General features: G+C 44.5%; 1 protein-coding gene across 3 annotated transcripts; it reads right to left on the reverse strand.

Annotated features, from left to right (window-relative positions):
• Positions 1–448: 448 nt before the first annotated feature.
• Positions 449–46,964, reverse strand: LOC144594402 (tubulin beta-3 chain). Of its 3 annotated transcripts, none has more exons than XM_078400847.1 (4): positions 46,307–46,964; positions 6,531–6,639; positions 5,665–5,775; positions 449–1,811 (listed from the first exon to the last, which is right to left on the reverse strand). In XM_078400847.1, the coding sequence occupies exons 1-4, from the start codon at positions 46,511–46,513 to the stop codon at positions 736–738; spliced, it is 1,503 nt and encodes a 500-aa protein (XP_078256973.1). In that variant the 5' UTR covers positions 46,514–46,964; the 3' UTR covers positions 449–735. The 3 variants fall into 3 exon arrangements, with proteins under 3 accessions (XP_078256973.1, XP_078256974.1, XP_078256975.1); XM_078400848.1 differs by lacking the exon at positions 46,307–46,964 and adding an exon at positions 14,980–15,126; XM_078400849.1 differs by lacking the exon at positions 46,307–46,964 and adding an exon at positions 7,149–7,662.
• Positions 46,965–72,089: the final 25,125 nt, after the last annotated feature.

The following is a 72,089-nucleotide window of genomic DNA, read 5'->3' on the forward strand; positions in this document are numbered from 1 at the left end:
TTTATTATGTTGTAGAACAGGCTAATTCTGGCTAAAGTGTTGAATTCAGTCAATAATAGCTGATGGAGGGATGGAGATTATAGTTAGTGTGGGTCTGATGCCCATTTAAGGTTGAGACATGCTCATGTGGGAGATAATTTGTTATAGGTTGAGAATACATGCAACTGTAGAATAAAACTTCACCCTTTTTACAAAATGGTGCAATTGTAATTTTAAGCATTTGTATTATGTCCTATGTGCTCCACAGTCTGGAGTATTGGAACAGTAATGAGAATGTACATTTTAGTGCCATGTCCCTCTAGTCTGGTCTACTGCTCTAGCACAAGTGAAACACTGAAAATTTGTCACCGTACCTCATTATAATGTTGATTTCTTTCAATTTGAATAAATGGGAACATTTGTAAATGACACGGATTTGCATTAAATGCACAACATCAGAAAATGTTTCACAGCAATAATTTATTAAATATTCAAAAAATAAACTGGCGAACAGTATAAAATAAAATCAGGAATTCATGTTATTAAAATAAAAAGTTAGTTTTAAATATCCAGAACTTGTACAGAGTTGGTTGCTGATCAATACTGAGTGTAAAGAGGATAACAGGATAAGGCTACCAGAAGCAAGTAATCTATAACTGAGTTAACTCGCAGCAAAGACAAGTAAAAGCCTGATAAGTGAAGATCTAGGGCAAAATGTTTTCACATCCTCTCAGTGGACAATGAAAGATTTGCAATTCATTTTGGACCAAGTGCTTCAGATTCTTCTTCATCATCCTCATACATCTCCCCTTCTTCATCTGCGGTGGCATCTTGGTACTGTTGGTATTCAGATACCAGGTCATTCATGTTACTCTCTGCTTCAGTAAACTCCATCTCATCCATACCTTCGCCAGTGTACCAGTGCAAAAATGCCTTCCTACGAAACATAGCTGTGAACTGCTCTGAGATTCGCTTGAAAAGCTCCTGGATAGCAGTACTATTTCCAATAAATGTGGAGGACATCTTGAGTCCACGGGGTGGAATATCACAGACAGCTACTTTAACGTTGTTGGGAATCCATTCCACAAAGTAGCTACTGTTCTTGCTCTGAATAGCCAACATCTGCTCATCAACCTCCTTCATGGACATCTTACCCCTGAAAACTGTGGCCACTGTCAAATACCTACCATGACGGGGATCACAAGCTGCCATCATATTTTTGGCATCAAACATCTGCTGAGTGAGTTCTGGAACAGTTAATGCCCGATACTGTTGGCTTCCTCGGGCAGTAAGAGGTGCAAATCCTGGCATAAAGAAGTGGAGACGAGGGAAAGGTACCATGTTCACTGCAAGCTTTCTCAAATCAGCATTGAGCTGTCCTGGAAATCGCAGAGAAGTAGTGACACCACTCATGGTAGCTGATACCAAATGATTGAGATCTCCATAGGTGGGTGTTGCAAGTTTGAGGGTCCGGAAGCAGATATCATAGAGGGCTTCATTATCTATGCAGTAGGTTTCATCTGTGTTTTCTACAAGCTGATGGATGGAGAGGGTGGCATTGTACGGTTCTACTACAGTGTCAGAAACTTTTGGAGAAGGAACAACGCTGAAAGTATTCATGATTCGGTCAGGATATTCCTCTCGTACTTTGCTAATAAGCAGGGTTCCCATGCCAGATCCAGTACCTCCACCCAGAGAGTGAGTAAGCTGAAAGCCTTGCAAACAGTCACAATTTTCACATTCTTTTCTCACCACATCAAGGACAGAGTCTACCAGCTCTGCACCTTCTGTGTAATGACCCTTTGCCCAGTTGTTTCCAGCTCCACTTTGCCCTATAATGAAAAAAAATTAAATAAATGAGGAAGACTTAAATATTAGAGGTCTAAATGTTCAGAAATAATCACGGCAATTCCATATTCTGGAACAAAATTCCTGAAAGTAGTAAATAACTTAATTAAAACCACTTAAATATTTTTGTGATAAGTTTTTCTTTAAGATGAAATCCCTGTTTGTTGCCAGCTCAGTGACTACAATATATCTATTGCCAATCAAAGAAAATGTAGTTGGCATTTTACTCTGCTGATTATATAATCACAATTCTAAAATTATTGGTGTAAGAAAATAATTTATGTATACAATAACACAAAGAAGAATATTTGATGCATATCATTAAGATCACCTCTCACTGTTTCTACTGCCCGCATACAAACCCCTCATCCGCAAGACCAAACCCACAATAAAGACGGTCAAAATATGGTCCGAGGATGCCACCCTACAACTACAGGACTGCTTTGATCGCACCGACTGGGACCTGTTTGCACAACAGGCCACCTACGGTTCAGAGGTAGACTTGGAGGAATACGCATCCACTGTGCTCTCCTACATCAACTGCTGTGTGGAGAATGTCACGGAGGACAAGGAGATAAGGATGTTCCCAAACCGGAAACCCTGGATGAACAAGGAGGTACAGAACCTGCTGAGGGCACGCAACATTGCCTTTAAATCTGGTGACACTTCAGCATACAGTGTTGCCAGATCACACCTGAACAAAGGTATTAAAAGGGCCAAAGACACCCATAGGCAACGGGTGGAAGACCACTTCAACACCACGGACACCAGAAGCATGTGGCAGGGTGTCAGGGACATCACTGGCTACAAGAGCAGCCCTGCCTGCCCCCACAGCGATATGGCACTGACCAACGAGCTTAACACCTTCTTTGCCCGCTTTGAAACTGGCAAAACCACCTTGAGTGAAAGAACCCCAGCCGAGGCGGTGGGACAGGTCTTGCAACTGAGCACACAGGAGGTACAACGCGCTCTGCAAAGGGTCAACCCACGCAAGGCTGCAGGACCGGATGGAGTTCAAGGAAGGGTACTGAAGGACTGTGCTGAACAGCTGGCTGAGGTATTCACCAGGATCTTTAACCTGTCATTATCTCTGGCTACGGTCCCCAAGTGCCTGAAGTCGGCTATCATAGTTCCGGTGCCGAAAAAAAGCAAAGATCTCCAACCTGAACGACTACCGCCCGGTTGCCCTAACGCCGATGGTCATGAAGTGCTTTGAGAGGCTGGTCCTCTCACACATCAAATCCAGCATCCCTGACTCACTGGACCCACATCAATTTGCATACAGGGCAAATAGATCCACAGAGGACGCCATCTCTCTGGCTCTTCACACTGTCCTGACTCACCTAGAGAGACAGGGCACGTACGTGAGGATGCTATTCATAGACTATAGCTCCGCCTTCAACACGGTCATCCCCACCAAGCTCTTCACCAAACTCCACCAGCTAGGCCTCAGCTCGTCATTGTGTGACTGGATCCTGGACATCCTGCTGGAACCACCGCAGGCAGTGAGAATGGGCCCGCACCTGTCCTCCACTATCACCCTGAGTACCGGCACACCACAGGGCTGTGTTCTGAGCCCCATGCTCTACTCCCTCTTCACACACGACTGTGTTCCTGCATTCGACACCAACACCATTGTCAAGTTTGCAGATGACACAACGGTGATCGGGCTGATCACCAACGGGGATGAAACAAACTATAGAGCGGAGGTGCAGAACCTGGCGGACTGGTGCTCGGATAACAACCTGTCCCTAAATACCACCAAGACCAAGGAGCTGATCATCAACTTCCGTAGGTCACATAACGGGGAATATGCCCCGAACTCTATCAACGGGGACAGTGTGGAGAGAGTGTCCAGCTTCAAGTTTCTGGGCACTCACATTTCGGAGGACCTAACATGGTCCAATAACACTGCTGCGCTGGTCAAGAAGGCACAACAAAGACTGTTCTACTTAAGAACACTGAAAAAGTCTGGTCTACCCCAACAGCTGCTGACGACCTTCTACCGCTGCACCATCGAGAGCATCCTAACGCATGGCATCCCTGTGTGGTACCTCAGCTGCACGGAGGCAGAAAGGAAAGCTCTACAGTGGGTAGTCCATAGAGCTCAGAGGGCCATCGGAACACAGCGACCAGACTTAGAGGGCATCTACAACACACGATGCCTCAAAAAAGCCACCAGCATCCACAAAGACTCTTCACACCCCTGCAACAGTCTGTTCGAACTCCTTCCATCGGGCAGACGATACAAGGCCTTCTACGCCCGCACCTCCAGACTCAGGAACAGCTTCATCCCCAGTGCCATAGCTGCTATGAACCGGTCCTGCTGAGCTGGATGGCCACAACGCATAGATCAACTTGCACTTTACCCTGTCCAAAACTGTTACAACTGTTTCGTTTCGTTGGGTTGCTGCTGTCTAAATTACTTAAATTATTGCATCGTATGGGAGGCGCATTCCCAATCTCGTTGTACCCCTGGGTACAATGACAATAAAGATATATTGTATTGTATTGTATTGTAAGATGAAGGCAGTGGAAAATTAAATGTAGTCTTCAACTGATACATGATTATACAGATTATAGAGGGTGTTCATTCAATCCCCATTTCACCCATAGGAATTTATAATGATGCAAAATAATCCTATGTCCATGTTTATATTGATAATTAGCTACATACATTTGTGACTTGTCAATGGTGGTAGAGCACCACTGACTGAGAACCATCATTGTTATTTTAAAAGTAAAGGTAGAATATTTCCAGAGGTGAAACATTATGATGTTAGCCAATTTATCACATTTCACATGTGCAGCAAGTCTAAATGATCCAAAAAGGAGAATAAGAAATACTTAAACAGGCTTTAGATATTTAAAACAAAGTCAAAAATGTTGTGTTAAGAGACACATTCCAAGGGTCAAAAATGCAAAAAAGATATCACTGGACAACTGGGAATGGTTAGAAAAGTGTCTGCCAGGAATGGCACAGGGAAGAGCAGATCGTAGGAAGTGCTGTCCCCAAATCTGGAATGGCCAGGAATGAGCTAGAAAAATACAAGTATGAAAGCAGAACTTGTTAGATAAAAATTTTAATACAAAAAATATACATAAGCTTAAGACATTTTATAAAAGTGTATACAATTCTTTAAATTGGCATTAATATTTTCTCAACTAAAGAGATGTGTTTTATATTGCCATCTCTCCCAAACTCAAACTGACAATTGAACTAGTGAAGGCAGTACAGAAATTGCTTCTCGGAGACACTCTTAACGGTGCAATTCATGGTAAAAATATACAAGTTATCACGGATACATGGAGTTGAAGCAAAAGTGGGTAACAGTTTATTCTACTTTCCAGCAAGAGGGAAGGGAACTGGCAAGCAGTAGATGGGCCAAGTGGAACACTACTTTGCTGCCAGCTCTACATTTTTTTTAAATTAACCTTCTGGAAGTGTACCCATACTTGTAAACCAGAAATGAGAAGCAACAATCCCTACTTTTGTCATGAGAATTCTTATTTTTTAAATGAGGATTCTAATATAAAACCATCAACCATTTCATTTGCAAATGCAAGTGATCCAATATTAGTTTTAAGCGGCCCATTCCAGAAGCCTGAGGAATCACCTGTGGTCTCAATGAAAATATATTCAAAACCTTAATCTGTTAGATCCAAATCATTAGAATCTTTTGCCATTATTTTCCCATCTTGGATACATGTGGAAACAGATACATTTCTAACCTTAAAAAATGAAAATTAATTATGCTTTAGCTGGAGGCACTGTATGTTTTGAAAATTGGATATAATTTTGACTTTGCATTTTGGCTCTGACTGATTTCTACATACCAAAAATAAAATTGTCTGGTCTGAAGAGATGTCCGAAGGGCCCTGATCGAACACTGTCCATTGTGCCTGGTTCCAGATCCACTAGGATGGCTCTGGGTACATATTTGAGAGCTGCAGAGAAAGCAAATATCAATAATCCATAAATCTGAATTTTGCTCAAATGAAGTAAATGTCTGGTGCAAGGGAGCAATTATTTCAACCTTGCCCATTCTCAAATTGGTAAACTGTAATTCACATTTTCTCGGCTCTGTCCCCATTATCTCAAGTATTTTGCCTGTTGCACCACGCCATACTCTCAATTTATGGATTGCTGTTCCAAGGTCATTTGAGATAGTTTTACACAATTAAAATAATGCTAAATATCCAACAGCATATTAGAAAGATCAAGTTAGGCAATGCCAAGCTGTTATTTCAAATGGTTTAAAGTTTTGATATGAAGAAAGAATCAACTTTTTGTAGGATCTGATTCATAATTAGTGGTTGGATGTTTGTAAAAGTTTAATACTGCATTTAATTCCTATTCCTCCCATATCCAAAAACATGGCTAGTAGGTTAATTTGCCACTGTAAATTGTTCCAAGTATGTAGGCGAGTCAAAGAATGTAGGGGAATTGATAGGAATGTCAGATATGAGATAAATGTAGGATTACAGTCATGGATCTTTGATAGTCAACATGGACTTAAGTGCCAAAGAGTCTGTTTCTGTCCTGTATGACTTTGATCATTATTTCAACCAAATGCTGTGCACTTGGAAATCCTGGATAATACAGGCCATCTATCACAAATGTCAGTATAAATGCCAATTATACCCAACTCTGGCTTAATGTTACATGATATTTCAACTTCATGTAGGTTTACTTTACTTACAAGAAGCTTCATTGTAGTAGACACTAATCCTCTCCAGCTGCAGGTCTGAGTCACCCTCATAATTCCCACTGGGGTCAATCCCGTGCTCATCACTGATGACTTCCCAAAACTAATAAAAAAGAGGAAATGCACAATATTCAAATAGACTGATTTGTAGCAGATTTACGATAATTTACACAAATTCTATTGATTTGATTTTGCTCAGCCGGAGTATCCCCATTTTATTCATCTTTTGTCTCTGTGCTGAAAATTAAAGAATATTTGAAATTACATTTTATCAAAGTCATAGATTTGAGTATATTAAAGGCCAGTGAAATTAATCTTTTTTTTGCATTTGCATATCTTAACATATATCTAATACTGACGACATTGTATTAGAAATGTGCTTCTTTTGAAATGGATCTGAAAGATGAAACTTTAAGAATAAAGCATGATACAATTTATTTGAAGGTAACCCACTGGAGGCTCCATAATTAAATCAGTAAAAATTGGAAGCATTTAAATTAGCAGATAAAGGGAAGTCTACATAACCACTTCTGGATTTCTCAAATTAAGACAAAGTATAGAATCGCTGCTTATTTTAAATGCAGACACAAGGAAATGCAGATGCTGGTTTACCATAAAAGATACGGCGTTGGAGTAACTCAGCAGGTCATGCAGCATCTCTGAAGAATATGGATAGGTGACGTTTCGGATCAGGACCCTTCTGACGTTGTGGGCGAGTGAGTGGAAAAGAAAGTGGGAAGAGAGGTGGGGGCGGGACTGGTAAGTGATAGTTGGATGGTTGATGGAGCTTTTGATTGGCAGATGGTTGGACAAAGGCCAGAGATAAAAAGACAAAAACTGAGATAACGAGGTAAAGATAGAGGAGGCGTGAATTGTGAAGCCAGAGGAAGAAATATAGGTGGAAGCAGACAAGGGAAGGAGAGAAATCAGTGCAAATCGAGGTAGGACAGAGAAGGGGGAGATAAGGGGTTGGGGAGAATTGTTTGTCAGTTAGTTACCCAAAATTAAAGAGTTCGATATTTACACCATTCAATTGTAGGATACCCTGGCAGAATATGTGGTGCTGAATATGACCACCTCAAATTCCACTTAGGTAACTTATATCCCAACGGTATGAACATTGAATTCTCCATTCTTAGGTAACTTCAAAACCCTCCCACTCCCTCCCCCCCCACCCCCTTATGCCCCTGGACTCGCACATCATTTTCCTCTCCCTCTCCCCTTTCACGGACATTCCTTTCTCTATCTTCACAAATTGCAACTCTTCAATCCTTTTGTCGCATACCTTGTCTTTTCATCTGTGGCCTTTGTCTACCTCCCCCCCTCACCTGTATCCATCTATTGCATGTCAGGCGTTGTCCTACCCCTCCTCTCTTCCAGCTTTATTTACTCCCTCCCCCGGCTCCCCCATCCACTATCAGCCTGAAGAGTCCGACCCAATGTTCTCCAGAGATGCTGCCTGAGTTACTCCAGCACTTTGTTTGTTTTTGTAAACCAGCATCTGTAGTTCCATGTTTCTACTTTATTTTACTCCAATTCTTCTGTTAAGAGAGTTGTTTGGTGGTTTAAATGTAGATTGTAGATATACATTGCATTCTCTAGGGTTAGTTAATTAAGTAGAAACCCTCAGCTGTGTAATAAATCAGAATCTCCCACTGTCTCATTCATCAGCAAACTCGCCTGCATTTCAGCACCAGCTGGCAGACATGGGACTGCTTTAATTTCTTCTTGTATGGTCTCCAGAGTAAAAAGGATGTAATCTAACACCTTTGGCCCCTTCTAATTCTGCTATTCATCTAGACCCAGATGGTTCCCAGTTTCTAATGGATTCATATTTAATCTTTTTGAAAGCAGCAGATGCGACATTTTTTTAAATTCTAGCTGGTAAAGTTAGCAATTTTCCTACCAGCATAAATTCAATCTTTTCTAAAACTAGGATTATCTGGCACAGTGGACTTTCCGTACAACCTTAAGGTTCAAATCTAGTTATCCCAAGACAATAAGTTACCACTAACTGATAAGATTCTGCTTCTGGTAGATATGTAGCTACCATGCAAAACCTTCTGCATCTTGGCCAGAGGTCACCGATATTAATACTGAAAATGGTACTGAAAACGCTCCATTTATTGTCCATCCCCAATTGCTAAAAGTGAGCTGCTTTCAAACCACGAGAGTATTGTGAAGGTACAGTACTATTAGTTGGGTAGTGCTAGGATTTTTACATTAGTGGCAAGAATTCTCAACATTAGTGGCAAGGATATATTTATAAATCAGGATGATATGTAACTTGAAGGCAATGAATATCTCAAGCATCTGTTCCCCTTTCATAAGCGTAAATGATGTTAATTACCATCTTCTTACATTTGAGCTATTTGGTAGATTTTTATCACCTGTGTGACAAAATAAACAATATAAAGAATGACGCAAAATGCTGGAATAACGCAACGGGACAGGCAGCATCTCTGGAGTGAAGGTTTGAGTGACGTCTCGACCCGAAACATCCCCCATTCCTTCTCGTATAAGAAAATAACTGCAGATGCTGGTACAAATCGATTTATTCACAAAATGCTGGAGTAACTCAGCAGGTCAGGCAGCATCTCGGGAGAGAAGGAATGAGTGACGTTTCGGGTCGAGACCCTTCTTCAGACCCCCATTCCTTCTCTCCAGAGATGCTGCCTGATCCGCTGAATTACTCCAGCATTTTGTGTCTACCTTCGATTTAAATCAGCATCTGCAGTTCTTTCCTACAAATATAAAGAATATGAATTTAATGCTGAAGAATTTATTACTATCAAAACATTAATTTTCAGATCAATTAACAAGTCATTGGCTTTAACCAATTAACCAACCTGCCAATCAACTATTTGGTGGTCACATTATTGCAATTGTATTACTATTGCAAAAGATATTACCCTATTCTGCAACCAGGGGAGGTGCAACACCTGATCCCACATCTCCTCCCTCACCACCATCTGGGAAATAACTAGCCCTTTAAGACGAGACAAAGATTCCATGCATCTCCTCCAACCTTGTCCACTGTTTTTAATGTTCCCAAGTAGTCTCCCCTCCATCAGCAAAACTCAGCAACCTGCTCGCAATGGCCACCCGAAGTTGTCTATCCCACATCCACCTGTCCGTCCAATGTCTTATCCATTGCCAGGACAAGGCAAAATGCAAACTCGAAGAAAAGTTCCTTGTATTTCACCTGGATAGTCTAGCCCAATGATATGAACATTGAATTGGACAATTTTTGTTAACTTTTATCTCTGGTTTCCCTTTTCTGCCTCTCGCCTTCTGATTCACTTTGATCCACCCATATTCCCATGCCTCTCCTCCAGCCACCCCTCTCACTAATTTTTGTGTCCATCCCCATCCTGATTCCATTCACCTACTCCTCGCACACTTCAAGCACTATCCCCTCCCCCATTTTATTAGCCCCTGGCCTAGGGCGGCACGGTGACACAGCGGTGGAGTTGCTGCCTTACAGCGCCGGAGACCCAGGTTCAATCCCGACTATGGGTGCTGTCTGTACTGAGTTTGTACATTCCCCTCATGACCTCATGGGTTTTCTCCGAGCTCGGTTTCCTTCCTCACTCCAAGACGTACAGGTATGTAGGTTAATTGGCTTGGTGTGTGTAAATTGCCCACAGTGTGTGTAGGATATTGTTAATGTGCGGGGATTGCTGATCAGTGAGGACTCATGGGCTGAAGGGCCTGTTTCCGCACTGTATCTCTAAAACTAAAAACTTCACTTCTCCCTTAAATCGTTCACATTATCACCTTAAAAACACAAAGTGACCCATATTAAGTCAGTGGGTCAGGCAGCATCTGTAGAGAACATGGATAGGTGATGTTTCAGGGTCGGCACCCATACATCACCTATCCATGTTTTCCAAAAATCCTGTCTGACCTGCTGAGTTACTACAGAACATTGTCTTTTATCGTAAACCAGCATCTGCAGTTTCTCATTTTCCCCATTCTCATCTTACTTATTACATTCCACCACTTGTAGCCATTGTGTCCCTGCTTATTATCCCACATCACATTTCTCCCTCCACATCTGCCCTTTTTTAGTTGTCTGCTTCCAACTATCACTCTCCTGTTTTTGACTCCCATCTCTATACCCCCACCTTACTCTAGCAGTCCATCCTCCCTCACCCCTCCTCAGTCTACTTAAGACTTACACAGCTCTCTATGTACCGGCTATCTTCCCTCTCCCTGTTCAGTCCTGTTGCAAGTTCTTGGCCCAAAACATTAACCATTCCTCTCCCCCACATCCCCCAACAAATAACTGCTTGACCAGAGTTCCATTTTTAAAAAAAAGTTCAACCCTTTCTGTTAAAAACATATTTTTTTGAAGGATACATCCAGTAGCCAAATTGAGTGCACTTGTTTTTATAAATGTACACATGAAACTGCCGATTCTGGAATCTGGAGCAAAAAACAATCTGCTGGAGGAACTCCAACAGGTCAGTCAACATCTAGAGCGAATCAAGAACTAGAATGCATAGGTTTAAGAAACATAGAAAATAGGTGCAGGAGTAGGCCATTCGGCCCTTCGAGCTAGCACCGCCATTCAATATGATCATGGCTGATCATCCAAAATCAGTACCCACTTCCTGCTTTCTCCCCATATCCCTCGATTCCGTTCTCCCCAAGAGCTACAGTGCCCTCCTTAATGTTTGGGACAAAGACCCATCATTTATTTATTTGCCTCTGTATTCCACATAGAGATTTGTAATACGAAAAAAATCACCAGTGGTTAAAGTGCACATTGTCAGATTTTATTAAAGGGTATTTTTTATACATTTTGGTTTCACCATGTAGAAATTACTGCTATGTTTATGCATAATCCCCCCATTTCAGGGCACCATAATGTTTGGGACACATGGCTTCACAGATGTTTGTAATTGCTAAGGTGTGTTTAATTGCCCCCTTAATGCAGGTATAAGAGAGCTCTCAGCACCTAGTCTTTCCATCACCTTTGGAAACTTTTATTGTTGTTTATCGACATGAGGACCAAAGTTGTGCCAATGAAAGTCAAAGAAGCCATTATGAGACTGAGAAACAAGAATGAAACTGTGAGAGACATCAGCCAAACCTTAGGCTTACCAAAATCAACTGTTTGGAACATCATTAGGAAGAAAGAGAGCACTGGTGAGCTTACTAATCGCAAAGGGACTGGCAGGCCAAGGAAGACCTCACAGCTGATGACAGAAGAATTCTCTCTATAATAAAGATAAAACCCCAAACACCTATTGACAGATCAGAAGCACTCTTCAGGAGTCACTTGTGAATTTGTCAATGACCACTGTCTGCAGAAGACATGAACAGAAATACAGAGGTACACTACAAGATGCTAATCACTGGTTAGCCGCAAAAATAGGATGGCCGGGTTACAGTTTGCCAAGTACTTGAAAGAGCAACCACAGTTCTGGAAAAAGGTCTTGTAGACAGATGAGACAAAGATTAACTTATATCAGAGTGATGGCAAGAGCAAAGTATGGAGGAGAGAAGGAAGTGCCCAAGATCCAAAGCATACCACCTCATCTGTGAAACACGGTGGTGGTGGTGTTATGGCCTGGGCATGTATGGCTGCTGAAGGCACTGGCTCACTTATCTTCATTGATGATACTATTGCTGATGGTAGTAGCATAATGAATTCTGAAGTGTATAAACACATCCTATCTGCTCAAGTTCAAACAAATACCTCAAAACTCATTGTTCATTCTACAGCAAGACAATGATCCCAAACATACTGCTAAAGCAACAAAGGAGTTTTTCAAAGCTAAAAAATGGTCAATTCTTGAGTGGCTAAGTCAATCACCCGATCTGAACCCAATTGAGCATGCCTTTTATATGCTGAAGAGAAAACTGAAGGGGACTAGCCCCCAAAACAAGCATAAGCTAAAGATGGCTGCAAAACAGGCCTGACAGAGCATCACCAGAGAATACACCCAGCAACTGGTGATGTCCAAGAATCGCAGACTTCGAGCAGTCATTGCATGCAAAGGATATGCAACAAAATATTAAACAAGACTACTTTCATTTTACATGACATTGCTGTGTCCCAAATATTATGGCGCCCTAAAATGGGGGGACTATGTATAAACACTGCTGTAATTTCTACATGATGAAACCAAAATGTATAAAAATGGCCTTTATTAAAATTTAACAATCAATGTGCACTTTAACCAAGTGATTTTTTTAAATTACAAATCTCAAATTGTGGAGTACAGAGGCAAAGAAATAAATGATTGTTCTTTGTCCCAAACATTATGGAGGGCACTGTATATCTAACTCTCTCTTAGAGTTGCCAGAACTGCCAGAGGAAGTAGTTGAGACGGGCACAATAAAAAACATTTGGACAGGTAACATGGATAGGAAAAAATTAATAGGATTTGGGCCAAATGCAGACAAATGGGACTATCTTCGATGGGCATTTTGCTTGCCATAGATGAGGTGGGTTGAAGACTGTGATTCCGTCATGTATGGCTATCTGTGGAGGGAAACAGACAGTCGTTTTTTTGTTACATCGAGACCCTGTCTCTGGATTCTTTTCAATGGGATCTGCTCAGATCACTGGTCTAAGCAAAGCCTTTTAGACAGGCTAACGTCAGTTCCTTATATTGTGCATTCAAGTGCTTTTCAGCTGAATAGTTCTTCCTTTGTATTCTGCTGTACACTCACACAGTATTTTGAAATGTATTAAAACTGCCCATTGTACATTTCACAGCATATGTAATAGGCCGGAAACTGCCACTCCTATTGCAATCCTACTAATAGTTTTAGGATTGTGAAATGGTAACTAAAATTATAAATTGTTGAAAAGCACAGTGAGTCATTCAGTGTTTGAAAACCTCAACGCAAAATTATTGCTTTTATTCTGGGTTGCTTGTGCAAGTTTTTATTTCAGATTTCTAGTGACCTGCAGTAAGAAATTATTTGCAGTTTATTCTACAAATACAGCTGAATGTACCCATTTTATCCATAGCTGGCCCACACGTTTAATAGCTGCATCTGAAAAGAACAGGTCATTCTGATCGATGTACCATCTCTAGAGAAAGATGGGGGGGGGGGGCTTTGTGTCCAATTGCGTCCTTGTAATTAGAGCAACTACTCTGGTTATATTAAAGACAGCCACGCCCGTGTTTGATCCCGATCCTTTTCGATGGCGAGATTGGCGAAATAAAACCAGACAACGGTTCGCGGACACGGTATTGTGTCGTTCTTCACTGAATCCCAGTCACCGATCGGTTTAAAATTAACTTTGTCCCAATCCTTGTCCATTTGATTACTCGTCAGATTTTAGGCTACTCTCTTTTCGCTTACTTTTGTCATGGAGCGCCAAGATATAACAATTCCTTCATTGTTTTTTTTTTAAACAGCTGCTTGTTTAATAAAGATGACCATCATTTCTATCGATGTCCATGAATTCCCCGGCCCATGAATTGACATTTAATCAGATTGGCCACGTCCGTTCCTGTTTCACTCATACCATTGCCGTTTTGTAAAAATTAAGAGATCCCCCAGATAACAGATTAGTGGTTCGCCTAAACCATTTAAATAATCACCCTTCAACTACACGGAATGTCAGCAGGAATTACTTAGTATGTTTTCGCTTATGTTGCAAGTTTACTGTAAGAAAATAACTGCAGATGCTGGTACAAATCGAAGGTATTTATTTCACAAAATGCTGGAGTAACTCAGCGGGTCAGGCAGCATCTCAGGAGAGAAGGAATGGGTGACGTTTCCTGAATGGGTGAAGTTTACTGAATCAGTGAAGAATTCTCAAATATATATATATATATACACACACACACACACACGCAGTGTGTATATTGTCCACCTGATGGGGAAGAGGTCGGCTATGCCCGCGACCTGGGTTATTTATATTAGAGATTGCGCCGTTAGTTAATATGACTCCGATTTCATAACTGAAGCTTTGTCTCGCCATGATGAAAGTTGTGGCTCCACCCCATATGCGCTGATTTCATGCAAATACAGAGGTGCCTGCGGCGGTGCTGTGCTCGGGCGGTGCGGCACATCTGAGCTAATCGCTTTCTCCCTCTTGTATCTGCAGTCTAGGGCGTGGCTGTCTGCAGAGCTTTGCATCTCTGAGAGAAGCAGACACCAGGACAAACCTTCCCGACGCCACAACAATCTAACAAAGACTAATCATGTGGGTTTACAGGATGGATCAGGGGCTGCATAAATGGGAGGAAAATAATGTATTTCACAGCACCATTCCGTTTACAAATAGCAGAATCTATGCAGGTTAAATGCACTTTACAGTAAGACAGTGATTAGCCAGAAGTAATGATCTAAATGCAAGGGAATTTTCTTCAGAGAATCTGTTATTGAGCATACATAGCGATATAATCCCGCACGTTTTGCAGTATATAAGTATATAATCCCGCACGTTTTGCAGCAAATAATTTACCTTGGCACCGATCTGGTTGCCACATTGGCCAGCCTGGATGTGGACGATTTCTCTCATTGTTGCGCTATTTACCTCTAACTGCAATTTATCAGACCCTTCAGCCGCGGTTCTGGTTGGAGAAGACAGCGTAATGGTGCCGTCTCTTCTTTTATACCAGTTCACTGGATCAGCTGATCAATGCCACAAGCAGGTGTTTTCAGAGATAGATTGCGTCAGTCTCCTGGGAGAGAAAACTCGGCGGCCAATACCGAGCTGAGGAACCCTGCAACATCCCTGCAACGCCAGGATCGCCTGCCACAAAACCCATCGCCATTGCTACTAACACTGACTACCCATTGTCTTTTCCATATTGGAAACAAAAGGACGATCGCAGGAGCGATACCGAGCTGCACTTTACTGAAGGAATCGACCACTGACATCAGTGGCATAATCTCTGTAGAATTGCACAGTGGCACCTGTTAAAAAAATTCTAAGAGAACTGTACAGAAATCTGAAGAAGAACACAAAATGCAGCTGTCGCATTTCGGTAATTTGTTGAATAACGCTTTAACCTTACCAACACAATTGGAGGTCATGAAATAACGTGGGACAGCGCCACTGAAATAAAATTACAGCTGGAAGCGATATACAGAATACAATTAGGATGCTCTATTTACATTTACAAAAAGAGCATGTATTTTCTGTCTGTAAACAGGGATAAAGTACTTTATTTTCTGGTTTGTTTTGAAGTTCACAGTGGTAATAAAAATCAAATCAAAAATTAGATGCACGAACGAACCTCATTTCCAACTATTCCCTTTCAGCAGAGGGTTGGTCAAACTTTTTGTCATGATGACTTACTTTGCCATGTTGCTCAACCTAAGAAATCAATCCATTTTACATGGAATATTTCACTCAAATTGTTCATATATTTCTATTTCACAATGTGATTTTGATTGTTGTTCTCAAAATTAAATATAGAATTAGTTTTTTAATCAATTTATTTTGCTGAGGCATACATGTGGATAGGGTATTGTGGGTTTGGTTATGCAGACTAATAGTGTCTGACGTGTCATTTTGCCTTGGGGCGAGGAAGTGCATGCCAAACATGACTGAGTAAATAATATCTGGTGGGGATATGAATGGATGAATGCAAAAGGAGACAGTAGCAGTAATGGTGCTCTTTATTATCCATGAGATCCACTGCACTCTTACACACTTACCAAAACACCAAGCTATGCATCCACATCCCATAGGCCAAAAACTATCCAACCATGCACAAGACCTTCATTCACACACTTCCTTTCTCATAGAAAAAGCCAGTGCATAAACCAGACCACCTGGGGCAAACTATTGGGGGTACAAACTGATAACAAATGCAGAAAATCTGGAAACACTCAGCAGGACATGCTTCACCTGTGCAGAAAGACACAGTCAATGTTGGTCTCAACCTGAACCATTGACTTCCGTGTGTAGAAAGGAACTGCAGATGCTGGTTGACACCGAAGACAGACACAAAATGCTGGAGTAACTCAGCGGAACAGGCAACATCTCTGGATAGAAGGAATGGGTGACGTTTCAGGTCTTCAGACTGAGAGTCAGGGGAGAGGGAAATAAGAAAGGATAAGGTATGAAAACGAGACATCAAAATAGTATGCAGCTCAGCACAGCAGAGATAACAATAATGGCTCTTACCAAATCCAACTCATACATTTCACTCCTCAAGGCACAAGCTATTCTGATTTACCAGTTACTCTGATGTAAGTTTGTACTCTAAGTTGCCTCATTCCCCTCATGACTACCCATTTGGTATGCCTTTTTTTCCCATTCAGATGTCCAAGAATTCAAACAAAGCAGAGTCTTTTGAGCATGACACAGGTGAAGAAGGCATCCAGTCACTTTATTTGATACTTGGAGTCACCACCAGAGAATGAGGTGCTTGGTTGTCTGGTCTGTCTGCAAGAGCATGTGGAATATCAAACTGCATCAGGGGTAACTCTGAAGTTGGATGTGGTTTTGTGAAGTCACTTCAGCTGGGAAGGGACGGACAGCTCTCCTGGACTCAGTTATGGTGCAGTATCTATTGGCAAATGTCTCAGATTCTATTGCAGAAATGAGGGTAAGAACCCAACATCTAAGTGCTGCTGACAACTGCCGAGCAAATTTAGCTTGCAGCCATGCAACTTCATTCTGCTGCATAAATGGCTTTAAGTACTATCCAATTGGGCTTTCCAGATGTCACACTGCTACAGCAATCAGCTCTCCAATTGATTACTGTGTTGAGTAATCTGTCTCTCCTGAGGAATGGCAATAGCTCTGTGGCACAAAAATCAGTTATTCTCTCTTGGAGTGACAACATTTGTGATCCTACCATTATCATTCCACCTTTGTGCTTGTCTGTTGCTTGACAGTAAGGCCTGGTTGCGTCAGAATACTTACGCGAGATGTGAGTGATGATCAAACTGTAGCTACTTTATTAGCAATAACTTGTCAGACAAGGAGAACAATCAAGCAAGAGACTGTTCTGTAGATTCACAGCATACAGTATTTTTATGTCATTTTTGGTAGCATAAAAGCAAGGTTTACAGGGTTAACTTTTGCAATCCAGCATTCTGTAATTTTTCACTGAGAAACAGGCTTCATTATCTGTGTAGGATGGTTAGGGTGTCCAGTTGTAACTTTGAGTTCACAAGCTCTCCTTTGTTACTATGTTCATGGGCTACCTATCCCGGACATATTTAGCATAGGTCTGAAGGGTACATTGACTGGAGTAAAGTTCGATTCCTACAGAATGAACTGCTGCCCGTGTTATAAGACAAAATGGAAGAACAACTAATTTCTTCCCACGATTCCCACAGTTGGTGGAAGATAGCTAAATCAAAGTGTTTCAAAAGAAGTGGCTGCAGAATTTATTGATCCTTTTGTTGTGACCTCCCAATTTCTCTACATTTCTGGAAAAGTCCCTGTAGATGGAAAATAGCAAAGTAATCTCCCTATTTAAGAAAGAAGGGAGATGGAAAGCAAGGATATGTAGGTCAGCTGACCTAACACATTTCATTAGGAAACTGCTGGAATTTATTTAAAAAATGTAACAGTAATAGAACATTTACTATATCATACAAGATCATAATCCAATCAGCAATATAAAGAAAGTTTTATCAAAGGGAAATTTGGTGTGATAGATTTTTAGAATGTTTTCAGGATGTACCAAGCTGGGTGAATATAAAGTTTGATAATTTAGATTGTCAGTGTTTGAAAATCAAGATTTTCAATGTACCTGTGTGTCACCATACATGTTGTGACAGCACGACCTCCCTTAGATGCCACACTGATCCCTGTCACTGGCAGACTGGCCAGGACAGGCCAATCCCCAGCATCATTGGTACAGCTGGGTCCAATTAACTGATATTGTATTGGCCCACGTGAAGCTTGTCAACCTACACCTCATAAAACGAGGGGAGAGGGGAGAGGGGAGAGGGGAGAGGGGAGAGGGGAGAGGGGAGAGGGGAGAGGGGAGAGGGGAGAGGGGAGAGGGGAGAGGGGAGAGGGGAGAGGGGAGAGGGGCCACTTCAATAAACCCAAGACCACCGGTGCCACAGTATGATCAAATCTGAGCTGCCAGGAAGAGCCTTAAGCAACCAGTGCCTCCACTGACGCCAAGAGGGAGTGGCTGGGGCAAGCCTGACACTGTCAGTGCCTCTTACCTGCCCACAGACAACGAGGGACTGCACCCGCACACAGAGGCAAAGATTGAGCCACCAGAATAAGCAGAGACTGCCAGCGTCACCTCTTCAAGCCTAAAGCTGACAATAGACAATAGGTGCAGGAGTAGGCCATTCAGCCCTTCGAGCCAGCACCACCATTCAATGTGATCATGGCTGATCATCCACAATCAGTACCCCGTTCCTGCCCTCTCCCCATACCCCCTGACTCCGCTATCATTAAGAGCTCTATCAAACTCTCTCTTGAAAGAATCCAGAGAAGCTGAGCTGCCAGGACAAACCTGAGACCTGCAGCGCCTCCACTTGACCCAAGGGTGTACTGCGGGGAGAGGCCTAAGATCGCTACGCCTCCTCCTTCGAGACCTGGACTGAGCTGCCAGAACAAGCCTGAGATCACCATTGGACCTGGACTTTCTTGTCACTATAAATAAGCGATATCATGTCAGTTTACCCTACTGCGAGGGTCATTGGCATTTAATGCCTTTCAGTTAAATGACACTATATTTTTAAGCTCCCCCTTCAGGCTTCTCTACCTCCTCCAGTCAGTATGAGCGAGAGGAAGGGGTGGTGGGGATCCTTGATGATAGATGCAGCCTTCCTGTTGCAGTGCCTCATGTATGTGTCTTTGATAGTGTGAAGAACTGTGCCTGTGATGGAGAGCGCTGAGTCCACCACTCTAAGCAGTCTCTTGCATTATTGTGCATTGAAATTACTGTGCAATGCTCATTGTGGTAGAAGATGAGGACTACACAGTAATTTCAATGCACAATTCTACATTTTTGAAATAATTCATCATTGATCAATGTCTCTGTAGCCTTTCATCTTTGCCTATCCCAAGAGTTACCTTATGTTCTCTTTTATTTAGAAAACCACTCTTCCATTTGTCTAGCGAATGGGCGCAATAAAAGTCACTGGTCCCTGATCAGTTTTATTGGCCTCAGTTTAGTTTACAACATGCACTGTCTATTTTAATTAAATTAGCTAAGCTGTGGAACCTAAACACCATGATAAAACTATTTATTGCCTCACTAACATTCGTGTGTTCCCTCTTTTGTCCATTTTTATGATCATGCTTCCTTAGTATGTAAGCTCTTGGGTTAAACAAATTACAAACTACTCATGTTCCGTATAATTGTCACAATTTCCTACATCAGTCACCATCCATGTTCTCCAGAGATGCAGCCTGACCCGTTGAGTTACTCCAGCAATTTGTGTCTTTTTTTGTTATAAACCAGCATCCTTTGCATGACATAGATTCAGAATTGGGGGTTGCCCATTTTGGATGGACATGAAGAGGAATTTGTTTCCTCAGCAGGCTTGTTGAGGCTGAATATTTGAATGTATTCAAGGTAGCTATGGACAGATGTTAGGACCACAGGAGAGTAGTGGTACAACTTACCGTTCTTGCCCTAATCCAAAATGTTTCCTCAGCTTTAGTGCCAATTTCCATCCTTTTATCCTCATAAAGTTCATATCTGATTCTTTGCCTTTTTCAGTTTCATTTCACTTTGGAGGTTGGGTTTCAATAAAAGAACACTGGCTCTCACAGCTTCCATGACTACACTTTGCTTCCATTCAAAATGGCTGCCATACAAAATTCAGTGCATCCTCCCATTTTCTATTCTGATGATGCTACACCCCATGTTTCTGATATGCCTTTCTTCTTTCATATTCTGTTAAGTTCCCTCCTTTACCATTTTTGACATGTCCCTTGACTCCTATTCTATTTCATGTAATTTTGCTCTCATCCTTTCTCCCCCAAACATTCAGGTGAAATTGTTCTTACCTGCCACCTCACCAACCTACACACCCAATGAAACATCCACTGCAACTTCCAACATTTCCACCATGATCCCGTCATTAAACACATCATCATGTCAGCCCCTCTTTCAATAATCTGAACATCCTCATTTACTTCTCTATCTCCACCAATGCTATTCCCTTTCCCATATCACTTTCTATACAGTTGCAGCAACATCTATCTCTGTGGGGCACAACATATAGCTCATAGGTCATATGGGTTGGGTGCACCTGACCCAAGCTCACCATCCATGCTCACCTTCCAATCTACCCCTTTATCTTCAGGACTCCAAACACCCTTTCCAAGTAGACTAGGAATTTCTTTGGAGATTGTGTTCAATCACCACCTGGACTCCTCTACACGGGAGAGTCCAAACAAAGATAAGGCAACCGTACTGTAACGCTCATTGTAAGGTGAGGGAACATTATTTCATATTCTCACAAGGTTCATTACAATATTATGGAGTTCAGCATGAGTTCAATAAATTCAGAAAATTGCCATTTCCACTTTTTTTCCTATTTTAAAAATTGTTCTGCTTCTCCAGGGGTTTTCTTTTAGAATTTCAGATAAATAATTTCTGAGATCTGAGGTTCCCATCTGCTTTGAAAGGGCATCAATTATACCGCTGCCCAAGAAGGGTAAAGTGATGTGACATGCCACAGTGTTTACTGACTGGTGGTGCTAATGTCTGTGGTGATGAAGTGCTCTGAGCGGTTGGTAATGGCATATATCAACTCCTACCTTGGCAAGGACCAGTACCCACTACAATTTGCCTACTGCCACAATAGATTAACGGGGGATACGATCTTGCTGGCTCTCCATTCTGCACTGGACCACTTGGACAATAAGAACACATACATCAGGCTGTTGTTGATCAACACCGTCTAGATATTAAACACCAATATTGCCTCCAAACTTGTTATCAAGCTCAGGGAACTGGTTTCTGCGTATCCCTCTGCAACTGGATCCTCGACTCCCTCATTGACAGACCATAAGACTTTTTCAGTCAGAGAGTTGTGAATCTGTGGAATTCTCTGCCTCAGAAAGCAATGGAGGCCAATTCTCTGAATGCATTCAAGAGAGAGCTAGATAGAGCTCTTCAGGATAGCGGAGTCAGGGGGTATGGGGAGAAGGCAGGAACGGGGTACTGATTGAGAATGATCAGCCATGATCACATTGAATGGCGGTGCTGGCTCGAAGGGCCGAATGGCCTACTCCTGCACCTATTGTCTATTGTCTATAAACGGTATGAATTGGCACAATACTTCCTCCTCGATATCTATCAGCACAGGGCTGTTTGCTCAGTCCTCTGCTCTATTCACTATATACCCATGACTGTAGCCGCACACAGTTCCGACTCCATCTTCAAGTTCACTGTTGTTGGCTGAATTACAGGTAATAATGAGTCAGAATATTTGAAGGAGATAATAGTCTGATTGTGTAGGAAGGAACTGCAGATACTGGTTTAAACCAAAGATAGACACAAAATGCTGGAGTAACTCAGCGGATCAGACAGCATCTCTGGAGAAAAGGACTAAGTGGCGTTTTGGGTCAAAACCCTTCTTCAGACTAATTGAGTGGTGCCAGAACAGCAACCTTGCTCTCAACATCAGTAACACCAATTGTTGCCTTTAGAAGAGTAAAGCCGAGGATCCACTAATCTGTCCTCATTGACAGGTCGGTGGTGAAAAGTGTCAGATCCTCAAGTTCCTTGGCGTGCATATGTCTGAAGATCTGTTGAGGACCCAGCACATTGATGCAATCATGAAGAAAGCTCATCTATACCTCTACTTCCTTACAAGATTGAAGAGATTTTTTATGCTCATGAATACTCTCTTGAACCTGTTTACGTATATGGCAGAGAGCATATTGACTGGTTGTATCACAACCTGGTTCGGCAACTCAAGGGGTTGGAACAGAGGAGATTACAAAAGTGGTGGACGCTGCCTGGTCCATCACAGGTACTAACCTCCCAACCATCAAAGAGATCTATAGGAGGTGCTGCCTCAAAAAAGCAGCTACATCTTCAAGGACCCTCGCCATGCTGACCATGCTCTCATTTATTCTTGTCATCAGGAAGAAGGTATAGGATTGAAAACCTCCAGGTTCAGGAACAACTTCCTTCCACAACCATCAGTTTCCTGAACACGTAAACACCAACTCAACTATAAAGTGTCTTGGTGGCACTAGGGATTTCAGGCTTTTGTTTTGCACTAATTTAATTTATTGAACTTTCTATTGATTATTGTGTTATGTAAGAGTACTGTGTTTACAGACCTGTTTTGCAGCTGCAAGTAAGAATTTAATCCAGAATTTCCTGGTGTTCTCAGACAAACACCAGGCCATACTTTCCCAGACTGTTTCTGATCTCATCTCCTTTGGCAATCTCCCCTCCACCGCCTCCAACCTTTTTGTTCCCTGGCCCTGCACTGCCTGCTTCTATCACCTCTCCAAAGTCGACAAACAGGATGCCCTGGCAGACCAATCATCTCTGCCTGCTCCTGTCCCACTGAGCTCATCTCCACATACCTTGATTCCATCCTATCCCCACTTGTCCTGTCCCTTCCCACCTACATCCGAGCCACCTCTTATGCCCATCAGCTCTTCAACAACTTTCAATTTCTAGGCCCCATTGCCTCATCTTTACCATAGACATCCAATTACATCTCCATCCCCCACCAGGATGGGCTTGGGGCACTCTGATTCTTCCTCGAATAGAGACCCAAATCAATTTTGCTCGACTAATACTCTCCTCTGCCTGGTGGAATTTGTCCACATCCTCAACAACTTCTCTTTTGACTCCTCCTGCTTTTCCAAGTTAAAGGTGTAGCCATGGTCACTCACTTGGGCCCCAGCTATGTGTCTGCCTTTTTGTCAGTTACGTCATACATCCTTGTTTAGGGCATACTCTGGCACCAGCCCCCAACTCTTTCTCTGCTACTTCGATGACCACACCGGGGCTGCCTCCTGAATCTGTGCAGGACTCATTGATTCTGTTAACTTCACCACGAACTTCCACCCGGCCCTCAAATTCACCTGCACTATCTCTGACACCTCTCTTCCCTCTCTCCCCTTTCTTGATATCTCTGTCTCCATCACAGGGGATAGATTATCGATCGACATTTCCTACAAACCTTCTGACTCCCACAGTTTTCTGGACCACAGTTTCTCTCACCCTGCCTCTTGCTGGGAGTATTCCCTACTCTTAGTTTCTCTATTTCTGCTGCATCTGTTCTCTAGATGAGGCCTTTCCTTTTAGAACATCCAAGATCTCCTTTTTCTTTAGTAAATTTAGCTCCCCTTCCCCCCCCCCTCCCACTCCCCTTCTGCCACAGGTGTACCCCTCAGCCACATCTCCTCCCTCACCTGCATCTCCTCTATGTCCCGTAGTTCTGCTCTTGCTCCCCTTTCCCCAGACACAACGAGGACAGAGTTTGCCTGCTCCTCACCTTTTACCCCACCTGTCTCCACACCCAACACATCATCCTCAGACATTTCTGTCACCTCCATTGTGATCCCACTACGAGTCATGTCTTCCTATTTTCATCCCTTTCCATCTTCTGCTGAGACTGTTCCTTCTGCAACTAAAGAATCAGTCTGAAGAAGGGTCCCGACCAAAATCATCCATTCTCCATTCTCTCCAGTAATGCTATCTGGCCTGCTGAGTTGCTCCAGCACTTTGTGTCATAAAGAATTTCATTGGTCCATTTTTGGTAATAAGACAATTAAAAACTCTTGACTCTCTGGCTCTTGAATGATTCTTCCTCTCCCATTTGTATTTCTTCCAGATTGCCCTCTTGTTCCTTTTTTATTTTCTTTCTCTTGTGCCATTATTCCTTTATGATCAATATTTAAACCCTCATTCCTTGAAGCAATCAAGACCTTTTTATTTATTATCTCACTTCTCTGTCCATATCTTAAGATCTTTTTATCATTAAATTTTCATAGTTCTGATTAAAGAAACACTAGTTCTTTTAATCTTTGTGCACGTGCTGTGGGCTGTCTGAGTATTTGCAGATTTCTAACATCTGTGGTTTTTGCTTTTGTGAATTTGAACCTCTTCTGATCAAAAATAGATTGCCTAGAAATTCGATTTCACCTATGTTTGTAATGCTAAAACAGTGCTGCATTATCATTAGTGCCACATCAGGGCTGAGAAATGTGACTGTGTTGATCTTCTAATATTAAGATAGTGTTAGCAATTTTCCTAATGCTGTTTGAAAAATCTCTCAAAATAAAACATAACATTTTTCAGCATCAGTTCCAAAACAGCTTTATAATCCTTCATGTGAAGCTCCTGTGTTTTTTTAAATGGATGTTAGGGATTACATTTCTTATGACAATATCATTTTTTCCTCTCAGCTCTGACCTTGAAGTAACCCTGAAAGATTCACGTTGCAATATCATCAACTCTTTCAGATACAACATTGTGAGGGTAAGAAATGAGGGCGTACTAAACTAAAAGGGAGGGGTGGGAGATTTCTTCATAATAAATCTCCACAGACTTCTGAAGAAACAGAGTAAGACCATACAGTATGTGCCTTCTGTGGATGACTGCATTTTTGCGAGTCCTGCAAAGCAGCCAAATGCTTTTTGTGGTATGAATGCAAAGCTTCATATTTATCAAAAATAGAAGACTCACAGATTTGTCAGTCGAGCTCTTCTTCATTTCTGGTGGTGTAATGGCAAGTAAAGAGTCATAGAGTTATACAGCACGAAAACTGGCCTTTTGGCTCAACTCATCCATGCCAGTGAAACCTGAGCTTGTCCAATTTATCTGCATTTGGCCCATTCCCCTCTAAACTTTTTCTATCCATGTACCTTCCTTAATATCTTTTAAATGTTGGAACTGTACCCGCCTCTACCACTTGCTCATGTAGTTCGTACCACATAGCTACCACTACTGTGTGAAAAGATTCCCCTTTGAATCTTTCCCCTCCTACCACAAATCTATCCCCTATAATTTTAGGCAACCCTATCCTGGGAGAAAAGTGGTGACTATTCATCTTATCTGTTCCTGTATCTGTGCTTGAAGAAAGCCCAACCTATCTTGTCTCACATTGTATGTCAAATGTGGCATAAGTCAGCAGCAACAACCTACAATAATCTTGAGGCAATGTTTCTAACAATGAACTAACTGGTCTCAGAGTTAAAGTGATGCCTTCTTATTGACAATTTTAGTTTAGATTAGTTTGGTTTAGAGATACAGCACGGAAACAGGTCCTTCGGCCCACTGAGTCCGCGCTGACCAGCGATCCCCACACATTACAACTGTCCTACACACAACAGGGACAATTTACATTTATACCAACCAATTAACCTACAAACCTGTACGTCTTTGGAGTGTGGGGTAAAACCGAAGATCTCGGAGAAAACCCACGCGGTCACGGGGAGAACGTATAAATTTCATACAGACAGTACTCGTAGTCAGGATTGAACCCGGGTCTCTGGCGCTGTAGGCACTGTAAGGCAGCAACTCTACCGCTGCGCCACCGTGCCACACCTATCATATTAAAGCCTCATTTCAGCAGACTGCATGATCATGAAATTATGAGGTAAAAACATCCATGCATTATTACAGTCAAAATTATAGATGAGGATAATAGGTGGTGGAAAAAAATGGAAACAGAATGCAGTTTTGCAGAGAAAGTGCAGATAAAACAAAATAGCAAGGGCAATCACAATTGGCTGGGGGGATTGGGAATACATCATTAGTGAGTGATCCGTTCAAGAGTCTGATAACAGTGAGAAAGAAGCTGTCCTTGAATCTGGTGGTACATGTTTTCAAGCTTTCGTATCCTCTCCCTACCTGGGGAGGGGAGAAGATGGAATGACTGGGTGTGAGTGTAGTCCTTGATACACTCCTCCCTGTCCACTGGCATCGTCCCGCCATCCCTCAAAATCGCTGCTGTCACCCCCATTCTGAAAAAACCTGGTCTAAACCCTGACACCCCAAACAACTTCAGACCAATCTCCAACCTACCCTTTCTGTCCAAAGTTTTGGAACGTGCTGTAGCTTCCCAACTCAAATACCACCTCTCTACCAATAACCTGTATGAAACTTTCCAATCCGGATTCCGCTCAAACCACTGTACTGAAACTGCGCTCCTCAAAATCACAAACGACATTCTCCTCTCCTCCGACGCTGGCAACCTCAACATCCTCATCCTACTTGACCTCAGCGCCGCCTTTGACACCATAAATCACTCCATTCTCCTCACCCGACTTGAAACCTCCCTTAACATCACCGGAAAAGCCCTATCCTGGTTCAAATCTTACCTCTCTGACAGACACCAGTTGATCTCCATTAACAACTGTAAATCCCCCACCGCTCCCCTCCCCCAAGGTGTCCCCCAAGGCTCAGTCCTTGGCCCCCTCCTCTTCATCCTCTACCTGTTCCCCCTTGGTCAATTAATCCGCCGTCATGGTCTCAACTTCCACTGCTTCGCCGATGATATACAGCTCCTCATCTCCACCAAGTCAATCTCCCCCACCACACACTCTACACTGACAAACTGCATCACTGAAATAAAATCTTGGCTTCAATCAAACTTCCTCAAACTTAATTGCAACAAATCTGAAATCATCATCATTGGTCCAAAAACGCTCACCAAATCCACCCAAAACTTCATCCTCAACATTGATGGTCTCCCAGTATCCACCTCACCTCACATCCGGAATCTTGGAATCATCCTTGATCAAACCCTCTCCTTCGACAAACACATCAAACACATCACAAAGACAGCCTTCTTCCACCTCAAAAACATTGCCCGTCTCCGTCCATCCCTCTCCTCCACAGCTGCAGAAACCCTCATCCACGCCTTCATCACCTCCCGTCTGGACTACTGCAACAGCCTCCTTCCTCTATGGCGCACCCTCAAAAATCATCAATAAATTTCAATACATTCAAAACTCCGCTGCCCGTCTACTCACACACACCTCGATCCGTGACCATATCACCCCCGTACTTTATAAACTCCACTGGCTCCCCATCCCCCAGAGAATCCAGTACAAAATCCTCCTCATAACCTACAAAGCCCTCCATAACCTGGCCCCATCCTACCTGACCGACCTCCTCCACAGGCACACTCCCACCTGCACCCTCCGCTCTGCCGCTGCCAATCTCCTATCCCCCCACATCCGGACCAAACTCAGATCCTGGGGGGACAGGGCTTTCTCCATCGCTGCTCCCACCCTATGGAACTCACTACCCCAAACCGTTAGAGACTCCTCCACACTCACCACATTCAAAACATCGCTGAAGTCTCACCTGTTCAGTACTGCCTTCAACCACTGAAGGTCACCTCACCTTCTGTCTCCTTTTTCTGTTCATTTATTTATTTACTTATTTATCTATTTATTCATTTCCCTATGTTCTCAAAATCTCTGTAAAGCGTCTTTGAGTATATGAAAAGCGCTATATAAATAAAATGCATTATTATTATTATTATTATTATATTGGGTGTGAGTGTAGTCCTTGATTATATTGGCTGATTCCCCAGGCAGCGGGGTCAAGGGGCAAGGGTGACATATGATGGATTGCGCTCTTCAATTTCTTGCAGATTGGGTTAGAACAGTTGCCAAATCAAGTTGTGATGCACCCGGGTCAAATGCGTTCAATGCTGAAGAAGGGTCTTGACCCGAAACATCACGTATTCCATCTATTCAAAGATGCTGCCTGTCCCGCTGAGTTACTCCAGCATTTTGCTTCTATCTATTTGAGGGAGATATTGTTGCCTTGACACCATGTTACTAAGCTCTCTGTCTCCTGTACTTTGTTCCATCATTGTTGGAGAGTCAACCTACAGTACTACGGTGGTGTCACCTGCAAACTAATAAATGGAATTAGAGCAGAATCACCTGCAAACTAATAAATGGAATTAGAGCAGAATCTGGCAGCATAATTGTGAATGTAGAGGGAATATATAGTGGGGTTGAGAACATAGCCTTGCAGGGTGCAGGTGCTGGGAATTATTGTGGAGGATGGATTGTCACCCATCCATGTTATTCTGGGAATGATTGCCTATGACTCAATGCAAAGTTAATTTCTCTGTTGTGATTCTTCCCTTGATGTGCATTTACTTGATGTGTATATATTTATGAAAGAGCTTCTCCAAGAGAGGCTGAAAAATACCTGTGAGGTTGCATGGTGAGATTAATCATCTGTCCTCCATTGCTGGGTCTTTAAAAGCCAGTCTTTATGCATGGGTTTAAAGAAAACTGCATCAGATGAGATAATAGTATTGAGCTATGATTGATTGTGCAGGAAAAATTGGCATTACTTTGGTCATTTTCAATTGCTGCAAGTGAAATGAGAAACAGTAAAGCTACCATGCTTCATCATCAATTCTCTGCTTTGAAATGTTTCGTGAGGATCACTTATTGCTGTTGGCGTGGACTTCATTCATTAGAACTGCAATGCATCTCCAAACCCATTGCGTGCCAACCAAATTAATATGTTGATGAGTGCAATATTCTCAGCTGCTTTGGCTGCAGCAATAATCATCATAGATGTTGGCCAGCAATTCACTGTTCAAAATCTCAACCAGCATTTACCTCTGCAGCATGGCCGTGGAAAAGGTCTGTCAGTGTGGGATTCCTGATGTTAGAGGACCATGGGTCCAACCAGGAAACATGATGTTGACCATCTAGAAATTATCTTCGTGATGAATGATTAACTGTATATTTAAAGCTTATCTTAGGATGAAAAAGTTGGAGTTGTTAAGAACTATTTTGCTTTATGAATGCAATCGACGGTGCCTGCACTGTCTTCAAAATAATATGCTGGAAAGTGACTTCAGAATAATATGCCTGTTTAATACTGAGGAAATCCCATCAAAACTTTCACAACTTCAGTTTGGAGCCAAGTGATAAGAATTCCCTTAAGACGTCTATCTCTTCACAATTTCAATAACAAGCCAAATGGAGATGTCTGGATTTAAGCAATAAGCTTTAATATATGATAATTAGAGAACTTTATTGATTTTATACTTCTGTTTAGTTTAGTTTAGTTTAGAGATACAGCATGGAAGCAGGATCTTCATCCCGACCAGCGATCCTTGCACATTAACACTACCCTACACACACTAGGGACAAACTCTCCTTTGTCTGTCCTACTATTTACTTCAAGGAATTCTAGCAATTTTGTCAGGCAAGACCTCCCCTTCACAAAGGGCCATTTTATCGTGAACTTCGAAGTACTCCATTATAATGGACTCTTACCAACCATCGAAGTCAGACTAACCGGCCTATAGTTCCCACTATTCTGCTTTGCTCTCTTTTTGTGCAGCGGGGTAATATTGGCAATTTTCCAATCCCCTGGAACCACTCCTGACTAGTGATTCTTGAAATATCACCACCAATGCCTCCACAATCTCTAATGCCACCTCTTTCAGAACCCTAGTGTGCAGTCCATCCGGTCCAGGTGACATCCACCTTCGGCCCTTTCAGCTTCCCAAACATTTTCTCCCCAGTAATAGCCACTCCACTAACTTCCACCCCCTGACTCTCCTGAATTTCAGGCACGTTGCTGGTATCTTCCACTGTGAAGACCGATGCATAAAAGTTATTTAACCTCTGCTATTTCTTTATTCCCCATTATCACCTCTCCTGTATTATTTTCCAGTGGTCCAACGTCCACTCTTGTTGCTTTCTTACTCTTTATATAACTGAAGAACCTCGTGCTATCCTCTTTTATATTATTAGCTAGCTTACCTTCGTATCTCATCTTTTTTCCCCATATTTTAATTACCTTCTGTAGTTCTATAAAAGCTGCCCAATCCTCTGGCTTCTCACTAATCTTTGTAATGTTATATGCCTTCTCTTTCAGTTTTATACTGTCCTTGACTTTTCTTGTTAGCCATGGTCACCTCTTTCTTATCCTGGGAATCTTTCTTCCTCTTTGGAATTTAAAGATCCTGCATCTTACGAATTATTCCCAGAAATTCCTGTCATTGCTGTTCCACCGTCATCCGTGGAAGGGTTCCTTTCCAGTCAACTTTGGCCAGCTCCTCCCTCATGCCTCTGTAGTCCCTTTTGCTTAGCTGCAATTCCCATCACATCCGGTTTCACCTTCTCCCTCTCAAATTGCAGATTTGTTTACATATTGTATCTCTAAACTAAACCAAACCAAACTAAACTTATTTTTCAGCCTTCACTTCTGTTTTTTACAAACTTTGCCTTTTTTTTGCTTTAAACGTGCAGAGGTCTGAACGTCAACTTTAGCTACTATCCCCTTATCTCTGTGGCCACTTTTCCACTTTTCAATTCTCAGGTAGTTTTGTTCATGGAAAAACAAAAAACATCTTTCTTTCTTTGGTTAATGTGCCAGGGCGCATGTTGATGTGCTTGACCATTTAAACCACGTTAAAATATTCTAACAGTATGCATGTAGTTCTTTTCTTTGAAATGTTTTCTCTTTCTGTTAGAAGTCTATCACACAGCCTGTCTCTGATTCTTGTACAGCGGCTAGAAGAAGCTCTTCTGCTGCATACTTGGAAGTCCTGAACCACCTTGAGCTTTTGGACACAAAACTTAAAATGAACTGAAATGTTGCCATTATTAAAAAATTGTGAATCCTTTGTGTATCCCCAAATGGGAGCTCTTCTTGGCAATCATCCTGAACACTTTCCTCCCCAATATCCTATCTTTTGTCAATATTAATATGAATCAAATTCAGAGTATTGTGTATAGAAGTTGGGAGGTCATGTTGCAGTTATTTTTAGACATTGATGAGGATACATTTAGTGTTCAGTTCAATTGTTGTTCAGTTTTAGGCACCATGTTATAGGAAAGATGTTGTCAAGCTGGAAAGGGTACAGAGAAAATCTACGAGGATGTTGCCAGGATTAGAGAGCCTGAGCCGGAGGGAGAGGTTGAGCAGGCTGGGACTCTATTCCTTGGAATGCAGGAGGATGAGGGATGATCTTATAGACGTCTACAAAATCATGAGATGAACTGATCGGGTAGACGCACAGAATCTCTAGCTCAGAGTAGGGGAATCGAGAACCAGAGGACATAGGTTTAAAGTGATGGGGGAAAGATTTAATAGGAACCTGAGGGGTAACTTTTTTACACAAAGGATGATGGGTGTATGGAACGTGCTGCCGGAGGAGAAAGTTGAGGCAGGTAGTATCGCAATGCTTAAGAAACATTTCGACAGGTACATGGATAGGATAGGTTTAGAGGAATATGGGACAAATGCAGGCAGGTGGGACTAGTGTAGATGGGACATGCTGGTTGGTGTGGGCAAGTTGGGTGGAAGGGCCTGTTTCCACACTGTACCACTCTATGACTCTAAAAGCCTGAAAGCACGTATACCAGATTCAAGAACAATTTCTCCACTGTTGTTGAATGAAACCGTCCCAAACCCGAATGATCTTATTGCTGTACTTGCATTATTTTTCATGTGCACTTTCTCTGTAGCTGGAACACTATATTCTGCACTGTTTATTTTGGCTTTTGCATTAGCTGACGTACTCTAAAGACGCTCCCTTTCAGAATGGCAGGCAGTGACTAGTGGGGTACTGCAAGGCTCGGTGCTGGGACCGCAGCTATTTACAATATATATTAATGACTTGGATGAAGGGATTAAAAGTAACATTACAGATACAGATACAGATACAGATATAGAGCCTTTATTTGTCATTCGGTACCGAGGTACCGAACAAAATTACGTTACCAGCAGTCACACAAAAAAAAGAAACACAAGACACATAACCCCAACACAAACATCCATCACAGTGACTCCAAACACCCCCTCACTGTGATGGAGGCAACAAAACTTCCACTCTCTTCCCCACGCCCAAGTCCCCGCGGCCGAGCCGGGCGCTGAAACATCCCGCGGCCGAGCCGGGCGATGGAAGGCACCCCGGCCGTACCGTGCGCAGCCAAGTCCCGCGGCCGTGCCGCACCAGCGATGGAAGGCCCCGCGGCCGAGCCAATTTGCATTAGCAAATTAGCAAATTTGCAGATGACACAAAGCTGGGTGGCAGTGAGGAGGATGCTATGAGGTTGCAGGGTGACTTGGACAGGTTGTGTGACTGGGCAGATGCATGACAGATGCAGTTTAATGTGGATAAATGGGAGGTTATCCACTTTAGTGGTAAGATCAGGAAGGCAGATTATTGTTTGAATGGTGTAAAGTTAGGAAAAGGGGAAGTACAATGAGATCTGGGTGTCCTAGTTCAGCAGTCACTGAAAGTAAGCATGCAGGTACAGCAGGCAGTGAAGAAAGCTAATGGAATGTTGGCCTTCATAACAAGAGGAGTTGAGTATAGGAGCAAAGAGGTCCTTCTGCAGTTGTACAGGGCCCTAGTGAGACCACACCTGGAATATTGTGTGCAGTTTTGGTTTCCAAATTTGAGGAAGGACATTCTTACTATTAAGGGAGTGCAGCATAGGTTCACGAGATTAATTCCCGGAATGGCGGGACTGTCGTATGTTTAAAGACTGGAGCGACTGGGCTTGTATGCTCTGGAATTTAGAAGGATGAGAGGGGATCTTATTGAAACATATAAGATTATTAAGGGATTGGACATGCAAGAGGCAGGAAACATGTTCCCGATGTTGGGGGAGTCCCGAACCAGGGGCCACAGTTTAAGAATAAGGGGTAGACCATTTAGAACGGAGATGAGAAAAATCTTTTTCACTCAGAGAGTTGTGAAGCTGTGGAACTCTCTGCCTCGGAAGGCAATGGAGGCCAATTCCCTGGATGCTTTCAAGAGAGAGTTAGATAGAGCTCTTAATGATAGCGGATTCAAGGGTTATGGGGAGAAGGTAGGAACGGGGTACTGATTGTGGATGATCAGCCATGATCACGGTGAATGGCGATGCTGGCTCAAAGGGCCGAATGGCCTACTCCTGCACCTAATGTCTATTGTCTATATCCATGTATAACATCTGAACAATTGCATTTCACATCGAATTGCCAGGAAGCGTTACACAATGATATTCAGGTATTTTAACTCTTGGGAACTCTTGTTTTTCTTTCTCCCTCCAGGAAAAGGATCAAACTCTTTAAAAAGACCATTTGTAGGTTAAAAACTTGCCACGAACCTGCCAGTCTCTGGATTCAGTTTGAGAGCATCAGGTAATCTGGGGGGGAAATATTCAGTTTAAATGTTAAGAATAAATTTGGCTGCAAGTTTCGATTTCGAGTCAGAGCACTTTGTATTGCGTCAGTGAAATGGTGGCAAGGGTAGAGTGGTGATGGACAGAGGCTCAGGAATCGGTGGTGTAATCTAGCAATAAATATAGAAAATAGTGGCAGCACTCAGCAGGTCAGTCACCATCTACTGGAAAGATAAATAATTAATGTTTCAGGTCAAGGTCCTGTCAACGGAAGTGGGAAAGAGAGTAAACAAACTGGTCTTGGGTTGCAGAGAGGAGGAGACGGATGGGACAAATGGAATTTCTCTGATAGTGGGTCCCAGTGGGTAAACAAGGTCATCCAGTTGATGAATTAATGGGGGCATTTAGAGAGAATTTAAACAAAAAAACATAAAGATATGAATTGAGGGCAGGTAGAGAGTGGGAACTCAAACAAAAGAATATAAGAGTTGCAAAATGCAGAACTGTGATTGGTATAGGTTTATTATCGACAAGTCAAGTCGAGTTTATGATCACATGCACAAGTACAGGGAGGTACCGATACCAATAAAAGTTTACAGCAACATCATAGGCACATACACTTAGACAGCTTACAAAAAACATAAATGATACATAATTTATACATTCTACAAGACAGTGAAAAGAGAGAAAAACTGCAAAAAGCAAGACATTAGTGCAAACACACGATTAGAAAACATACGTCCATTGTACTGCAGGAGGTGGTCCATAATATTCCGTTGCCAAGCTCATATGTGCATCAACAAAAATCTGACAGTTGTAGGAAAGTAGCTGTTCCTGAACCTTGCGGTATGTGATCTCAGACTTCGGTTACACCTCCCCTTTGGTAGCCGCGAGAAGTGGGCCTTAGTGATAGATGAGACCTTCTTGAGGCAGCGCTTCATGTAGATGCTTTCAAGGATGGGGAGTGCAGTGCCTGTGTTGGGCGGGGATGAGTTCACCACTCTTCGCAGTCTCCTGCGTTCCTGTGGGTTGGAATTGGCTTAGCAGGCCATGATACAACCTTTCTACAGCACATCAGTAGAAGATTGTTAGAGCATTCATTGTCATGACAAATCTCTGTACAGTCACGTGTACAGAGATGCAATGAAAAACTATATTTTGTGTTCTATAGAGGCAAATTATACCATGCATGAGTACAATCACGCCATGTATGAGTAAAACAGGTAGTGCAAAAGGGGAAAAGAAACATGATCCTCCTTTAATATCATCTCAACACACCTCATGATGGTGGATGTCAGAGATAGCAGACAGCCATTGTTAAGGTGTACTCCCTTGTTAATGGTGAGAGAAAACTGAGCCAATATTGCAGATGGCCTGGTTAATTATGATAAAAGTATCAAGCATTTCAGAAGAAGGAAGGCATCTTGAGGCACCTGTGTGGAAAGTCTATTAATCATAGCAAATGTGATGGCAGATGAAGGAGAATGGTAGGTGGAACTTGTAATTTCCCCCTTATCGTGGATTACAGAGTAATTACCAATTCCCATCAATTACCTGCATTCTGCCATGTCTCCCTGCCCGTCAGATCCCTGGTCCACACCTTCCATTCCACCAGCCTTCCCATTCTAAATGTTACAATCTCATTCCTTACAATCTTATTCCTTACAATCTCTGCCATTACTAAGGAGATTTCACCACCAGACATGTTCCCATTCCGTCCTCCTTCAATATTTCAAAAGGGACTTTTCCCTTTCTGATTCCCTGGTATACTCTACCATCTCCACCAACCATTCCTCTTCTTCCAGCACTTTTCTCATGCAACCACACGAGATACAACACCCGTTTTCTTCCAATCACTTTGGGATCTAAACAGTCACAGAGTCATAGAGCTGTACAGCAACCAAACAGGCCCTTTGGTCCAACTCATCCTTGCTGACAGTGATGTCTATCTACACTAGTCCACTTTGCCAGCAGAAAGCCCATACCTTTCTACTCTTTTCCATTTCAAGCACCTGTCCAAATGTCTTTTTAAACATTATAATTATATCGGCCTTTACAATCTCCTCTGGCAGATCATTCCATATAACTGCCACTTTCAGTGAAAAATCTGCCCCTCAAGATCCCCTTTAAATTTCTCCTCTCTCACCTTAGACCAATGCCCTCTAATTTTAAACTCTCCTACCCTGGAAAAAGAGTGACTATCTATCCTAAGTATGCCCTCCAGTGAGAACAAACCCAGCCTAGTCAATCTCATTGTAAGTTGAGCTGTCCATTTCAGGCAATGTCCTGGCAAATGTCTGCTGTCCTCTCTCCATTGCTATCACAACCTCCCTGTGTTGTGGCGACCAAAATTGTGCACGTGATCTAGCCAATGTTTTGTACAGCTGTAATATAATGTCCTTGTGGCTTAGTCTATGAAGGCAAACATATCCAATGCCTTCTCACTACTCCATGCCGCCATCTTCAGGGAATTAGTTTAGTTCAGTTTATGATCACATGTACCGAGCGAGGTACAGTGAAAAGCTTCTTTTGTTGCGTGCTATCCATCTGGCGGATAGACTATACGTGATTACAATCAAGCTGCCCACATTGTACCGATACAGGACAACGGGAATAATGTTTTGTGCAAGATAAAGTCCATAAAAGTCCAATTAAAGATGGTCCAATGATCTCTAAAGAGGTAGATTGAGAGATTGAGTCAATGCAAGGGAGGGGGGGTTTTGCTTCATGGTCTGGGCTGCATCCACAATTCTTTATAATTTCTTGCGGTCTTGGATGAAGCTGTTCCCAAACCAGGCCGTGATGCATCCCAATAAAATGCTTTCTACGGTGCTTATGTAGAAGTTAGTGTGAGTTGTTGGGGACATGCTGAACTTCCTCAACCGTCTAAGGAGGTAGAGGCATTGGTGTGGTTTCTTGGCCATTGCTTCGATATGGCTTGTCCTGGATAAGTTGCTGGTGATGTTTACTCCTAGGAACTTGAAGTTTTCAATCATCTTTACTTCGGCGCTGTTAATGTATACCCGGGTGTGTGTACATTTTCGTGTCCTGAAGTCAATCACTATCTCCTTAGCCTTGCTGACATTGAGAGAAAGGTTGTTGTCTTGACACCGGGTTACTAGGTTCTCAATTTTCTTCCTGTACTCCGTCTCGTCATTATTTAATATCCAGTTCACTACGGAGGTGTCACCCACAAATTTGTCCAAATGATTATACTGGGGCTCAAGTATGTCCCAGTATAGTCTGCAACGATCATGCTGGGCCTTCTTGTACCGGCTCGGTATCATTTAACTTGTATGCAGCAGACCTGGCCTTCACCTGTGAATGTACTGTATCTCGCAGTTCATCCATGGTTTCTGGTTGTGGAATATTCTGACTGTCTTCGTCGGCACACAGTCCTCCACACACTTGCTGATGAAGTCAGTCACGGCAGTGGCCCACTCATTCAGGTTAGCTGCGGAATCCCTGAATATGGACCAGTCCACTGACTCAAAGCATGTCATCCCTGAGATGTCATCCAGGTCCACCAACCAGCATTTCACAACTCCCTGTACCAGATCCCCCTGCTTCAGTTTTTGTTTGTAGGCAGCGAGTAAAAGCACAGCTAGGTGATCAGATTTCCCAAAATGTGGCCGGGGAATGAGAGCAGTAGGCATTTTTAATTGATATGTAGCAGTGGTCCTGGGTGTTCAGGCCCCTGGTGGAACAAGAGGCATGCTGATAGTACTTTGGTACTATGCCCCAGAGGTTGGCTTGATTGAAGTCTCCTGCTACAATAACCTGCTTAAATTGCACCTCACAACCACTCTATCAACATTCCTAAAGTCCTGCACTTGACTCAGTATGCCTTGCCAGCGTTGTCATCCCAAAGTGCATGACCTCACACATGTCTGGATTAAATTCCATCTGCTGCCACTCAACTCAACTTTCCAGTTGATCTATCTCCCGCTGTGTCCTTAGACAACATTCTTTGATCTCTACGACTTCACAAATCTTTCCGTTGTATGAAAATTACTAATCAGACTACCTACGTTCTATTCCAAGTAAAATCTCTGTGATACACCAGGTATCACAAAATGCTGGAGTAACTCAGCAGGTCAGGCAGCATCTAGGAGAGAGGGAATGGGTGAGGTTTCGGGTCGGGACCCTTCTTCAGACTGATGTCAGGGGGGCAGGACAAAGAAAGGATATAGGTGGAGACAGGAAGACAGTGGGAGAACTGGGAAGGGGGAAGTGGGGGGGGGGGGGGGGGGGAGAAAGAGCCAGAGGAATAATCTAAAGCTGGAGAAGTCAATGCTCATACCGTTGGGCTGCAAGCTGCCCAAGCGAAATATGAGGTGCTGTTCCTCCAATTTCCAGTGGGCCTCACTATGGCACTGGAGGAGGCCTATGACAGAAATGTCAGACTCCAATAAATTTAAATAAAAAAACATATGGAGGTAATCCGATTATACACAGTGTTATCCGTACCTGGAAACAATTAAAACTTACATTAAAACTGAGTAAATTATCTGCTTTCCTCCCTATTGCGAATAACCCTTCTTTTAAACCGTTTGTCTTAGATAGAGGATTTGCTCAATGGAAAAGTTATGGAATTAAAAGGGTGGGAGATCTTTATCATAAGGGAACTTTTCTTTCTTTTCAGGATTTACAGCAGAAGTACGGATTACATGTTAATAATTATTTTAGATATTTACAACTTTGAGATTATGTAAAATTACACATGCAAGAATATAAATTTAGAGGTCCAGAAACTCTTGATGTATGCCTGAATCGACATTATAATTCAAATAAATTAATATCCTTTATTTATAATACTCTCTTAGATACTGACATTCCGTCATCAGAATCATATAGACGAGCATGGGAGGACGAATTGAACCAACTCATATTGCAAGATATATGGGATGAAAGTTTACAACATATACACCAATGTTCATTAAATACTAGACATTCCTTAATACAATTTAAAATAATACATAGATTACATTATTCGAAGACGAAATTAAATAGGATTTTTCCTAGTATCTCTCCTATTTGTGATAAATGTCAATTTCAAGAAGCTAATTTAACTCATATTTTTGTAACTTGCATAAAAATGCAGAATTTCTGGTTGGATATTTTTTAAATAGTTTCTAAAGTTATCGACAAGCAATTGGATATGGATCCAAAATTAATTATATTAGGATTATCAGAACATACTACAAACTTTACAACAAGTCAGGCACATTTTCTTGATTACAGTTTAATAACTGCGAAAAAATTAATACTTAAATTTTGGAAAAAAACAATAACCCCCACAATTAAAATGTGGACTACGGAAATGACAGAGACCCTGCATTTGGAAAAAATAAGATTTGCCTTAATTGACAAACCTGATTTATTTTTTAAAATATGGTCTCCATTTATTGAATTTTTAGAAAAGTAAATGGGTTTGACACAGGACTAAAATTAAAATTTTAAATTAAAAGTTGAAACTTGAGTTTAGGGTTGGAGGTACAACTGTGGTTATTGTCTCCCGGATCTACCCCCTTTAATTTTTATAGTTATACTTTTTTTATTTTTTTTATTATTCTCTCTTCCCAATAGTTTATAGTTTTTTTTTTCTTTCTTCTTTATTTTTTATTTTCTCTCTTTAAAAATTTAAAAATTGAAGCTATGTAAGAACTTTGTAACAAATTTGTCTTTTATTTCTATCTGTACATATGCTTTTCAAAAAAAGAAAAAAAAGAAATGTCAGACTGGGAGTGGGAGGGGGAGTTGAAGTGCTCAGGCACTGGGAGATCAGGTTGGTTAAGGCGGACTGAGCGAAGGTGTTGAGCGAAACGATCGCCGAGTCTGCGCTTGGTCTCGCCGATGTAGAGAAGTTGACATCTGGAACAGCGGATACAATAGATGAGGTTGGAGGAGGTGCAGGTAAACCTCTGTCTCACCTGGAAAGACTGTTTGGGTCCTTGGATGGAGTTGAGGGGGGAGGTAAAGGGACAGGTGTTGCATCTCCTGCGGTTGCAGGAGAAAGTGCCTGGGGAGGGGGTGGTTTGGGTAGGAAGGGACGAGTGGACCAGGGAGTTACGGAGGGAACGGTCTCTGGGGAATGCAGAAAGGTGAGGAGATGGGAAGATGTGGCCAGTAGTGGGGTACACCACCTATTTACAGACTTCCAATCAGTATAGCAACCCTCCGCTACGACCCTCTGCCTTCTATCTCAAAGCCAGTTTTGGATTCAGTTTGTCAACACTCCTCTGATCCTGTGTTTTAACCTTATTAACCATCCTACTATTAACATGGTAAGGTCCCACATGGTCCTACCATGTGGGACCTTATCAAAGGCCCTACAAGTAAATCAGTGTTTCACTTGGACATCCTCTGAATCATAACACTGGATTTGGTATTTACAATATTGTTCCTTTATTGGAAAAAAGAACAAATTGTGGATTGCTTTAAGGAACACTAACATTCAGCCAACAGGTGTGACCCTGAACTAACTGTTATCCTCCAATTTAATTATCCAGCCAAATCTCACCCTGACCTATCTGTCCTTAGCCTCTTGTGTGGTTAAATCAAGGTTCAATGTAAGTTTAAGGAAAGGGAGGTGGGTGTCTAGAACAAGCTGCCAGATGAACTAGTTGAGGTTGGGACTGTCTCAATGTTTTAGAAACAGATAGATAGGTACATGGATAGGACGGGTTTGGAGGGATATGGACCAAGCGCAGGCAGGTGGGACTAGTGTAGCTGGGACATGTTGGCCGGTGTGGGCAAGTTGGGCCGAAGGGCCTGTTTCCACATTGTATGACTCTAATGCCTTGTCTTCCATTTGAACGTGTTGCAGCCTTCTGGACTCAATGTTGAAATTTATAACCAGGTAACTCACTTTCTTTGTCTGTACCAGGAATGGCTAGTCCATCTGTGATGTTGCTTCAGCATTTTTCTCTCTATTGTGTGGTGTTTGCATGTTCTCCCTGGACTGTGTGGGTTTTCTTCGGCTGCTCCGGATTCCTCCCAAATCCCAAAGATATGTGGGTTTGTAGGTTAATTGGCGTTTATAATTTTTTCCACTTGTGTAGGGAGTTGAATCGAAAGTGGGATAATATAGAATTAGGGTGATCAATGGTCAGCATGGACTTGGTGGGCAGAAGGGCCTATCTCCATGCTGTATCTTTCAATCAATCAAAATACATCATGAATTACTTTTAAACTTCCCAGCTTTAAGCTTTTATAATCCTTTGTTTGTGTTCTCACTCTCAGTGTCCTCAAATCTTTTCCATCTAACACATCTGTTGGGATTCTTTGAGGAAGTAAATAGCAGGATAGACAAAGGAGAGTCAGTGGACGTACGAGGATAGACAAAGGTGAGTCAGCCCCTGTATTTCAGAAGGCCTTTGATAAGGGGCCACACATGAGGCTGCTAAACAAGATGAGAGCCCATGGAATTAGAGGGAAGATACTAGTATGGAGAGCAGGCTGGCTGAATGGCAGAAGACAAAGAGTGGGACTTCTACTGGTTGGCTGCCAGCGACAAGTGGAGTTTGCAGGGATCGGTGTTGGGTCCACGACTCTTCACATTGTATATCCATTATTTGGATGATGGAATTGATGATTTTGTGGCTGGGTTTGCGGATGATACAAAGATAGGTGGAGCAGCAGATAGTGTCAATGCGTACGGCAGGAAAAATAGCTTTTTTCCACGAATAGTGGCTCGACTCAATAACCAAACCTCTGTGGCCTCCTTTTGCTCTGGTTTATTTCATTCACATATTTAAATTATAATGTTTTATTCTTAATGTTTTAATGTTTTATGCTTTATACTTAATTGTTTACTGTATGTTCATGTTGTCACTTGCGAGCGGAGCACCAAGGCACATTCCTTGTATGTGTACATACTTGGCCAATAATCTTATTCAATTCAATTCTATATAGATCAACTGATGAAAATGGGCGGAGAAATGGCAGATGGAGTTTAATGTGAGCAAGTGTGAGGTGTTACACTTTGGGAGGTCAAAAGTCCCTCATACTAGACTGATCCAGAAGACTAAGATGTATGGGATCCACGGAGACCTGGTAATTTGAATTCAGAAATGGCCTCCTCCTCAGGGTTGTGGTGCTGGGACAATATTCAGGATGGAGATTAGTGACCAGTGGAGTTCCCCAGGGATCTTGGCTGGGACCTCTACTGTTTGTGATATATATAAATGACTTGGGTGTAGATATATGTGGCTTGAATAGTAAGTTTGCAGTCAACACCAAAATTGATGGAGTTGCAGACAGTGAGGAAGGCTGTCAAGTATACAGTGGGAACATGGAGAACATTAACTTCTGCATCTGCAGTTCTATTTTTCTACCAGCAGATGATCATATCATATCATATCATATATATACAGCCGGAAACAGGCCTTTTCGGCCCTCCAAGTCCGTGCCGCCCAGTGATCCCCGTACATTAACACTATCCTACACCCACTAGGGACAATTTTTACATTTTACATTTACCCAGCCAATTAACCTACATACCCGTACGTCTTTGGAGTGTGGGAGGAAACCGAAGATCTCGGAGAAAACCCACGCAGGTCACGGGGAGAACGTACAAACTCCTTACAGTGCAGCACCCGTAGTCAGGATCGAACCCGAGTCTCCGGCGCTGCATTCGCTGTAAAGCAGCAACTCTACCGCTGCGCTACCGTGCCGGTAATGATGTAGTCAAATCATTATTCACAAATTGTTCTACACAGGACCAATGCGTCACATGCAGCTGGAAAGAAGTATTATCGGAAAAATATGTTGTTATTATTGTGACAGTGGATCATGTTATTGCTGAATGTAATTTTTCTAATTGTTTTCGTTATCATTTTGTGCTTTTCTCCAATACATTGTTTTTTGATTAGTACGATGATAAGCAGAAAAACTGAATCATGAATTTATACCTGTGACTAGGAAGGAACTGCAGATGCTGGTTCAAACCGAAGATAGACACAAAAAGCTGGAGTAACTCAGCGGGACAGGCAGCATCTCTGAGGAGAAGGAATGGGTGACTTTTCGGGTCGAGACCCTTCTTCTCTCCAGAGATGCTGCCTGTCCCACTGAGTTACTCCAGCTTTTTGTGTCTATCATGAATTTATACCAGCCCATTTTCATGTACCTGGGCAGGAAGAAAATGACCCAGGTTAAGAGGCAAGAGTCAAGATTGCCATGTGTCCTAAAACAGAACAATGAACTTCCTACTTGCAGCAGCACGATTAAAATGCAGACTATGGGACATTACCTGCAGGTGCATCATGGCCTCCAAAATGCACCTGCTTTGCTCTCTGTATAGATAATACAAGCTACACTCAGCCTGGGAATATTTGTGAAAATAGAATGTGCAGAAATGGAAAAAATTAAATGTAGGTAGCACAATAATAAACAACACGAATAGAATTAGTTCACAAAGGATTAAAATACTTTCTCTTACAGTTTGGTGTTAACTGGAAACATAGAAATATAGAAAATAGGTGCAGGAGGAGGCCATTCGGCCCTTCGAGCCAGCACCGCCATTCATTGTGATCATGCCTGATCATCCACAATCAGTACCCCCTTCCTGCCGTCTCCCCATACCCCCTCACTCCGCTATCCTTAAGAGCTCTATCCAGCTCTCTCTTGAAAGCATCCAACGAACTGGCCTCCACTGCCTTCTGAGGCAGAGAATTCCACACCTTCACCACTCTCTGACTGAAAAAGTTCTTCCTCATCTCCGTTCTAAATGGTCTACCCCTTATTCTTAAACTGTGGCCCCTTGTTCTGAACTCCCCCAACATTGGGAACATGTTTCCTGCCTCTAATGTGTCCAATCCCCTAATTATCTTATATGTTTCAATAAGATCCCCCCTCATCCTTCTAAATTCCAGTGTATACAAGCCTAATTGCTCCAGCCTTTCAACATACGACAGTCCCGCCATTCCGGGAATTAACCTAGTGAACCTACGCTGCATGCCCTCAATAGCAAGAATATCCTTCCTCAAATTTGGAGACCAAAACTGCACACAGTACTCCAGGTGCGGTCTCACCAGGGCCCGGTACAACTGTAGAAGGACCTCTTTGCTCCTATACTCAACTCCTCTTGTTACGAAGGCCAACATTCCATTGGCTTTCTTCACTGTCTGCTGTACCTGCATGCTTCCTTTCAGTGACTGATGCACTAGGACACCCAGATCTCGTTGAACATCCCCTCTTCCTAACTTGACACCATTCAGATAATAATCTGCCTTTCTATTCTTACTTCCAAAGTGAATAACCTCACACTTACCTACATTAAACTGCATCTGCCATGTATCCGCCCATTCACACAACCTGTCCAAGTCACCCTGCAGCCTTATTGCATCTTCCTCACAATTCACACTACCCCCCAGCTTAGTATCATCTGCAAATTTGCTAATGGTACTTTTAATCCCTTCACCTAAGTCATTAATGTATATCGTAAATAGCTGGGGTCCCAGCACCGAACCTTGCGGTACCCCACTGGTCACTGCCTGCCATTCCGAAAGGGACCCATTTATCCCCACTCTTTGCTTTCTGTCTGTCAACCAATTTTCTATCCATGTCAGTACCCTACCCCCAATACCATGTGCTCTAATTTTGCCCACTAATCTCCTATGTGGGACCTTGTCGAAGGCTTTCTGAAAGTCGAGGTACACCACATCCACTGACTCTCCCCTGTCAATTTTCCTAGTTACATCCTCAAAAAATTCCAGTAGATTTGTCAAGCATGATTTCCCCTTCGTAAATCCATGCTGACTCGGAATGATCCTGTTACTGCTATCCAAATGCTCAGCAATTTCGTCTTTTATAATTGACTCCAGCATCTTCCCCACCACTGATGTCAGACTAACTGGTCTATAATTACCCATTTTCTCTCTCCCTCCTTTCTTAAAAAGTGGGATAACATTTGCTATCCTCCAATCCACAGGAACTGATCCTGAATCTATAGAACATTGAAAAATGATCTCCAATGCTTCCACTATTTCTAGAGCCACCTCCTTAAGTACCCTGGGATGCAGACCATCAGGCCCTGGGGATTTATCAGCCTTCAGTCCCATCAGTCTACCCAAAATCATTTCCTGCCTAATGTGGATTTCCTTCAGTTCCTCCATCACCCTAGGTTCTCCGGCCCCGAGAACATTTGGGAGATTGTGTGTATCTTCCTCAGTGATCCCTTGATTCCACTAGCCCCTAGAGCTCTATCTAACTCTCTCTTAAATCCATCCAGTGATTTGGCCTCCACTGCCCTCTGTGGCAGAGAATTCCACAAATTCACAACTCTCTGGGTGAAAAAAATTCTTCTCACCTCAGTTTTAACATCTTCCTGGTGCAATGAATACTTGAGTCTTTATGAAAACAAATGGTATTTTATTATGGGGTGACAATGCTAAGCAGGTAATATCAGATTTTTGACTTCTCAATTAAAAATTGGAGAAGCTGCATAATAAACAGTTATTTCAATTTCCCCCATCTTTCACTATCATCAGAACTGAAAATGTTTCAAAGAAGAACATTCCACTTTTTAAAGAGTAGTTTGATGTAATAGGATACAAGTTTATTTTATTCTTGCTCAGATATTGGCATTGAGAACAATGCCTGTATTAAAGATGCATCCCTAATTGACCTCGTGAGGATGGAGATAAACCATTTTCTTGAAATGTTTGGCAACCGGGAGATCACGGAGGCCAAGGCGTACTGAGCAAAGGTGTTGAGCAAATTGATCACCCAGTCTGCGCTTGGTCTCGCTGATGTCTAAGAGTTCACACCTGGAACAAAGGATACAGTAGATGAGGTTGGAGGAGGTGCAAGTGAACCTCTGTCAAACCAGAAAGGACTGTCAGGGTCCATGGACAGAGTCGAGGGAGGAGGTATAGGGACAGGTGTTGCATCTCCTGCGGTTGCAGAGGAAGGTACCTGGGGAGTGGGTGTTTTGAGTGGGAAGGGGGTCTACTGTATCCATTGTTCCAGATGTGGACTCTTATGCATCGGCAAAACCAAGCGTAGACTGGGCGATTGTTTCGCTGAACACCTTCACTCAGTCCCCCCGGTCGAGCTGAGCCCCAGGCTGTTGCAGGGGCCTCCAGCGGCCCACTCCACCATTGAGGCAGTGCACTCCCTCCTGCAGCCGGTATGTTTACCAGCCCTCCGTCATACTCCTTCCACTCTAGACAGGAGAGCATTGAAATAGTCAGGACTGGAGGTAACCGTGGTGTGAGGCTAGGGCAGAGATAGTGATAGGTGATAAAAAGATGGAAATGAATTCTCTTAAGGTTCAGATACAGACTGGACATGGAGTCGGGTAACAAAGAGGTGGTCAACAGTTTAAGCAGCAGTGAAGAGAAAGCGGGGCAAGAGCCAGTTAATATTGATGGATACAGGTACAGATATTTGGAAAAGATGTGAACAGACAGGTTTGGTCATCTGCCTTGTGCTTCAAAGGTTTCAAAGGTCCTGAATATAATAATTTGGCCAGTATTTCCCCAATAAATTCTCTTTCTGTTTACCCACAACCATCTATATATTAAAACTCTCGTGTGTCTGTTTGTTTGTGACTGAACTTCAGCCAAAACTGTACAGGATAGCATGCCATTTTTAGGCCCACCTTATTCAGCGTCATTGCTTTAATGGTAAAAATGGTAGTTTTATTGAAATTGGTGTTATATTTTTTAAGTAATTCACAGTTTTTTTAAAACCAGCGCATGTCCTGGTCCTCACGTACGATGGCCGCCAGACCAGCGCCTACACTTACGTAAGATGGCCGTCGGGTGACTGCGCGTGCGCAGTTGGGGGGAGGGTCGTCATTTACGTCCAGATCCCACTTCCGCCAGACGCCCGTTTGGTTCCGCGGCCCAAATGGGGGGAGCGTCACCACCACCGCTCCAAACCCCAGGCGTCTCCACCATGGCCGCCGCTCCGCCCCGCCATCACCGCTCCCGCCGTTCCAAACCCCGGCCATCTCCTTCACTGCGAGGCCCCGGAGCCCCCCTGATCCATCGCGCCGCCGCCGCCGCTGCTTCTTCCCGCTTTAAACCCCTGGCGTCTCCATCATGGCCGCCGCTCCGCTCTCCAGTTCCCGTTGAGCCATCGCACCGCCGCCGCTGCTTCTCCTTCCCGTTCTAAACCCTGGGCGTCTCCATCATGGCCGCCGCTGCTCCCGCTGCCGCTCTAAACCCCAAGCGTCTCCATCATGGCCGCTGCTGCTTCCGCTCTAAACCTGGGACGTCTCCATCGCTACCGTCGCCACTGAGACCCGAAGCCCTTGCGCAGCCATCACCGCAGCTGCCGCTTTAAACCCCAGTCGTCTCCATCGCTGCCGTTGCCGATGAGCCTCCAGCTCCGCTCAGCATCGCCGCTCCTGCTGCCGCTCTCAGCCACGGGCGTCTCCTTCACCGCTCTGCCCCGGAGCAGCCGCCGCCAAGCAGTTAAAGGTCAGACTAATTAGACCAAGCGGACCAGCTGGGCCCAAATCCCTCCCACATTCGTGCAGCGCCCGACCCCCCTCCGCTCCCCCCCATTCCTCTCCCCCCTCCTCCTCTCCCCCCCTCCTCCTCTCCCCCCCTCCTCCTCTCCCCCCTCCTCCTCTTCCCCCTCCTCCTCTTCCCCCTCCACTTCACCACATATTCTCCCCCCCTCCTCTCCCCCCTCCATCCTCTCTCCCCCCTCCATCCTCTCTCCCCTCCCTCCTCTCTTCCCCTCCTCTCTTCCCCTCCTCTGTCCCCCCCTCCTCTCTCCCCCTCTCTCCCTCCTCTCACCCCCTCCCTCCTCTCTCCCCCTCCCCCCTCCCTCTCTCCCCCCCTCTCTACCCTCCTCCCTCCTCTCTCCCCCCCTCCCTCATCTCTCCCCCCCTCCCTCCTCTCTCCTACCCCTCCCTCCTCTCTCCTCCTCCCCCTCCTCCCTGCACCCTTCTCCACTCCCTTGGAGATAGATTTAAACATTAAAATGTGAATAACTTTTAAAAATATGACACCTATTTCATTGAAACATCTTCCAATACCACGGAACGATGGTAAGGTGGACCTAAAATTGGCGCGCTGTCATGTACCGTTTTGGCTGTCCAGAAACAAACAAACAAACAAACAAGAGTTTTTGTATAAAGATCTTATTTGCTGCTGAGCTGCTAAAGATAACCCTCCTTAAAATCTCCCCCAAACTTCCCCTGCATTAACTGAAATTGAGTTAAAGTTGTTTTATAGAACCCCACTCACCCACGACATCCCCCCTCCACCAACTTTATCCCCCCTCCTCCCTCCCCACACACACACTCCAACCCCCCTCCACCAACTTTATCCCCCCCTCCCCACTCACGCACTCCATCCCCCCTCTACCCCCTTTATCGCCCCTCCCTTCACCTGATCAATACTTATCTCTTTTTAATATCATGCCAAGAGGGAGGAAGACCTCTGAGGTCATGCAGACCTCCGAACCCTTCCGAATCTGGCAGAAAGGTCCCGCCCGTCAGCCGCCCATGTGCAGTAATACCTCCATGTTCGACGTCACCATGGAAACCCGATGGGCGGGAATGGCGGCGCCGCCGGAGAGCCCCTAAGAATGGGGGTGGGGAGATAAGGGGGGGTGGAGTGGGTGACTGGGGGGTGGGAGGGGAAGGGGGAGTGGGTGGGGAAGAAGGGGGAGTGAGGGGAGGGTGCTAGACCAATGCAGAAAAAAACGTCATTTTGAAGAAAAACCGTGATTTTCATTGAGATTTATTCCCTTTTTTTTATAAAAGCCATTTACTTTAAAGAAAAAAGTTTGATTTTCCCCACATCACAATGGCAACCCAATGAGTTGTGGGTCCAACGGGTCCACTTGGTCTAGTACTATTATAAATTTGAAGGCAGGCCAGCAAGAAGCAAATTATTTTAGTCTATTTTTAATCTTTTCTGACTACTCTCAAAACACATTACATAACAGCATGTTTGAGGTTGACGTGCCAGAGCTACTTTCATGATAACTCTGGTGGAATTTGACTCATTGCCAGTAAACACTCTTATGACCAGCAAAACATGGTTTGTTGGGCCAAATGCAGGCAGATCCAGGAATGCCAACTTGATCAGCATGGACAAGGTTGGCTCCAGGGTCTGTTTTCATGCTCAAGAGCTCTATGACTCGATGAATTAGTTAATTGTCAATTACAATGCTCATTGGTAGACTAGGAACTGGAACAAAGCGCCGAGAAATACCATGATCCCACTCTTAGTGGGGAGTGGGGCTTCACAAAAGGATATGTAGTAAGAAATAAAGGACATTGTGAGGTGAACAGAGTACAACTGGAGGAATATTACACTTCTAGGCCCAAGGTAAATGCTGGAATTTCATTGACGGAGTCAAGCAAAAATGGCATAAGAGTAGGGCAAGCAGTGAATTAGGGAGGACAACCCTGGAGGCATCATATCATTGTCAAATGTTGAGACTTCTTTGACTATTTTTCACAGAAAAGATTCAGAAAAACTATTATTGAATTTCCTGGCTATATACTTCCCCTGATGAGTCAATCAACGATTTAAACTTGGATCATGGAAAACATTTAATAACGAGTGATATGTTCAATAACAATACGTATATTTTACATTTGCGTGAATATATATTAGTCAGGATTGAACCCGAGTCTCTGTCTTTCGAAGAGCTCCCCCTCCCCTCCCCCCACTCACCATCAACAACACCATAGTCACATCTATGGAGTCATTTAAGTTCCTTGGAACCATCATCTCCAGAGACCTTCAATGGGGGGCCACCATCGACTCCACAGTCAAAAAGGCCCAACAGAGGATGTACTTCCTGCGGCAACTAAGGAAACACAATCTGCCACAGGCAATGATGGTCCAATTCTATACTGCTATCATTGAGTCTGTCCTCACCTTCTCCATCATGGTCTGGTTTGGCTCAGCCACCAGGCATGACATCCGGAGGCTGCAACGGATCGTTCGCACAGCTGAGATGGTTGTTGGCTGCAAACTTCCCCCCCATTGACGAACTGTACACTGCAAGGGCCAGGAAGTGAGTGGACAAGATCATCTCTGACCCCTCTCACCCTGACCACAAACTCTTTGAAGCACTTCCGTCTGGAAGGCGACTCCGGACTGTCAAAGCAGCCACAGCCAGACATAAAAACAGCTTTTTTCCATGAGTGATAGTTCTACTCAATAACCAAAGTCTGTAGTTTCTTTTTTGCTCTGGTTTATTTTCACCCACATGTTTAGACTGTAATGTTGTATCCTTATTGTTTTGATGTGGTTATGCTTTATTCTTAATTGTTAACTATATGTTTGTGTTGTCATTTGTGAGCGGAGCACCAAGGCACTTTCCTTGTATATGCACATACGGCCAATAAACATTCATTCATTCATGACACTATGAGGTAGCAGCTCTACTGCTGTGCCACTGTGCCACCCCATTGTGCCACTGTGCTTCCCCCTAATGTTCTTTACAGTAACTAACCTACACTGACTTTGGTCTGATTTGGTTCATCAATTCTAAACGTTTATAAAATGCCTCAATGAGCCTCCACATCCCCATATCTCACCATTTCATCATCCGTCTTGCTTAAACAGCTTGCTGGTCTTTGAACCTACCTTTTTAATTAGCTTTTATCACCTGGATTATTACCTCTTTGGGTGACACATTATTAAATTTCATTTCATAACCACTGGTGCTAAGAACATTAGATGCCTTTTTACATTAACGTTATTATATTAATGTAAATTATTTTCTTATAGTGAATGAATTCTTTAAAATCTTTGTGTTTAATGAATGAAATGCATGCAAATGCATCCCATTAAATAAATAGTAGATAATTTCCTAATAAACGTAATGCCCAGTTATGCCAATTGCCTTTGTTCGGGAGGGGGAACAAAAGCAACGGAAAATTCCACCAAGGACCAGGTTTGGACAGCTGGAGGCAGCCCGGGACTGGCAGATGCTGGTGGATGTGGACCAACGGCTTACAGTTCCATCAGAGATAGCCATCACCAACCTGAGGCCTGATCTTGTCCTCTGGTCCAACTCTCAGCGCATGGTGTATTTTGTGGAGCTCATAGTCCCTTGGGAGGATGCTGTGCAGGAAGCCTTCGAAAGAAAGAATCTGCGATATACAGAGCTTGCAGCGGAGGCTGAACAGCGGGGCTGGAGAGCAAAGATCTGCCCGGTAGAAGTTGGATGTCGAGGATTTGTGGCAACATCTACCGTAAAACTGATGAAGGACCTGGGGATCAGCGGACAAACCCTACGCCAGGCTATCAAGGAAACATCAGGGGTGGCAGAGCGGAGTAGCCAGTGGCTCTGGCTGAAGAGGAAAGACCCCATCTGGTCTCCCAAATACGCCGGCTAGGCAGATGCAGAGGGGGGTGGGTCTGGGACGCCAGAATGCACTGCTGAGCCTACTGGAGACGTCGTGGGTCCAATCAGCGAAACGTCGATGAAAGTAGGTGCCCACTTGATATCCCCAATGACATGTCTGCCTAGCCTTTCTCAACATCGGAGGAGCATAGGTGAGTGCATAAGCCTCCCATCACCACCGGGAGCAAGTTGACATTTGGCACTTTGGATATCTAACATCTTGTCCTGTGTATTTGGAAACAAGCACACCATAAGATCATAAGGAATAGGAGTAGAATTTAGGCCATTCAGCCCATCAAGTCTACTCCGCCATTCAATCATGGCTGACCTATCTCTCCCTCCTTACTCCATTCTCCTGCCTTCTCGCCATAACCTCTGACACCCGCACCAATCGATCAATTTACTCTTGTATTGCTTTGTTATTCTTTGATTTAACTTTTTGGTGGATCTGCAAATGAAAGTAGTCAGATGGTAGTACATCAACTTCATTTAGTGTTCTGAAAAAATCATCAAAGCAGATTAAATTGTTGGCAGAAAATAGTATCAAAACTCCTATAGTGCTTAAAAGATGAAAACTGCTGCTGGACATATTTTTAGCTATCCCGTTATTATTTGCAAAATTTCAAGTAGATTCTTTTATCACAACATAAGCTGTGTGATGGCTTGAAAGTCTTATTGAGCAAAATAGCCTCATACAGTTAAAATGCCACATGCATGTAAAGATAAATTATCATGCATTTTTGACAGTTATATAAATGAACAATAATTCAATTATGTCAGTTGCAATAAATTCTTCAAAATCTACACTTGGTTCATGCCATTGAGAAATTCTGATTAACATCTCAAAAACACATTACAATAAATGGACTGAGAAACATAAATGTAATGGTTGTTTATAAATGATTGCATTCTTTTATTTTTTATCAATTCCTGTTGCTGTGACTATTCTAAAGATTAATTAAGTAATCTAGGAAATAAACTAAAACCATAATTAATCAGTTTCACCCATTCTAAAAATCTCTAAACTATGACTACGGGTGCTGTCTGTGCGGAGTTTGCACGTTCTCCCTGTGACTGCGTGGGCTTTCTCCGGGTGCTCCGGTTTCCTCCCACATACCAAAGATGTGCGGGTTTGTAGGTTAATTGACTTCTGTAAATTGTCGCTGTTGTGTAGGATAGAACTAGTGTATGGGTGATCGATGTCGGTGTGGGTCGAAGGGCCTGTTTCCAAGCTGTATCTCTAAACTGAACTAATCTAAGCTGAAACTGAAATAGCACAAAACATTAGTTCATATTGTTATTCTTAGGAGATGCTTATACTGATTGATGGGGCTCATCTTAGAATACAATACTTGAACATCATAGATTCAAGGCTTGTTTTGAAGTGTTGGTTATAACTTCTGTCACTTTTGGATGCTTAACTTCCTTTTTACAGAAAGTTAATTCTCTTTTCAAAGGATCCTAAATTTTTCGTATTGTAGCCACGACAGTCTTTCATCTGATTGTTACTAACAGTCAAGGCCAAAAATATCAAGTTTTGCTTAACTGAATTTAACTTTTCACAACTGTCCAATATTGTTTCTACTGAGATTCTTGGTCTATTAACTTTCATGCACTGTATTCTTCGTTTCTGGCCGGCCGCCGAAGCAATCAATGATGGCCGGCCCCTGCGTTTCCCTGGAACGAGCAGGGCTGCCGGCATTGACGGGCTGAAGGTCCCCAGCGGCGGTGAAAGTAGCACCAGCCCCCTCTGCTGGCATCTGTGGAAACGGGCGGCTGTGCGGGCTGATCTGACCACCAGCGACCTCTGGTGGCATGCGGAGGAACTGACGGCAGGCTGCGCGGGAAAGACGTGCTGCCAGCCAGGTGTACCGTTGCAGCCGGGTCCCGTCGCGAAGGATGTCGAGGAGCGGTGGAAACACGGTCGATCGAGTCACCGACCTGCGGATCGTCGGAGGATTTCGGAGGAATGCCCAGCACGTCGAGGGCCAGCTGACGGGCCATCCAGAATTCATCGCCCACTGCCTGCATGTCGGTGAACGGGTCGTTGGTGAGCTGCTGGCGGAGATCGGACGGCAGCTGCTGCAGTTAAGCATGTTTAAATAAAAAGCAGGGCTCGTGGTCGCCCATCAGTGCCAGCATATCGCCCAGCAGTACCGATGGGCAGCGGTCACCCAGGCCGGTCATCCGTAGGATCTGGGTCGCCCCCTCGGCCTCGCTGAGGCTTAACTTCCTGAGGAGAAAGGCCTTGAGCCCCCCATTCTAATTACCCACCAGGGGGGCGCGGAGGAATGGTCTGATGCGTCGCGCAGTGGCCTGGTCGATGGCGTTGATAACGTAAAAGTACTTTGTGGCGTCGGCTGTCACTCCCCACAGTGTAAACTGCGCCTCGGCCTGGTCAAACCAGAAGTCAGGGTCGTCGGTCCACAGGGGAGGCAGCTTCAACGCCACGGTGTGGAGAGCGGTGCGGTCAGTAGGGTCCACGGGGTGGGGTCCGGCAGGGTCCAGAGGCGGCTGACCGGCAGGGCCGGGTAGTGTGTGTTGAGGAACATTCGGGTCCATCACGACCTGCGAGGAAATGTCGAGGGTCACCAGTGTAGTGGGTCTGGACACAGTAGGAATCAGGCAAGACGCCAGGTAAGTATTAACAGTAATTTTAATGCAGCAACAGAACATCCACTCTCTTCAGTCTCAAGCACGAGTTCTCTCTAGCCCCTTCAGGCAAACCCCGTAGCACTAGTCCCCTCCCCAGCCCTGTTCAACCCGTGCCGAGGGGGATGACCCAGGGAGTGGCCTAATCCACGGGCACGGCCACACTACTTTATAAAATATAGAAACATAGAAACATAAAAAATTGGTGCAGGAGTGGGCCATTCGGCCCTTCGAGCCAGCAATATGATCACGGCTTATCATCTAAAATCAGTATCCAGTTCCTGCTTTTTCCCCATTTCCTTTGATTCCATTAGCCCTAAGAGCTATATCTAACTCCCTCTTGAAAACATCCAGTGAACTGCCCTTCACTGCTTTCTGTGGCAGAGAATACCACAGATTCACAACTCTCTGGGTGAAAAGTTTTTTTTCTCATCTCAGTCCTAAATGGCCTACCCCTTATTCTTAAACTGTGACCCCTGCTTCTGCACTCCCCCAACACAGGGACAATTTTTCCTGCATCCTGCATGTCCAATCCCTTAAGAATTTTATATGTTTCTATAAGATTCCCTCTCATCCTTCTAAATTCCAGTGAATACAAGCCAGTCGACCCTTTCTTCCATCATATGTCAGTCCCACCATCCCGGGATTTAACCTGGTGAACCTTCGCTGCACTCCCTCAATAGCAAGTATCTGGCCGGTGTTTATGTATATAGCTGTTTATGGAAACATGATTGAAGATGATCATTAAATGATTATTGAAACTTGTTACTGGTATTTTAAACTGGACTATCAATCGAATGTCAATGGATAGTTGTTTGCTCAAAGATATTTGATCACAGTTTTAACAACAGCACAGGATGGTGATGTTCCACAGGAAGTATCATGGGGATTAGCTATAAATAAAGCCAGAAACACTTTGAAAGCAACATAGAAAAATGTTATTAAAATAAATTTGGCAGGGGATCAGTCACTCTGGGCTGAATTAACCAATTCATTCCATAGTAAACTTAGATCAGTCTGTTTGCTACAAACTGCTCTTGGCTATGTTTTATTTATCTAAACTAGTGCACAATGCATGGGACTGTTCAGGAGGGCAGAGGACATACTGTGTACAAACATTCTATTATCCTTCTGTTTGTAAGGTAGTAAATAATTTTGAAGTTATAAGGCGTAAGTGCCAGATTTGATTGAGTTATTTACAGGATTATACGAATCTCCAAATTAGCCTAGCGATCTGAAATCAAATCAAAAGGCATTTTCACAAATTCTCACAATACTATGTGTGCGTGTGTGTGGGGGGGGGGGGGGAGGGGGGGAACTGTAAAATTGTAATATGTGTCCCTTCCGAACGGAGACCCGACCTTTGTTTTCTGGGTCGGGTCTCCGTTCCTGCTGCGGCCTACCATCGGCCCAACTCCTGGAGCTGGCGGCCTCCAGGGCTCTGGTTCGCAGAGCCCGCGGACCGGGCTCACCATCAGCGGAGCCGGCCGTCCTCGGAGGCTGCGGGAGCGGCTGCGACTCGCCTTCGGCTCGGGCCGCGTGGAGGCCAACATCGGGAGCTCCGGCAGTGGCAGTGTGTTTGCCCGCCCCGGATCGCGGGGCTTGGGTCGGCACGCCGCGGACATTTCACCGTCCGGCGCGGCCTGAAATAGGCCGCGGGATTTTTCTCTGCTGGGAGGGGGCTTCAATGTCGGGAGCCACGACCGCCCCGACGTGCAGCGGCAGCGTGTTCGCCCGCCCCGGATCGCGGGGCTTGGGTCGGCCCGATGCGGACCTTTCACCGTCTGGCGCGGCCTGGAACCACAACAGCCTCACCACGGGAGAAGACGGCAGGGGAAGGGAAAAGACATTCTGGCCTTCCATCACAGTGAGGAGGGGACTGGAGGAGACTCACTGTGATGGATGTTTCTTTTTTGTGTGTGTTGGTTGGGGTTGTGTAATTTGCTTATTTTATTGCTTTTATTGTTGGACTGTGGGTGACTAAATTTCGTCAAAAAAAAAAGTTTTTTGGATGACAAATAAAGATATCTTGAATCTTGAATCTTGAGCTGCTGCCTCACAGTGGCAGACACCCAGATTCAGTCCTGACCTTGGCCATTAAAGGGAAGGCAAGGTGCAGTGGAGTGGTCTATTGGGAGCGGCTGCGTTGGGAGAGAGACTGTATTGAGGGTAAGTGCTTTGTGGAGAGCAAGTGCGAGGCTTGGCTTGAGAGGCTTCGAGAAGGCTAAGCAAGGGCTGAGCAGAGGGGGACAGGAGGTAAAGGTATGGTCCGCTGCTTCTTGTGTGTGGTTGTTGTGCTTTTTTCCCTCTGGTTTTAGTGCACTAGTGATGACAGGTAGAATGGTGCAGTTTGAGTAGATGGGTGACCACAAGGAAAGGCAGTAGGAGGGGCATGCAGATGGCCTCAGTGGCCATTCCCCTTCAAAGCAGGTATATCCTTTTGGATCCTGTTGAGGGGGATGAACCGCTAGGGTTGAGCAGCAGCAGTAGTCAGGCCTGGCTCTGAAGCACAGCCTAGGGGGGTAGGGTAATGTCAGGCAGGGCCATAGTAGTAGGAAACTACATTTAAGACAGGAGATTCCGTGGCAGCAGTCGAGACTCCGGGATGGTGTGGTGCTTCCCTGGTGCCAGGGTCCAGGATGTGTAGAGCAGCTGCATGACATCCTCAAGGGGGTGCGTGAGCTGCCAGAAGTCATTGTGCATGTTGGCACAAATAACATAGGTAGGAGAAGGGATGAGGTCCCGCAAAATGAATGTAAGGAGTTAAGCAAAAAGCTTAAAGATCAGGACCTCCAGAGTAGTGATCTCCGATTATTCCCAGTGTCACGTGTGACAAAGGATAGGAAAAGGGATATTGGACAGATGAATGAATGGCTGAGGAGTTGGTGCAGGGGGTAGAGATTCTGAACCATTGGGACCTCTTTTGGGGCAAGAGGGTGTAAGATTTGAGAAGTTTTCCCTCATTTGGAAAGCAACACCAAACCAAAGAGCTGCAGTTTGGACATTTTAAACGGGAGACTGGGGCTGATAGCGGAGAAAGGCTGCAGTCAGATTAACAAAGGATGTCACAATCCGTGGGTCCTAAAATGGCCGCAGGACCTCGTGACCAGCCACAAAAAGTAAAAACCTTACATCCCAGTCTCTAGGTTTTCTGCAAAATCATGGCCAGAACAAAGGATGGGTGTTTGTGAGTGTGTTCATTGAGAAGCACTCAGGTATATATATAAGTCCTTTATTAGCAGGGCCTTATAGTACAGATGCTGGCTTCCATTACCTCCAGTCTCCCGCCTGATTCCTGTGTAACCCAGTACAAAACCCGGCCTGGATTATGGACCGGGTGCACAACAGTAAAACCAGACATGGATCTACATCCCCCTTCTTAAGCATAAGCCCCCCCAAACTAGATAACAATATGAAACAACTACAACTTACAACTTACCCCCATCCTAATACAAGGGATGAAAAGACAACTACAGCAACGCTAAACAGAGGAGGATACAACTCGAGTAAGATAAACAAAAAGGGGAACGGTAACGACCGCAATTAACCAGAGTCCATAGCAAGTGTCTAGCCACAGTCTTGGTACTTGGGATTGGGCTTACAGACCCGTCCTGCACGAGTACAATACCAGCCCTCCGCCGTACCCATTGTAGGTGTCAGCACCATGGGTGGTGGTTCAAACGGCACTGGTCTCGCAACGGCCTTCTGCACAGGAGACTGCACCGGTGAAGTCATGGGTGATTCCATCACCGGCTCCTTTGTTGGTGTTAAGACCAGCTTGTGGTCTGCCGACGCCTGGCCTCCATTGGTCTGTAACCCGCCATCTGCGACCTCCGTGTAGCCATGTGAACGCGGATGAGCTGGCACCGGCTCATTCACCGGTAGAAGGTGTTTTCTGTTCCGCCGGTAGGTTCCTCCTTCTGATTGGACAAGATAGGACCGCGGCTCCTGGCAGGTCCCACTAACGACACCCAGACGATCATGACCCTTCTGGGTCTGCAGACGGACCGTCTGACCCCCCGACAGAGGCTGGAGAGGATGGCTAGACCTGTCGTAATACGCCTTCTGGATCTGCCGTTTATGTTGCAGCTGAGCCTGAACAACTTGGGGCTCGTGAACATGGGGCTGCAGCAGGTGTCTTGCAACAGGAAGGGTGGTACGAGTTTGTCTGGACATCAATCGTTGGGCCGGCGAACCCAATACCGGGTCACGTGAAACGTTACGGAGATTGAGGAGATCCAGGAATACATCAGACCCGGCTCTTCTGGATCTCTCCATGACCTGTTTGGCACTACGGACAGCCCTCTCGGCTAGCCCGTTTGACTGTGGATACTCCGGGCTGCTGGTGATGTGTTTAAAATCCCAGCGCATGGCAAAGTCCTTGAAACACTGACTGGTAAATTGACCGGCATTATCTGACATGAGGGTGTGAGGAGACCCATGGACTGAGAAATGTCTCGCCAGTTTTTGAATTATCGCCGCTGAGGAAACTGTGCGGAGCAAATCGACCTCGAACCATCCGGAATAGGAATCCACCAGAACCAGATATTGATTGCCACGCCACTCACAAATGTCAGTGGCCACAGAGGACCAGGGTAAATCAGGAACCGGGTGCAGCAAAATTGGTTCCCTTTGCTGATGTGGGGCCAAGCTGTTACATACTGCACATGATTGCACCCTCTGGTGCACGTAGTCGGATATAGCAGGCCAGAAAAACATACTTTTGGCTCGCTGAACCGTTGCCTCAGCGCCAGGGTGGCCCCTATGTATTGCGTCAAAGTACTGCTGCCGTAGTGAGGCAGGGATCACCGCCTTGTGGCCTTTCATAATGACCCCGTTCTCGATAACCAGCTCATCTCTAACGGGGAAGTACGGTTGTACAGAGAATGGTACCATATGCGATTTGCTCGGCCAACCATGTCGAATGATGGACGCAAGCGACTGCAACGTGTCGTCCTCTGCCGTGTGTGCCACCAACAATTCCAAACAAGACGAGGGGAGATGATCGACCATCATGACATCAAAACAATCCTTCTCGGCAGCATGCTCGTTAGAGGTCTTCCTAGGCGCACGGGACAGGGTGTCAGCTAGGTGCATGTCCTTGCCGGGTTTGTAGGTTAGTGTAATGTCGTACTTTTGGAGACGCAGCAGCATACGCTGCAGTCTCGCCGGGGCAGCATGGAGTGGTTTGTTCAGTATGGAAATCAGTGGTTGGTGATCGGTCTCCACAATGGCAGCCTTGCCGAAAATGTAATCGTTGAACTTTTCACATGCAAAGACAACCGCCAACAGTTCTTTCTCGATTTGTGCGTAGCGTGTCTCCGCGTCTGTCATGGTCCTTGAGGCATAAGCAATGGGCTGGCCATCCTGCAGGCACACAGCACCGAGGCCATACTGGGATGCGTCGCAGGTCAGCGTAACTGGTCGATTGACGTCGAAATATGCCAGGGTGGGAGGACATGACATCAGGTGTCTGAGAGCGTCAAAAGCCCACTGTTGTTGCTCATGCCACGTCCATGCAATGTCTTTGTGAGATAGCTGTCGCAGTGGAGCGGAGAGTTCACTAAAGTGAGGAATAAACTTGCCAAGATAGTTCACCATGCCCAGGAACCTCTGTAGGCTGGTGACGTCAGTCGGAACTGCCATCTCACTGATGGCTGCTGTCTTCTCAGGATCAGCCTTGAGGCCCTCACTGGTGAAAACATGTCCTACATATTTTACCTTGTTGACACGGAACCTGCACTTGTTGGGGTTGAGTTTTAAGTGTATCTCCCTGGCACGATTGAGTACCTTCGTTAAGTTAACATCATGCTCCTGCACGTCCTTACCCGCCACGATAATGTCATCGACAACAATCGCACATGGGCATCTGTCGAAGAGCTGCTCCATAGAGCGTTGAAACACTTCACTGGCCGCGTTAATCCCGAACGGCATCCGCAGGAATCTGTAGCGTCCGAAGGATGTGCTGAGCAGAGATGATTTGTGGTCCAGGGGAATTTGCCAGAACGAGGTCTTGGCATCGAGAACGGAGAACACTGTGGCCTTGCCCATGTGTGCGGCCACCTCCTCCACAGTGCGCATCGGGTGATGAGGTCGCTTGAGTGCAGTGTTTAAATCCTGCGGGTTGATGCATATACGTATCTCCCGCTTGTCCTTCTTGGTCGCGGCCACCATCGAGGACACCCAGTCAGTGGGCTCCGTAACAGGAGTAATCACTCCTATAGCTTCCATCCTGTCAAGCTCTGCCTTGACCCGGTCTCGCATGGCAACTGGGACGCGATGAGCAGGGCGGACCACGGGTCTCACATCCCGGTCAATAGTCATTGAGTAAGTGATAGGCAGCTTGCCCAGTTCATCGCTGAAAAGATCCTTATAGTTCGCGAGGATCTGTTGTGTGGAGTCTGGGACTGGCGCAAGCTGATGCACAGCCTTGCCGAATGAAATCAGTCCCATGTTGATACATGCTTCAACGCCAAGGAGAGGCACGACTGTGCCATCAACAACGTAAAATTGTAAATTGTACGATTGTGCTGCGAGGTGGCACCGTAGCTCCACCACTCCAATAGGAAGCACTTCGTTCCCCCCGTATGCCTGGAGGGTTGCGTCACATGTTTTTAATTCCTCAGCTCCACGAAGCCTTGAAAACTCAGCAAGAGATATGATGTTGCACGCCGCACCTGTGTCTACTTTCACAACAACAGGCACATTGTTTATCTTTAATGTGACCATGGGATCTTTGTGCTTAATTAACTGGCCCCGGACAGAGTGTGCATTGAGGCGAATTCCATCCACTGAAGGTGTATTGAAGTTTACAGTATCACAATCTGATAAGTCATGTGAAGGCTCTGGGTGTATCGAATGTACAGCTTGTGTTGTCCCAATCGCCTTGGAACTTCTGCAGCACTTCAAGAAATGATTTCTCCGTTTGCAGCCATGACAAATCTGTCCAAAAGCCGGGCAGTTCTCCCGTTTGGCTATATGAGAGTGACCACAATTAGTGCAATCACTAACGAGGCTGATGCCAGCCCTGCCAGGTTGGGCTTGTGTCACTTTGAACGGTCGACGTCCCTTTCTGATAAATGGTCCCGTCGAGTCAACGCGGAAAACAGGCTGAGGCACGGCACTCAAAGTCCTTGTGTCGACATCCGTCAATTCATAAATCCGACAGGTGCTAATCGCTTTAGCGAGGGTAAGATCGCAATCGCGCAGAAGGCCCCTTCTCAATTTGTCATTGGTGATACCACACACCAGCCTGTCTCTCGTGAGTTCATCACAGAGGTTACCAAATCTGCAACTTGACGCGGCATATTTCAAAGAGTTGATATAGGCTTCAACCGGCTCACCCGGTTTCTGGGAACATGTAAAGAATTTGTGCCGTTCCAGGATAAGGTTAGTTTGCGGAGCACACAGCTGCCGAAATTTATTCTTAAGGCACACAGGGTCATGAATCGTCTCGGCAGGTGTGATGACTGCATCAGCCGCATCCAGCACAGCCTCAGCATAAACAAAGAGTTTCGCCCGACGGATTGCTTCCAAACCTGCAAGATTGAGGAGAATGGATGCTTGTACGTGGGGATTCTTGTCGTGGTGTGCAGCAGCAATGAATACATCGTAATCTTCCTCGAAGGTGCGCCAACGTTCACCGATGTTGCCGTCGAAGACAAGTGGATCAGGCCTCCGAAAAGAATCAGCCATGGTTAGAGACGTCAAAAGTCTTGAGGAAACAAATTGTGGTGACCCAAAAGCTAAATAACGGCCACCTCTGAAACCATGTTTGTGAGTGTGTTCATTGAGAAGCACTCAGGTATATATAAGTCCTTTATTAGCAGGGCCTTATAGTACAGATGCTGGCTTCATATCATATATCATATCATATATATTCAGCCGGAAACAGGCCTTTTCGGCCCTCCAAGTCCGTGCCACCCAGTGATCCCCGTACATTAACACTATCCTACACCCACTAGGGACAATTAACCTACATACCTGCACGTCTTTGGAGTGTGGGAGGAAACCGAAGATCTCGGAGAAAACCCACGCAGGTCACGGGGAGAACGTACAAACTCCTTACAGTGCAGCACCCGTAGTCAGGATCGAACCTGAGTCTCCGGCGCTGCATTCGCTGTAAAGCAGCAACTCTACCGCTGCGCTACCGTGCTTCCATTACCTCCAGTCTCCCGCCTGATTCCTGTGTAACCCAGTACAAAACCCGGCCTGGATTATGGACCGGGTGCACAACAGTAAAACCAGACATGGATCTACAATGGGTATTGGCCATGCAGAAACCTACGAAACCAGGTCGGAGTCCAGACACTGGGGCGCTGACATCAGCATACTCACAATGCCCCAAGCCGACCTAAACAGTTCATCTCAGTGAGGGGGCACAATAGCCCATAGAAAACTACCTGGTAGGTGATGGGAAACCAGTTAACACCCATCACCTCACAACGAAATCCCAATTAACACCGTCTGGCCATCCCCGGTATCCCCGAACATAAGCGCAGATCAGAAGAAAACCTCATACATATCTTTTTGAACAAAGAGATTCCAAGATCTGGCGGGAGATAGGACGGGTCAGAAACAGTATAACTGGCCACTACTTTTGGGTGAAAGAGTTAAGTCAAGTGAAGTCAACTCGAGAAGAAAACCTGCAAGGAACGCAAGCAGGCAAGACAGAAGGAAGTCAAACGAATGCAGGAGGAAGAAACGACAGGCAAGGAGAACGGATGCAAGAGAGAGGAACAGGCACGCAACTCGAGAAGAAATACTGCAAAACGAACAGCCAGTAACCCCAGTAATAGCCCCATGGTGAGCATGCACTCCAAATACTACATATCCTGGACATAGTTTAGTGTAGAGGGGAGGGTGGTTGTGAATAAACGTTGGGTGTGTATTAAAATATGTGTTGGTCAAGGTTGCGATGCGTCGTACGTTCCCCATCTTACAGTCGTGTATGTGTCTTGCAGAACTGTGTTTAAGAATTCATAAGTAAAAGGGTATTCGTGTATATGTTGTGTGGAACTGTGTGTTTTTAAGTTTTCAGCGAAAAGGGTATTCGGGTATATGTCTTGTGAACTGTGCGTTTTGTGATTAATAAATCAAAGGTATTCATGTATTCGGTATGTGTATTATAGATATGTCTTATAGAACTGTATAAATATATTCATGGACAATAGTCCCAAGTGCTGAATAAAAGCCTTTTCATTTAAACCCTGGTTTTGAAATCTGGTCTGGTTGAATTTTTTCTGCACTATAAGAGCTCCTGCATCTAAGTCCAGTGTCTAGAACCGTAAGGGGTGAGTGGGTCGAACCACTCACGGGGAACCAGTGTGCACGGCCTGGTCAAGGGATCAGAGCAAGGCACGAGGACCTTAGGTCGGGCGAAAGCTCGGCGCAGAAACCCCTTACAAGGGATGGGTTGGGCCTGACCTGGAGGGCAACCAATATCCTGGCAGGCAAGTTTGCTAGTGTTACACAGCTGGGTTCAAATAGGTTGGCAGAGGGGTGGGATCCAATGCAGGCAGGTGAGAGATATGGGAGGTGATAAAAGGATGTTCAGTGGACAGAAAAAGCAGAAGCAAGGAAGGACTCTTGGATTGAATTGAATTTATTTTAATGCGAGATGCGGATGAACCCAGGGCATGGAATGACATGTGCCACTGGACATGGTAGCCATTGTAGAAACCTGGCTAAGAGAGGGACAGGACTGGCAGTTTAATGTTCCAGGGTACAGGTGCTACACGTGAGGTAGAGGTGGGGGTAAAGGAGGAGGGGGTGTTGCTTTGTTCATTAAGGAGAATGTGACTGCAGTTGTCCAAGATGACTTGGAGATGTTACATGGATAGAGAACTGTTTAGAAACATAGAAAATAGGTGCAGGAGTAGGCCATTCGGCCCTTCGAGCCTCCACCGCCATTCAATATGATCATGGCTGATCATCCAACTCATTATCCTGTACCTGCCTTCTCTCCATACCCCCTGTTCCCTTTAGCCACAAGGGCCACATCTAACTCCTTCTTAAATATGGCCAATGAACTGGCCTCAACTACCTTCTGTGGCAGAGAATTCCACAGATTCACCACTCTGTGTGAAAAAAACCCTTTCTCATCTCGGTCCTAAAAGACTTCCCCCTTATCCTTAAACTGTGACCCCTTGTTCTGGACTTCCCCAACATCGGGAACAATCTTCCTGCATCTAGCCTGTCCAACCCCATAAGAATTTTGTAAGTTTCTATAAGATCCCCCCTCAATCTTCTAAATTCCAGCGAGTACAAGCCGAGTCTATCCAGTCTTTCTTCATATGAAAGTCCTGCCATCCCAGGAATCAATCTGGTGAACCTTCTCTGTACTCCCTCTATGGCAAGAATGTCTTTCCACAGATTAGGAGACCAAAACTGTACGCAATACTGTTTGTTTCCTGTTTGACAGACAGGAAGCAAAGTGTAAGAATTAACGGGTCCTTTTCAAAATGGCAGGCAGTGACTAGTGGGGTGCCACAAGGCTCAGTGCTGGGACCCCAATTATTTACAATATATATATTAACAATTTAGGCGAAGGAATTAAATGTAACATGTCCAAGGTGGTTTGTCCAGTGAGAAATAAAAGGGGGACGATCATCTGTTGGGAGTGTACTATAGACTCTCAGATAATCAACAGAAATTGGAACAAATATGCAGGAAGATTGTAAGCAGCAAGGCTAATAAGATTGGAATTTTTTGAGGATGTAAGTACAATGGATAAGGGAGAGCCAGTGGATGTGGTCTGTCTGGAGTTTCAAAAAGCATTTGATAAGGTCCCACACAAGAGATTAGTGTGCTAAATTAGAGCACATGGTATTGTGGGTAGGGTATTGACATGGATAGAGAACTGGTTGGCAGACAGGAAGCAAAGAGTAGGAATTAATGCGTCTTTTTCAGAATGGCAGGCAGTGACTAGTGGGGTGGCACATGGCTCAGTGCTGGGACCCCAATTATTTATAGTCAATAGCCAATAGTCAATTTATTTGTCACATACACATAAATGTGCAGTGAAATGAAAAATTACCCGCAGTTCAACAATAAGACCAATAAGAATAATCAATAAAAATGCAATGACACATACAATCATAAACTAACAACAAACAAAAAGAAACATCCATCACAGTGAGTCCCCTCCAATCACCTCCTCACTGTGATGGAAGGCCAGAATGTCTTTTATATATACATATATAATATATATAATATATACATTAACAATTTAGATGAAGGAATTAAATGGAACATCTCCAAGTTTATGGATGACACAAAGCTGCGTTGCAGTGTGGGCTGCGATGAGGATGCTATGAGGCTGCAGGGTGACTTGGTTAGGTTGGGTGAGTGGGCAGATGCATGGCAGATGTAGTATAATGTAGATAAATGTGAGGTTATCCACTTTGGTGGCAAGAACAAGAAGGCAGATTATGAAAGGTGTCAGATTAGGAAAAGGGGAGGTGCAATGGGACCTGGGTGTGCTTGTTCATCAGTCACTAAAAGTAAGCATGCAGGTACAGCAGGCAGTGAAGAAAGCTAATGGCATGTTGCCCTTCATAACGAGAGAATATGAGTATAGGAGCAAGGAAGTTCTACTGCAGTTGTACTGGTGAGACCACACCTGGAATATTATGTGCAGTTTTGGGCTCCTAATTTGAGGAAGGTCATTCTTGCTATTGAAGGAGTGCAGCGTAGGTTCACCAGGTTAATTCCCAAATGGTGGGACTGACATATGATGAAAGAATGGATCGGCTGGCCTTATATTCACTTGAATTTAGAAGGATGAGAGGGGATCTTATAGAAACATAGAAAATTCTTAAGGGATTGGACAGGCGAGATGCAGGAAAAATGTTCCCGATGTTGGGGGAGTCCAGAGACAGGGATCACAGTTTATGAATAAGGGGTAGACCATTTAGGACTGAGATGAGGAAAGACTTTTTCACTCAGAGAGTTATGAATCTGTGGAATTCTCTGCCACAGAAGGCAGTGGAGGCCAATTCACTGGACGTTTTCAAGAGAGAGTTAGATTTAGTTCTTGGGGCTAATGGAATCAGGGGATATGGGGAAAAAGCAGGAACGGGGTACTGATTTTGGATGATCAGCCATCATATTGAATGGCGATGCTGACTCGAAGGGCCGAATGGCCTGCTCCTGCACCTAGTTTCTATGTTCCATGTTTCTGTCATAATAAGGGGTTTTAACTTTCCTATATTGACTGCGACTGTCAAAGTACCAAGGACTTAGACAGGGTGAAATTTGTTAAATGGGTTCAAGAAAGTTTCCCAGGTAATATGTAGATTCCCCTACAGGGGAGAGGACAAAACTTGATCTACTCTTAGGAAATTGGGAAGGTCAAGTGACTGAAGTGTTTGTGGACAGCCCTTTGGGACCAGCGACCACTGTCCTATTAGCTTTAAAATAGTTATGTTTAAAGACTGAGTGGGCTTACGTTAAAATTCTGAATTGGGGCATAGGCACCTTTGACGGTATTAGACAGTAACTTGCTGAGGTCGGGAGGTGTAGGAAAATAACTGCAGATGCTGGTTCAAATAGAAGGTAGACACAAAATGCTGGAGTAACTCAGCGGGCCAGGCAGCATCTCAGGAAAGAAGGAATGGGTGACGTTTCGGGTCGAGACCCTTCTTCAGGAGTAGGTTGTTTGTGGGCAAAGGAACATCCAGAAAGTGGTAGATGCAAAAAGCTGGAATAACTCAGGGGGTCAGACAGAATCTCTGGAGAAAAGGAATAGGAGACGTTTCAGGTTGAGACCCTCCTGCAGTTCCTTCCTACACATGCAGAAAGTGGTATGCTTTCATAAGCCTGGTGACAAGAGATCAGAGCATGCATGATCCTGTTAGAGTAAAGGGCAAGACAATCGGGAGTAAGGAAGCTTGGATGATGAGAGAAATTGAAGCTCTGGAAAAAGGAGGAGGCATGCGACAGATAGAGGCAGTTGGGATCAAATGTATCCATGGAGGTGTTTTGGGAACTGAGGAACATGCTTAAGAAGGAAATAAGGAGGACAAAAAAGGGGCAGGAGATCGCTCTGGCAAATAATATTAAGGAAAATCCAAAGAGAATTTATGTATTTTAAGGGGAAGGTTACTAGAGAGAGAAGATAGCCTCTCAGAAACCAAAGCGGTCATCTCTGGGTGACATCACAGGAGGTGGGCAACGTCCTCAATGACTATCTCTCCTGTTTTTACCGTGCAGAAAGACATGAAGACAGGGGGGCTTGGGACCGTTGATGGAGATGTCTTGAGGACAGTCTGTATTACAATCGAGGAGGTGCTGGATGTCCTAAAGCATATGAAAGTAGATCAACCTCCCAGGCCTGGTCAGATATATCCGAGGACACTGTGGAAAGTTAATGAAGACATTGCAAGTGCCGGAGCTGAGACTTAGTCATGGGTGAGGTGCTGGAAGACTGGAGGGTGGCTAACCTTCTACCTCTATTCTAGAAGGGCTGCAAGGAATATCCTGGAAACTATAGACCAGTGGGCCTGACATCTGTGGAAGGCAAGTTAATGGTGATGATTCTAAGGGATAAGATATATATGCATTTGGAAAGATAGTGAAAAGCTTTTGTTTGTGTGCTATCCAGTCAAAAAAAAGACTGTACATGAACACAATCGAGCGGTTTAGAGAGCACAGATAAAGGATAAAGATACAACATTTAGTGAACATTGAAGTCCGATTAAAGATTGTTTCTAAGGTCTCCAATGAGGTAGATGAGAGGTCAGGACTGCACTCTAGCTGATGAGAGGACTGTTTAGTTGCCTGATAACAGTTGGGAAGAAACTGTCCCTGAATCTGAATGTGTGTGCTTTTAAACATCTGTACCTCTTACCTGATGGAAAAGGGGAGAAGAGAGAGTAACTGGGGTGAGACTATTCCTTGATTATGCTAGCAGACCTGTGAGGCACCTTGAAGTGTAGATGGGTAGTGTTGTATAGCAGAAGGATCTAGGAGTTCCTTGAAGGTCGAGTCGCAGGTAGAAAAGGTGGTCAAAAAGGCTTTTGGCCTTCATCAGTCAGAGTATTGAGTACAGAAGTTAGGAGGTAATGTTGCAGTTGTATAAGACGTTGGTGAGACCGCATTTAGAATATTGTGTTCAGTTCTGGGCACCGTTATAGGAAAGATATTGTCAAGCTTGAAAGGGTTCAGCGAAGATTTATGAGGATGTTGTCTGGTCTAAAGGGTGTGAGCTATAGGGGGAGGTTGAGTAGGCTGGGTCTCTATTCCATGCAGCGCAGATGAGGGGTGATCTTATAGAGGTGTATAAAATCATGAGAGGAATAGATTTGGTAGATGCAGAGAGTCTCTTACCCAGAGTAGGGGAATCGAGGACCAGAGGACATAGGTTCAAGGTGAAGGGGAAAAGATTTAATAGGAGTCTGAGAGGTAATCCTGAGATAGACACAAATGCTGGAGTAACTTAGCAGGACAGGCAGCATCTCTGGAGAGAAGGAATGGGTGACGTTTCGGGTCGAGTACTTTCTTCAGACTCAACTTCTGAGCATTGATATTGTCAGTGTCAACTTTAAAAATGAAAACAACTGTAATAGAAAATTAAAGCAATTCAATTAAAGATGCCGGGCCTTTTTTTATGAGCCATACAAATAGTTTGACATGCTAAATTAATCATAAAATAATGGTTTTAAGTGTGTGGAATTGTTTATGTTCCCCTGGGCCAGGAGTCATGCGCTGTGATTTAACATTTCATCTGAACGACAGCGGCTTTGACAGCAAAGACTATGGGGTTCAGGAGGGGCCTGAATGTGGGTGCTGAGTGCCTTTGACGAAGCTAATGTGAAGAGACGAAAGAGAGGCACGGTGGCGCAGCGGTAGAGTTGCTGCCTTATAGTGCTTGCAGCGCCGGAGACCCGGATTCGATCCTGACTACGGGTGCTGCCTGCACGGAGTTTGTACATTCTCCCCATGACCTGCGTGGGTTTTCCCCAAGATCTTCGGTGTCCTCCCACACTCCAAGGACGTGCAGGTTTGTAGGTTAATTGGCTTGCTATAAATGTAATTGTCCCCAGTGAGTGTAGGACAGTGTTAGTGTGCGGGGATCGCTGGTCGGCATGGGCTCGGTGGGCCGAAGGGCCTATTTCCGCGCTGTATCTCTGAACTAAACTAAAACATAACTTGGCTTTTTCACCTCCATGCAGGTGATTAGGATGATTATCGGTGATACTGCCGGGTCCACTGTCATCTTTCTCCTGGCTGTTGCTGGCATGGCGGGAGACTGCATTGGTAACTCGGACATTGGTAGATGGGGGAGAGAGTGAGTAGTGGATTACCTACCAGATGCAGAGGAAGGGAATCAAAGGGTGGAAATGTTGCATTTGGCCCCTCCACCTTCTTGGGGTCTTCTTATCGAGTCCACATCACAAGATTAGAAATTGTTCAGCCAGAGCTGAACACACTTCTCAATATCTGCGTACAAATGTGCTTCTTGTGCGTGGTGGTGGTAAGATTGGTGGAAACAGGGCCGCGATGTGAACACTCTTTCCTTGACACCTTCTTGGGGTTAATGGAAAACAAATATTCCAAATAACTGCCTATTTCTATATATCTGTAAAATCTTATTTTATATATGAATACATGTGAATTGCACTAGCTTATCAGTCAGGAGGATGTATTCTATATATAATTATTCTATATATAAATTGGTCTGACTGTGGCATAATATGGTAGCTATTGCTTATATAATAGTCTATGCATGACATTAAGCTTGCTGTTAGGTTAATTAAGCATAACATAAAAAGAGTCTGTTTCTTTAAACACAAGGCTGTTCAGTTTAATTTCCACAAAAAAAGCTATTTTCTCAAAATAACTTAGCTGGCCGTGGGTGATCATAGACTGTGTGGTTGATCTGCTTAAAATCAAGTAAATTGTACGCCAGCTTCTAATTCCCAGCTGGAGATAAATATTCTGAAAAATTATCAAACAAACATTGTTGGATTCATCCCATGATTCAAGCACCAAGACATTATTCAATCAGCCAGTGAAACAAACTCTTCTGTATTTTGGCATTTTTGTTTCTCGTGATGTGGTTCTCATATTCATGTGATTACAATGAATATTTAGGCCGAGGACTCAGCGACACCCAATTGCCAATGATCACCATGAGCATCTCTAGTGCTCTGCAGAAAAAGCCGCAGGTATATTACACTGCAGGGGAGCATTAAATACAACAAAACAAATGGGCGTGCATTTAGTCACTAGTAGCCTTCCTACTCAGAAACTGTGAGTACTACTGTGCGACTTAGATGAGGATGTTGATGGAGCTTCGTACAGAAGAAATTAAAGATGATCACAGTGAAATTCTTACATAATAAAGCAAACTGCTGGAGGAACTCATTGGGACAGTGTTATTGGGTGCCAGACAACCTAATTCCTCAAAGACAGCCCGAGCAGAAAGAAGCGGACGTGGTTGCATCCACCCCTTGCTGCTTTCATTCACACTCCCACTTTGTTACCTCCCACTGCTCACTGGGGACAAGATCTGGTCACTCGTGAAGCTGAGGCTTCAAAGTATAAATTCACAAAATGCTAGAGTAACTCAGCAGGTCAGGCAGCATCTCAGGAGAGAAGGAATGGGCTACGTTTCGGGTCGAGACCCTTCTTCAGACTGATGTCAGGGGGGCGGGACAAAGGAAGGATATAGGTGGAGACAGGAAGATAGAGGGAGATCTGGGAAGGGGAGGGGAAGAGAGGGACAGAGGAACTATCTAAAGTTGGAGAAGTCAATGTTCATACCACTGGGCTGCAAGCTGCCCAGGCGAAATATGAGGTGCTGAAATTGAGTTAAAGTTGTTTTATAGAACCCCACTCACCCACTCCATCCCCCCTCCACCAACTTTATCCCCCCCTCCCCCTCCCCACTCCCTTCACCTGATCAATACCTATCTCTTTTTAACATCATGCCAAGAGGGAGGAAGACCTCTGAGGTCATGCAGACCTCCGGACGCTTCCGAATTTGGCAGAAACCTCCCGCTTTCTTATTTCATTTCCGTCATTCCGATTTCGCCTCACATTTTTCCGGAAAACCTTGCCGTGACACTTGCCCCACCGTTTGCCCCACCGCTCGCCCCACCCCACCTCACCGCGCCTCTTGCCTGGCCTCGCCGCTCGCCAGGCGTCGCCAGTCTGGGCCAGGCCTCGCCGTTCACCGGGCCTCTCCTCACCGCTACGCTCACCGGTCCGAGCCTCGGCTCACCTCGCCGTTCGCTGGGCCTGGCCTCGCCACCCGCCAGGCCTCTCGCCTCAGTGGGCCTCACCTCAGCTCGCCGGGATTCGCCTGGCCACTCGCTGGGCCTCATTGCTTTCCAGGCCTCGCCGCTCGCCGGGACTCGCCTCGCCACTCGCCAGAACTCGCCTCGCCGCCCGCCAGGACTCGCCTCGCTGCCCGCCGGGACCCGCCACACCGTGACTCACCTCGCCGGGACCTGCCTCGCCATGGGCCGGGCCTCGGCACTCGCAGTGCCTCGACGCTCCGCTCGCCAGGCCACTACCACACCGGGCATCACCTAGCCTTTCCCCGGGCCTCACCTTGCCACTCCACTCGCCGGTCCTCGCCTCGCCGCCCGCTGGGCCATTGTGATTTACTGTTGAAGACCACTGGAGCAAGTATGTCTTCAATGAAATTAGGTATGTGCAGTTTTAAATGAAACTCTTTTTTCATAACTTAGTCATACATTTTATGACCATTGTTCTTTTATTCAATATCAAGAGAATTGGGATTTGTGCGGAAAAACCAAAATAGAAAAAACAAAACAAAACAAAAAAAGTATTTCTGTTCACTAACCTTTCTATAAATACTAGAATATGCTCATGATAGGCCTGATATTGTACATGTAGTTCAACAACTACAGACTGTTGGAAATAATAGTCGTTTTTCACACATGAATGTAGCACAACGCTTATGCGCATTTGGCGTGCATACTTTTTTTTGCTGAAAAGTTGCATTACGTGCCATATTATGGATTTGATGTAAAATTCTGAATTTTGGACATCAAAATTATGGATTTGTAAAACCAAATGTTGGGAGGTTTGTTCATGAACCAGACTGTGACCTCACCTCTCCATGTTGGAAGAATGGAAGATGCAGAAAGAGATTCCCGAAGCCGTTTATCGAAAGCACAAGGTGTGGAGATGGGTCACATCCTCTGTACAGGAGACGATCTCCGGATATGGGAGGATTTCAGGGACATCAAGAAGGGCGCCGGGATCGACCTATTACTTCTGAATGGGTGGTGCCCTGTAATGCTCAACTCTTGAAGTTGTTCAAATGTCACATCAACGTTGAGATATGCTCCTCTGTAAAGTCGGTCAAATACGTGTTCAAGTACACCTTGAAGGGGAATGATCAAGCAGGGATGATGAAATTGCACAGTACTTTACTGGCAGACACATTGGGCCGTCGGAAGCAGTGGGATCAATCCTTGGATTTCCAAATTATAAGAGACGCCCCGCTGTCATTCGACTCCAGGTACATTTACCACAAGAACAACAAGATCATCAGAGTCGATGCTTGT

The sequence above is a fragment of the Rhinoraja longicauda genome, chromosome 6, assembly GCF_053455715.1.
Source record: "Rhinoraja longicauda isolate Sanriku21f chromosome 6, sRhiLon1.1, whole genome shotgun sequence".
Lineage (NCBI taxonomy): Eukaryota > Metazoa > Chordata > Chondrichthyes > Rajiformes > Arhynchobatidae > Rhinoraja > Rhinoraja longicauda.

Bases quoted from the DNA above. Each gene is read 5' to 3' on its own strand.
- LOC144594402 (XM_078400847.1), bottom strand. From the start codon at position 46,513: ATGGCCGGGGTTTGGAACGGCGGGAGCGGTGATGGCGGGGCGGAGCGG. The intron at 6,640-46,306 runs GTAAGTGTAGGC...CTTTTTTATTAG, and splicing joins TCACCCGACGGCCATCTTAC to TTTTGGGAAGTCATCAGTGA. The intron at 1,812-5,664 runs GTATGTAGAAAT...TTTTCATTATAG, and splicing joins ACCAGACAATTTTATTTTTG to GGCAAAGTGGAGCTGGAAAC.